General features: G+C 44.2%; 4 protein-coding genes across 4 annotated transcripts in view; 2 read left to right on the top strand and 2 right to left on the bottom strand.

Moving 5' to 3' along the window:
- The window catches only part of LOC146889299 (pituitary homeobox 2-like), a 7,172-nt gene extending 6,665 nt beyond the window's left edge, over positions 1-507 (bottom strand). Inside the window, exon 1 of the mRNA XM_085685210.1 lies at positions 1-507. This exon is cut by the window's left edge and continues 15 nt beyond it. Within this exon, the coding sequence (XP_085541336.1) occupies positions 1-365 (365 nt within the window). The 5' untranslated portion in view covers positions 366-507.
- Positions 508-16,806: 16,299 nt separating this feature from the next.
- Positions 16,807-20,635, top strand: LOC125403680 (retinal homeobox protein Rx2-like). Its single transcript, XM_087902965.1, has 3 exons — positions 16,807-17,321; positions 18,195-18,240; positions 20,405-20,635. Exons 1-3 carry the CDS (start codon positions 16,909-16,911, stop codon positions 20,459-20,461), a joined length of 516 nt encoding a protein of 171 aa, XP_087759091.1. The 5' UTR covers positions 16,807-16,908; the 3' UTR covers positions 20,462-20,635.
- Positions 20,636-31,597: 10,962 nt separating this feature from the next.
- On the bottom strand, positions 31,598-51,638 carry LOC148117245 (uncharacterized). The gene is made up of 4 exons (XM_087902897.1): positions 51,531-51,638; positions 39,845-40,268; positions 39,110-39,155; positions 31,598-31,824 (listed from the first exon to the last, which is right to left on the bottom strand). The coding sequence occupies exons 2-4, from the start codon at positions 40,258-40,260 to the stop codon at positions 31,729-31,731; spliced, it is 558 nt and encodes a 185-aa protein (XP_087759023.1). The 5' UTR covers positions 40,261-40,268; positions 51,531-51,638; the 3' UTR covers positions 31,598-31,728.
- Positions 51,639-51,703: 65 nt separating this feature from the next.
- On the top strand, positions 51,704-54,324 carry LOC146889298 (retinal homeobox protein Rx2-like). The gene is made up of 3 exons (XM_087903004.1): positions 51,704-52,218; positions 53,092-53,137; positions 54,094-54,324. The coding sequence occupies exons 1-3, from the start codon at positions 51,806-51,808 to the stop codon at positions 54,148-54,150; spliced, it is 516 nt and encodes a 171-aa protein (XP_087759130.1). The 5' UTR covers positions 51,704-51,805; the 3' UTR covers positions 54,151-54,324.
- The last annotated feature ends 16,843 nt before the right edge of the window (positions 54,325-71,167 follow it).

Below are 71,167 nucleotides of genomic sequence, written 5' to 3'. Positions count from 1 at the left end.
GGGTACTGAGTTTCTTCAAAGACTGCTCGCAGTTCCCACAGCTGTCCAGGCGTGAATTTGTATGGTTTCTGGCGAATCTTGACTGATGGCTGTTCACTGGCTTCGACCATGTTCATGGCCATCTCCAGCTCTTCTTGCTCAATGTCTTGGCTGTTACTCACATCACAGCCCTGGTAGCTGAGGTCGTCTACAGAGCTCTCCTGGCCCTCACAGAACAGCTTATTCAGGGCGTCTATGACTCCCTGGTCAAAGCTGCCACTGTTTATCGTGTAGGCCACCGTTTTCTCAGGTTCAGTCATTACTTCTTCCTCATAGAAGTTCACCCCGTAAAAGTCGTAGTCGAAGTAGAAGCACTTGCGGGCCATGATCTGAGCGCGTCAGAAAGCGCCCCCTTGTGGGTTCTGAAGAGACTGTGCGCCTTGAAACCCCCTGAGGAGTCTGGGATCTCCAGGCTAAAACTGTTACTCCAGGCTGTACACGTATTCACACGTGCCCCTCTCCATTGCTTCTATAGGCTTTCAACACACAACCCTGGGCGAGGCTCTAGTTAAGGCATACAAGGGGTGGAGTGTGGGCACGAACTTGTGCATGTATCCACTCCATGGAATAACGACAGTAGCAGTAAGTAGTGTTGGAAAAAAATAAAAAACAAAAATAAATAAAAAAGACTGCTTGAAGGAGAACGCTAGTTTTATGACTCACTCGAGAAACAGACCAGCAGTTGGTCCTGAGCTGAGGAGTTTCTTTGGATATAAGAGCAGATCTTGACAATGCTTGAGAATGCATTTTAAGGCGATTTAGAGGTGGAGGAAGGATATTAATAAAAATAAGATAATTAAATAAACTATCATATTAGGACATAATTTCCATTTTTCTGGAATGGCCCTAAATAAACTTTCATCTTTTTGTGCTACCTATATTTGAAGCATCATTCTCATTGTTGGAAATTATGAAATCAAAATAGTGATCAACTCTGAAAAATATTGGCTGATTTATTACATCCTGGAAAATCAAATTAGGCTATGATTTAATTATCTGTAAAAAGAACAAAAAAGCACATATGTGTACATTTGAAGATTTGTTTTTAATTTTAACAAATAGTGTAATCATATATATGTATGTGCATGTTGTGGAGTATCCACCAGAGACAACTGCTTGGACACGAGTTTAAGTGTTTGGGACCCCAAAACCCAAAACTTCATCAGGGTGACATTTTAAGCACAAAAACCATGTCTTGGATTGACACACTTCAGTTAATAAGAAGAGTTAGCCAGAAGCAGAACTACAGGAGTCAAAAGACAAGGTTAGTACATTTAGAGACTTTGCCAAAACTATGGACTTTGATGGATTAGGTCTTGGTTTTCATAGTGTCAGGTGGTGCTGTCTACATGCTGAGTTTTACAACCTGAATGATACATCCATCATGGAGTCTAGGGGCCTACTAAGATCTGGGGCCCCATTGTAGTTTTATATACAATCATTTCAAAGTAAAAAATTTCATGATTTATTATCAGTATTTGATTTGTTTACAAGTGTTTCATGCCTGTCTACCTTTGATGACATAAAATTTTAGGTCCAAGATTGGCCACAGTTTAAAATGTTTAGGGAGTTCTTGTTTAGTGTAATATGCAGCCTTTCAAAAATGAAAGTTCTAGAACTCTTTTATGAATCAGACTTATCACCTTCAGCAGGGGCTGGGTATCCAGAGTTGTCTGCATCTGTGTACAAGAGCCCCGGATCGATAGATACACAAGGATAATGAGAGATCATCACTGCCTACCACTCCTACTCTTGGCGCTGGGTGACTTCAGTCAAATCTTGCTAAAGTAACCTGGATGATACTGCCTCACTATCTATGATCTGGACAGTGTCCACTGGTGACTCTTCACTAGCATTCTTTCTTGTGCCCCTATATGAGAGAAGTGCCTAACTTCGCCTACAATGACAAGGTAGTCTGTAGAGTTGGTTACCAAACTCATAATCTAGGTTCTAGCATTATGAAGCTTACTCTCACCATTTTTGTGTCTTTGTGCCTTGTGCCTTTTCTGTGGTTTTCTTCAATCCACCAAGGGTGCTGGGTAATAGCCATAGGCTTACTTTGAAATTTAATTTCAGGGAAGGAGGGTTTACTCCTGACTCCTTGGCTAGATAGCTTTTCTGAAGTCCTCAGAGGCATTTCCCTTCTCTGGGGCCTCTGTGATGAATGCCCTTGACTGTTAACCTGGCTGTATTGAGAATTACCTAGGAAGCACACCCCTTGGAGGCTGTGAGGGTATTTCTAGAGAGAATTACCCCTTGATATTGGTAACATAATCCAACTGGAAATCCAGATAAAATGAGGTCAAAGGAAAAGCATTCACTTCCTTTTTTCTGGGTAAGTCTATCAGCTCTGTTGTGACCTTGTCTGACAGACCATAGATTTTTCAGTCTTCTAAAGCATATACAACAGAAGGCTTTCCAGAGACCGTCCAGATTTTCAGATTAGTGATGTGGGTTTTCCCTCTGTATGCTGTGATTACCAGTAATGAATAAAGAAACTGCTTGGAACCTATAGCAGGACAGAACTTAGCTAGGTGGGGAAAACTAAGCTGAATGCTGGGAGAAAGAAGGGCTGAGAGAGAAGCCATGGAGCCTCCACCGGAGACAGACTCTGGGAATTTTACCCAGTAAGCCACAGCCTCATGGCGATACACAGACTAATAGAAATGGGTTAAATTAATAAGTAAGAGTTAGCCAAGAAGAAGCTAGAACTAATGGAATAAGCAGTGATTTAAATAATACAGTTTATGTATGACTATTTGGGGGCTAAGTGGCCAGAAACCAACAAGCAGCCTCCTGCTACAGATTAGAATTGCTGAGGGGTCCAGTTTCTTGGATTGAGAAGCTTCTGAGTTTTCTGCCTCTCCAGTGTACAGATAGCCTTTTTTAGATTACTCTGCTTCTGCTCTGTAAGTCAATTTAGGAAGTTTTCTTTAGATCTGATCTGCTACTAGAGAAATAATTGCCAGTTACAAATTTTTCTACCAGGCTTGATGATGTCTGGAGCTGCATACCTAATTTGGCTATACTTAAATTAGCAAAATTTCTTTCCAGATAGTATGGAGATAAGTGATTTCTCATTGAAAAAAAAACTGTTTAATGAAATACAGAAGACAAAAAACTCCATACTACTGATTCACCACTGGGAGAGACAAAGGATTTAAGAATTGTATGTACAACACTTTTGGACATTTCTGAAAAAGTATTCCTACGGTATATAAAGATGTTGGGTAGTTGTTTCTGGCAGGTCTGGATAAAGTAACAAAGAAAAGAATGAACGTAGAGAGATGCCTTTTCCTAGGTCAAAATTTACATACACAATCTAATTTTATAGACAACCTCCATTCAGAAACCAAGCCTAAAACTGTCAAAAAAAGCAGAGAAAATAAAAAAAGAAAGCATTTATTGTGAGACTGGCTGACTTACAATGTTATATTAATAAATCTCAGACTTTAAGGGGACAGGGAGTTTGCATCAGGACTTTGATTGTAAACGAAAGAGATTCTGTACAGTGGGGTAGAGATATAAAGGAGGACCCCGATGAGACCTAAGACACTGATGAAACCTAGGATACTGAACTACTTGATTTCTTAAGGTTTTAATTTATGCATGGAAGGAGTTTTTCTACATTTCTGGGATTTGCCCCCTTACCTGTACTCTTGACAGTTCTATCTCCGCACTGTTGGTGGAGGGGAATTCATCTTGTAGAGTCAATAGCTATGGCCCTGTCACTCCAGAAGGAGTTGTTCACTAATACAAGGCTGATGACTCTCAGGGCCGACTGTCACCACACAGTTTTGCCCTCAGATATATAATTATACTGATATCTCAGGAGACCCATACAGGGGAGCTGTAGCCTTAAATAAATTCTTGGATTTTTTAGACATATGAGCAGAAGTCTTGGGAAAATGTAAAAGAACTCTTGATGGTGGGATATTTTGGGAAACGTAAAACAACATCAAGCTATATGCATAAATATGGTCCCTTGAACAGGAATTCTGAGCTTCATGCTGAAGTTTGCACAGTTTTTTCCAGTTAAATTTAATTAAAATGTAGTTACATGGTGTCTCCCACTCTTGTTCAACTCTCACCCATTGAATGCCTCCATTCCACCTCTTTTCAAAAATTGTTGTTACGTACTGGTGAATAAGTATATAATAAATACAACCTGTTGAGTCTGTTTAGTGTTGCTTGTATGTATATGTATTTAGGAATGACTATTTGGTATACTGAAGAAGACTAATTCTCCCTTTATCAGCCATTGATAATTACTTATAGTTCTTCATCTAGGAGTGGAGTTTGGTAAGATTTCACCCATCTATGTAGGGATGTCACTTGATGTTGGAATTGTTGAAATTTTGTTTAGAGAGCAGTGTTGTGAGATTTTATGAGAATAGCTTCCCTTTCATAGTTAGAAGACAAATCTCACAACAGACTTCCAGGTCTTCTGGATCTTACAGTCTTTCTGTTCCCTATTTCTCCATGTTTCCCAAGCCTTAAGAATTGCAAATGTGCAAGTTCAGGCTAGGCAACACATGGTGAGTTATCTGCAATTTGATCAGTTGTGGCTTTATTTAATGATCTCCTGATGATAATTATTTCCTGATGCCAAAAGATGCGTCTTTGCTGATGGGAAAGATCTACCCTTACCTGTTGGTAGAAAAATAAGTATTTAAAGTGAAGTTAGAAATTATACTAGTTTGACGGATGGTGGAGGCACATTCCTTTAATCCCAGCACTTGGGAGGCAGAGGCAAGCGGAGCTCTGTAAGTTCGAGGCCAGCCTAGTCTATAAGAGATAGTTCCAGAACAGACTCCAAAACTACACAGAAAAACACTGTGTAGAAAAATCTAAAAAGAAAAAAAAAGAAATTATACTAGTTTAACAAAGTGACAACAGTATGTTCTCCTCTAAGAGATGTGACCTCAACAGAAAGACATAGTAGAGTGGATCTATGGGAGTAGAAAGTATGATTTCCCTCCTGTTAAGAAGATCATAAGTCTAATTAGACAACTTTTGGCTACTACTAAGATAGAAGTGCAATTATTATATCTTTAGGGATATCTAGCCATGGAGGTCATTGTGTTTACACAACTTTTAAAAAGATTCTAAAAAAATATGAAAATAATATTACTTTACATTTCCCTAATTCCTAAGGATGTTGAAAACATCTGGAATATTTCTTTGTGATTTTTGTTTCTTCCTTATGTAACTCCCTGTTTAGTTCCATAGCCCCATTTTAATTGGGTTTGTTTTCTTGATTGTTTATTTTCTAAAGTCCTTTGTACATTCAGGATATTAATCTTCTATCAGATATGTAACTGACAAAGACATTTGCCAACTTTTAGGATTTCCTCTACACTCAATTGACACTTTCCTTTGCTACAGAAACTTTTAAATTCTATGAGGGTCTATTGGCTAATTTTTGACCTTCAATTCTTGAAATCCTGTTTCATCACACTAGCTCACAGAAAGGGTATTAAAGATTCTGAGATTGCCAGAAATTGGGTAGGAGACAAATCCTTTATTTCTCTAAATATTGGAGTTCACAAATCTAAAGATAGAAAATTATATGTTAATATTCTTAGACTGAAACCTGATTTGCCAGACATTATGAAACGTTGAAATATATGCTCAAAACATGTGTCTCTGGGATAAAGGAGCTCCAAGTAGAGAAAACATTTGAACTAAATTTAAGAAACTATTTAATATTTTAGAAACTATTAATAGTGGTCTAACAACCATCTCCCTCTGATTTCAGGTCTGGTTTAAAAACAAGAGAGCTACACTTAGGAAGAACCAGAAGTCAATACTGGGAAACAAGCATCCCCATCCTACGAAGGACAACCTTGACATGAAGACTCTGGTGGAGGCCAAGAACATCTTCATTCTCCAGGAGCATTTGAGAGATGGACACTTCTGGGGCCGACAGAAGTTTGTCACCCATACTGGCCATGACATCCCTCTATCTCTCCTTATATTAGCAACAAACCACTGTGTATCCATTTACAATTGTGTGTGCCCTCCACAAAAAGGATGTGTTTTATTACAATTTGTACAGAAGGCAGCTCAGAGCAGGTGAGGGACTGGAACACATAGCAGACACTGGAACACATACCTTTCACTGGAACACATAGTGGTCACTGGAACACATAGTGGTCACTGGAACACATAGTGGTCACAGGAACACATAGCGGTCACTGGAAAACATAGTGGTCCTGAAACACACATATTGGTTGCTGGAATACATAGCGGTCACTGGAACACATAGCTGTCACATCTCCCTGGCAGAACAAGGGGAAGGCTCTGCCTCAGCAGCATTCATGGGCAGTACTTCCCTAGCTTCACGTTCTGCTGCAGCCTCCTAGGTGCCTGTCAAGAACACTCCTGGGACTTGTCTGATCCGCGAACTAGCCTACCGATTCTGCACATGGTGTCTGTGGAGAGGGTGTTGGGGGAAGGGGATGTGAGGGGCATCAGGAGGCCATGGACATGAACACTGGGCACTGGCAGCAGCACCTGTGTGTGCCGAAGGAGCTAACATTCCACACAAAACAGATCTGTCCACGACAAAATACAGAACCGGAAACTCGGGGGATGGGAAGGGCTTGTTGGTGGTTACTACCTTTGCCCACCCCGTGTGGGAAACAGGTAAGAAAAGTACACAGTACAATCTCTCCACATTTTTATTTGCTATTCTGACCCTATTCCAGCAAATTCTCAATTTCTCATTTTTCAGAGAGAACTGTTTAGAATTGACCTCATCTTGTCAAAACATTAAAGGTTGTTTTAAGGAACCCTTAGTGTTGGTATGCCATGGCTGGTGATATACACGGGAGGCTAGCCCTTTTCTGAAGGGAAAGGAGGGGGAGGTTGAGGGGAGGGACTTGGAGGAGAGGAGAGAAGGAGAGCAAAATGTGGTCAGGCTGGGAAAAATAATTAATTGTTAAAAAAGAAAAAGAACCCCTAGTGCAACCACGGGAGATCGCTTAGTGCTTAGAAGGACCCGATGGCACTCGGGAAGATGAGATTCCAACCCCTGGTCCTCACACGAGGGAAGGAGAGAGCAGACTCCCACATTTTCCTCTTCATCCACATGTTCAGGTGTGTCCTGCTCACACACATAAAGTACGATTCTAATAAGGAATTGGAGTTGAGAAACAGGCTGGGAATTGACTATATATGTGTTTGCCCAGGGGTTCTCGACCTTCTTAAGGCTGTAACCCTTTAATACAGTTCTTCAAGTTGTGACCCCCAACCATAAAATTACTTCATTTTTACTTTATAACTGTCATTTTACACTATTATGAATCATTATGCAAATATCTGTATTTTTCAATGGTCTTACACAGTCAACCTCTCTGGAAAAGGCTCTTTGGTCCCCGACGAAGTTGTAACCCACAGTTTTAGAATAGAGGCTGTAGGCCCTCTCTAATATCTGCATCCTCCTCCACAGTGCTCTTGTTCAGTATGACAGTATTGAGAAGAAGCAGAAAAGGCAGGTATGTGTAGGAAGATTCCTCTGTCTCTCCTGCTAGCTCCCAAACCACAACACAGAGACTAGTTATTAATTATAAACGCTCAACCAATAGCTTAGGCTTGTTTCTAACAAGCAATTACAATTTAAATTAACCCACTCCCTTTAATCTATGTTCTTTTATGTGGCTCAATTGTCTGTGCATTGTAGTGCCCATGATGCCTCCTATGCATCTGACTGGTGACTCGCAACATCTCCGTCCTTCTCTTTCTAGCATTCCCTCTACCCCGAAACTACTGCCTAGTGACGGTCGTTTAGCTTTTTATTAAACCTATGAGAATGACACACGTACACAGTGTAAAGGAATGTTCCACAACAGGCAGGTGCAGTCATAAAGAAATCCTGAAGTTTCCTCATGCATGCTAGCAGAGAACAGGCCCGCGTATAAGCCTATGGACTTTGAGGGGAGGGGATAATTGGGAGGGGAACAAAATACCACATTAAAGTGAGGAATCATCAGTGGCCCTTGAGCAATTGTCAAGGATTTCACGTTGTAGTTTGCACATCTTTTAAAATGATAGTATGGACTGGAGAGAAGGCTCGGTGGTTAATGGCACTTACTGCTCTTGCAGAGGACATAGGACTCATTCCCACCACCCACATGGCGATTTACAACCATCTTTAGCTCCAGTAAATCCCCAGTCCCAAGGCATTTGACACCCTCTTCTAATCTCCACAGACACAAGGCAGACCCATGGCACACACACCTACATGCAGTCAAAACACAAATAGACATGAAAAGAAACAAGTCCTGAAAAGAAGGCGCTGGTGTTTATTCTATTGATTGATTTAGAAACAAGTGTAAGGAGATGGCCAATGTGAATACACTTCCCTGGGTTCACAAAAGGATCCCAGGCCACAGAACACCTAAACGTGTGGAGAGGCCAATTTTGGCAAATGATCCAGAATTCCCAAGGACATCATTTGAGGAATTTTCAGACAGAATTGTGGTAGAGGGTGACTGCAATGCCACTGAGTCCATCTGACCTGGCACAGAGAGAGCTGCCTTCCATAAGATTCTAAAGCAGTGGTTCTCAACCTTCCTAATGCTACAACACTTTATACAGTTCCCTATTTGCTGGTGACCTGCAACCATGAAATGGTTTTGTTGCTACTTCATAAGTGTAATCTGTTATTGTTATGAATTATAATGTAAATGCCTGACATGTTGGATATCTGAGAACCAACCCAGAGTGGGTCACAACTTGGAGAGAACCACTATTCTAAGCAAAGGTGGCTTTCATCTGAGTTGTATATACCTGGTTTTACTCAAGCTAAGCTCAGGGAATTTGGGTGCATCTGACACCTAGGACACCACAGTCCACTTCAAACTTCCACACCCTAATCAAATACATATTTGTTGCTGCCTATTTCTGCTCATGGCACATTCAAAACAACTTTTAGGAGCCAGAAATACAATTGTTGTTTCAGAAGAAGCTTGTAGTTTTCTGGGTACTGCCAACGGTCTCCAGTTCAAATGTTTTCTAATACCCACCTAGTTAACTACCCTTCAGTTCTCATTGCAAGACACAGGGGAAATGTGTACTTGAGAAAATTAGAGATTCTTTTCCTTGTTCCTGTGCTATGGGTGAATATTTAATTTATAAGTACTTATTTATTTCTAAGCCAATGTAAGTGGAAATCCCTTAAGAGAGTTGGTGCTCTCAATAAGTACTTGCAACCAGATATAAGAATTATCTAGTATGTATTATGTATCTGCTAATATACAAGCATTTAAATGTAGAGACAGATCGTATAGGTGTCATTTTAAGTGTTAAGTCATACATAAATACATAAACAAAACCCAGTGCTACACTAGCACTTCTGTACACACACACACACACACACACACACACACACACCATGAATACCTGTGAAAAAACCTATACAGATTTCTGTGGATGCCAATATGAAATTTTCTGTAATCTGTAGACTGCATAATAGGTGAGAAATCAAGGCTGGCTTTGAATGTCTTCGAAGGCCTCTGATGGTATGAAAAAGTCTGGATTTGGCCAGTGGGCTTTCTTCCATTAGAGGTTTATGCCAATGCTGTGGACAATATGAATCCTAGGGAAAGAGGGTCTACATGGCCAGTGACTGTAGACAGCACAGGATCTGATGAGGGAAGGAAATAGTATGCCAGGGTAGGGAAGATGGAGAAGGGAAGGCTTTACAAGGAGCACTAACAGGTTCAAGACCAGAAACAAAAAAGTAAGGAGGATGAACAGATGGGGAAGGGGACAGAACAGAGAACAGAACCTGGTATAGCCAATGAGGTGACTTCTGTATCTCAAATACTACAATGAATGTTCAAGTTACCTTCACCAAATTTTGCCAGAAAATATGTCAGTAGGGCCTCAGGAATAGGCTTCCTTTTAGATGAGATCTCTCATACACTGACATAGAACAAACAGATCCCTTTGTCACCAAAAAGGCTTCCAAGAACAAGGAATCTGGTACTGATGCTCACACAAGGTAAAGCTAAAAGAGGAAAGAGTTTGCACCCAGGAGGAGTCTTTCAAAAGAAACTTAGCACTCCAAACCATTCCCCAAGATCACGCCCACTGGTAGGATTATGTCTCCGGAGGTAAATCCACCCTGACCAGCTTCACAGGAGCTGCCTGAAGCAACGAGTCTGGAATATGATTCATGAGTCGCTGTCAAGTATATAGGTCAGGAGTGAAGGCTCACCGTGGAAGTGTGAGTACCTGGGGTCCCAGAGGAGAGGCCAGGAGCTCAGGGATGTCAAAGTTACAACATCCCAACTACAAAAGGAAAACATTTACTGAATTCTCCAGTGGTGGAAAGAGAGACTGTTCTGGGGGAACATCGAGACAGAAATAGGGAAAGGAGCTGACAACAGGTTCAGGGTGGGCAAAAGTCAACACAGCTTGTAGCCAATTGTCTTCTGGGGCATAAATAGCAAGTATCAGTGCTCTGACTCTGACTGTGGAGGAGAAAGAGAAGTTTAGCTTCTTCTTCACGTATGTCATGCATTTAGGGCTCTGTAACTGAGGTCACTGTCACTATAACGAAGCCTGGTTGGGACGAGAGAGATGACTCAGTGGTTAAGAGCACTTGGTGCTCTTGCAGAGGACCCAGGTTCACTTATCTTTACCAACATGGTGGCTGTCTAGAGACTCATTTCCAGGGTTTCCGGTACATTCTTCTGACCTCTACGGACATTAGAAAGGAACATAGTACACATGCATACAGGCAGGCAAAACAGTCACACACATAAACTTAAAGAAATGAATCTAAGGAAAATGGGAACCTGGGAATGTGGGAATTCACAGATCAAGAGTAGGGTGGAGTAGTGGAATAGGTGGAAACCCTATTCACAGAAATCCTTTCATGGAAGGAAGAATTCTGGCTGACTAGAGATAATAAGACTTTGCCTAAGTCAGGCCAGGCTGTCCAGACTTCTGCTGGGTGTGCACAAGGATGTGGATGCAGAGCAGACATGGGCAGTGCTAGGCTATGCGGTGCATGTCAACTGACTGAGTGTGAGCTTTGCTAAACCTGCGACAGGCAGACACAAACTCATAAGCTCAGAGTCCACACCCAGTCTCAAAGAACTCAGGAGAGATTGAATGACAGGCTTCTCCCCTCCATGACCTCAAGATAGATGGCACTGAGACAAAACCACACTATGCAGGAAAAATGGAGGAACATTCCAGTGAGCCTGAGGAGCTAGCCATGGCTGCATTGACGGGACTGTGAGGGAGAGCAGAGGGAGCAGGACACATCGTGAGAGAGAGAGGAAGCTGAGAATGTTCAGGAGTAGGGTGGAGAAGGGACTGCACCTTGACGGAGTGGAGGGAGGTATGGAAAGCCGAAAGGGGGCAGGCAGAAGACAAATATCAAGACTCAGAAGTGTGATGTCAGAAGCATGAAATGAGCCAAGGAGTGGGGAATGAGGTCTGCGTACAGCCCTAGCTCAGGCCATGAGCATGTGCATAACCCACATACATAAGGACTAGGACCATTAGAAGTATTAGGGAAATATTCTCCCAGCTCTGGAGTCACACGGTGAAAGCATGAAGTCCCGGGGCTTCTGGACTGACCGCAGGTTTCCTGTGCTCCTGGCTGCTTCCACTTTCCCTTATGTTCCATAGCTACTGCTACTGTGAAAGGGGCCTCTCTTCCTAAGAGTGTTTGTTCTCATGCTCTTTCCGGTCATCCACGAACAGTTCATCATACAGAAAGTCAACACATTGCCGGGCACGGGTGGTGCATGCCTTTAATCAGAGCACTCAGGAGGGAGAAGAAGGCGGGTCTCTGTGAGTTCGAGGCCAACCTGGTCCACAAGACCTAGTTCTATGACAGGCACCAAAAGCTACATAGAAAGCCTGTCTCAAAAATCCAAAAAGAAAGAGAAAGAAAACAGAAAATGAGCACACACCCACTGGCAGGAGGAGGTAATGGTGCCCAGGGTCCGAGAGTGGGTGATGGGAAGCCAAAAGCTGCAGATTTAAAAAAGGAAAGAACATTGGGCTATCCCCAGAGAAATGTAAAATCTGGGAGTTCATTGTGGCACCTGCCATCATCCGAACTATGACCACAAAGTACCTCCATGTCCTCTTTCATGCTCAGACTGACATCCAAGTGTCAACTGTCACTTAACCTGTGCTGACTGCATGGTTTGCATGTGGAGAACAAAGCGTTTGCCTCCGCAAAGCATGTCCTTTGGCCCTCAGCAATTGTCATGTGGGTCTAGGGGTTTGGCCTTAGTAGGGTCTGCCCCTCTTGACATGTCTGATTCTGGTGGCAGCATGTCTGTTACAGGCACCAAATATATTGACTATCACTAGATGAAGGGACTGCCTTTCTGTGACGAGGACTTGATGCTTCCATGGGCGAGAAGAAAGCCTATGTAATCTAACAATGCTGTTCAGTGAAGACTGAGAGGGATCTGGTCTCTGACCAATCCAACTGTATACGGAATTTAAGTGCAATTCTAATTTTCATAGATAAAGTCAAGCCTAATATTTAATACTTCTATAAGAAATAGTCAACAATGTGAGGAATGATGTCACATACCTAAAATCCCAGCATGAAGAAAGCGATTACAACAATATCACCACATATTTGAGGCTCTCCTGGACGACGTAGTAAATTCCAGGTCAGAAAAGACTCCATAATGAGATCTTTTCTCAAACAAACAAACAAACAAACAAACAGAATTTAAAAATCCATGTGGAATACAAATGAATTCCATACAGAGAAGCTACAGTCTTGACTGCTGTGCTGGCTGGTTTTATGTCAGCTTCACATAAATCAGAGTCATTTTGGAAAAGGAAACTTGAACTGAGACAGTACCGCCACCAGATTGACCTATAGTATATTTTCTTTCTTTTTAACAAAATAAAATATGCTAAAAATTTATCACATCGAAGTTGGACAAGGCAAGTTAACAGAAGGAAAACTGCCCAGGAATCAGAGACCCATGTGTTCTCACACTCAGGAGTCCCATAAAAACACTAAACTGAAAGCTATAGTTCATATGTAGAGGACTAGGGGAGACCCGTGGAGGCCCTGTGCTTGCTGTCACAGTCTCTGAGAATTCCTATGAGCTTTGCTCAGTCCACTTAGAGGGACTTGTTATCCTGGTGTCCTCCATCCCCTCTGCTTCTCACACTCCTCCTACCTCCTCTTCCACGGGGTTCCCTGAGCTCTGAAGGGAGGGATTTGGGGGAGACATCCCATTTAGTGCTGAGTATGAGGCACAATGAATTGTTAAATCACTTTAATTGGGCTATTTACAGTAATACAGAAGTCAGCAGCTTCCAGGTTGACAAAAGCTCTGAAAGTATTATCTTAGTGCTGAGACTGTCATTCAGGTAAGGTACTCTGATTCAGAGCAATGACTGCAACTCTGAAGTGCATGTGTGGACCCCAGCAGGGTGCTTCATACATCCAGCAATACCCACACTGCATGAGCTCTGTGTCCAACAGCATATGACCTGAGCTGTGTTCCATTAGTGCACTTCCGGTTGCAGGATGACCCCCCAAAGCTCAGGTGTTACCTGAGCAGGGTTCCTGCAATGGAATTGACTGAGTTTCAATGCTTCTTCTGCCCCATCCCTCTACCTGATTGCACTAGGTATGAGCACTGCCAGAAACTATGCCAGGATGTCATCTCTTTGAAATATTTGATTTATTTCCTTTTGTGGCCCACTATATGCTTTATTATATATTGAAAATGATGACACCAAACTCAGTTGAAACTATTAAGTGACTCTCCCGAGCACAACCCAAGGACAAACATCATAAGGTCTAATAAGGTGCACCAACAGGGCTAAATCCGTAGGCCCACCCTCCACCACTGCTGAATGGAAGGAGGTTCAAGGAAGAAAAGGTCCAAGCCAGAAGACAGAAGCTAATATAGAACCTACTACAGGTGGTGAGTTACTAGGCTCTGTGGAAGAAATCAAGAGGTTTGAGGATGTGCTTTCCAGGGGAAGGAAACCGTAGTTGCTGGTACACTGGTTTGTGAAGCTGAAGTAAAATGATGCCAAAATTCTGCAAGTAATTAATGAACCTGGACGGTATCCCTGTCCTGTGCCATTGATGTTATCCCCGTTCATGGTTATGGAAGCTGTGAATGAAGCATTTCATCCAGGGTCCCAAGATATGCACAGCTCAGGCTTTGGGATTTAGCTTCCTACTAGACAGAGCTGGCACTGCCCATCCCATTTTCTTTTTCTTATGCTGCTTCTTTCTTAGCAGTCTACACTCTTCTTCCTCTGAAGTTATAATCCAGAGGTCTCCTAGAAAGTGCTTGGTAGTCAGTGAGAGGGGAAACTGTTCTGAGGCCCAAGTACAAATGTCAAGTATCATCCTTGACTCCATGTCATCAGAAAGACCCCAGCTTCCTGCACTGGCATTCTGCAGACTCGGAGTCTCTGTCTCTTCATCTATACTGCCAGACCAACAAACAGTCAAGTCATCAACTAATATAAACATCAAAATAAGGCATGTGACACCTTTTCAAAAATATAATAAGTACCTGAATTAACCAGCATCGGAAATGGGGAAGGGTCAGTAGCCCTCTTCCTGACAAATTACCTAGGGTTTTCCCTGTTAATGAAGGTTCAGCTCAGAATTATAGATTAAGTTCATTTTGTAGATTTATTTCAGTAGTTATTTATGTGTGTGTGTGCGTGTGTGAGAGAATTCATGTGTAAGTATTTGTACATGTGTGTGAGTGTCTTCAGTGTCCTGGCGAGGACACTGGATGCCCTGGGGCTGGAGCTAGAGGTGGTTGTGACGTAGCTTATGTGGGCTCTGGGAGCCGAAGTCTGGTCCTCTGCTGGAGCAGCAAGGGCTCTTGATCACGGAAGCACCTATCTATCCAGTCCCCCATTGTGTGTTTTAGCAAAAGTTTTGTGTAAGCGATTTAAAGACTTCCATCTTTGCACTTACTCTAAAGAAAGCTCTTTCAAAAATCTAATGATTCACAGAGAATCACAAGATAAAATAAGATCAAATCATTCAAAGACATCGGCAGCTAAGCACTGGGCTGAGTTCTGGGAGTCCTCATGAGGAAGGAGGAGGGATTGTATGAGCCAGAGGGGTCAAGGTCATGACAGAAGAACCACAGGCACAGCTGATCTAAGCTCGTGGGACCACATGGGCTCTGGTCCAACAGTTAGGGAGTTGGCATGGACCCGACCTAGGCCCTCTGCATGTGTGTGACAATTGTGTAGCTTTCTCTGTTTGTAAGGTCCTGGCTGTGAGATCAGGACCTGTCTCTGGTGCTTTGCTGACATTTTGGACCCTAGTCCCCATGCTGGATTACCTTATCCAGCCTTTATACAGGGGGAAGAGCTTGGTCCTCCCTCAACTTGGTATGCCCTGTTATGTTCAAGTCCATGGGAGGCCCGCCACTTTCTGGATGGAGACCAAGGAGCAGTGGGTAGAAGGGAAGGGGGATAGATGGGAGTCTGGGAAGGGGAGAGGATGAGAGGATAGGAAGGAGGTGAAACTGTGATCAGTACGTAAAAGAATGGGAAATGTTAATTTAACAAGAGGTTTTAGCCTCTTCCTCTGAATAAAGTACTGCATTATTTCACAATAAAGATACTAATGCTTAAAAAATAAAAAGAGAAAGAAAAATTAAATGATTCCCTATTCCATAACTGTAAACAGATTTAGCCATTCATTTTATATCTATATTGTATGTATGGTGTAAACGTATATGACTGCTGATTCCAAAAATTCCAAGAGCAAGGAAAACACTAGGGAATCTGTCAGGAAGAGGGGTATTGAACCTCCCCGACTTCCAACCTTGAATAACTCAGTCACCTATTATTTTCTTGAAAATGTGTCACGTGCTATATGTCATAGGTCAAATCTTATTCTAAATATTTCCTGAATATTTATGTATTTACCTTCACTTTAACAGGAGAAAGGAACCATATCACCATCCTCAGTGATAACAGCAGATGCAAATACTACACGTGAAATTTAACAGACATTATTAAAAATGTGTGCCACTATTGCCCATCAATGTAATTACTTCCTAAGCAGATCATTTTTCTTTTGGAGGAGCGTATCATTTGTTTGCTTTTCGAAAGTGTCATTAGCTAGCATTCTATTCAAACCCAGTCCTAAAATATTAATGTTGTACTTGAAAAGCAATGACTGGTTAGCATTCAGTGTGCTAACAGGCGTTCCTGAACTAGCGGCCACTAAAGGTGACCATGTCCACCTGGTTCTAAACCCATTCTCTGAGCTGCTAGTGCTGGGTGGTGGGTGGGGGTTACAGAAAAACTCACATGTTCACTCGATAATCCTGGAGTCAAGTGTGTGCCTTTCTCCCATACTCCATTCCAAATAATCTTGTACTTCCACACAATCTACCAGTCATCTTCTCCCTACAATCTAGAAGGCACGGGCAGCATTCAGACATGCATTAAAGCTCATTCTGGAAGCATGCCGTAGGAGAAAGATTTAACTCCATGCTACGTTTTCACACCCCCTTCATTCTTCCTCAGGTCTTCCTCGTTTGGGCCACTCCCACCCTTTGTGCACTAAAACAAACAGCACCTACCTCAGAAAGTGGGCAGAAGGGCAGGCGCAGTCAGGCAGGCAGCAGTGAGTGGCGGATGCACAAGTCCACAGCTCCTGCGTGCATGCAAGCGCCTGGACATCGAGCGTGAGGACCCGGGGGAACTGGGGAGCATGCGCGGACCTGCGCATTGACACATTGACGTCACCCTTTCCTCCTTCCTCTCCTTGTTTTATCTATAGCAGTGCCTAGATTCTGGAACTCGAGTTTAGTCATTCCCGGGACCCCAGTCTGTCTGTGGTTCACAGTTATAGTCATGGCCAAGAGGCTTTATTGTGAGGTTCAACATTATACTATGCAAGATTATGAGGAGGAAATAGTGTATGAGGACGGGGTTGTGGCCTCCTCCTCAGGCACAGCCATGGAAGCAGTTGGTGGCCATAGTGGAGGCCGCATAGGTCGCCAATATGTCAGAATCTATGAGAGCAACCAGGGCCAGGATAGCGAGAGGGACTCTGAGGAAAGTGATGCCAACATGGGAGAAAGCAGTGGACACCCGGAATGTTCTTTGGAGCTTGACCCGGAAGATCTGAACACCTCAGCGGCTGGTGTGGCAAGGATTCCTCAGAGGCACCAGGGTCCTCAATACCATTTCCGTTTCACAGGGCGCCAGATCCAGAAAATGGAACAAGTCTTTAAAAAATCCCAGTGCCCAGATTTGGCTGCCAGGTATGTGGCTTGGACCAAGAGCTCCCCACCCTCCCTGGCCTCTGGCTCATGTTGAGGTGTCCTTTTGCGCTTCAAGGCCCTGTATTCCCTATCGTCCATCTCCAAGTCACAGGGGTCTTCTCCTTTGGTGGTGGGTACGGGAGGGTGTCCTGTGTGGGGGCTGAGCTCAGTAACAACATGTAGTGCTGGCGTGAAGCAAGTGTCCCTAGTCCACACCTCTCATTCCGAGTCATATTTTAATTTCTGTGAAATATAGAGACCAGAGTTTAGTGGGCCCAAACAACCTATTAGCATCAAGTTCACGAGTGCTAGGGGTTTATACTATGTTTGGTGACCTCCTCACCAGTAGTCTCGTCATGTTTTCAGGGACTGTGTACCAAACCATCAACTCCTTTTGGTTTCTCTTTCCCCTCTGCTTGTGTTGGTTTTTTTTGTTATGTTTTGTTTTGTTTTGTTTTCGAAACAGGATTTCTCTGTAGCTTTGGGAGCCTATCCTGGAACTGGCTCTTCTATACCAGGCTGGCCTCGAACTCACGGACATCTGCCTGCCTCTGCCTCCTGTGTGCTGGAGTTAAAGGCATGACCCACCACTGCAGGGCCCCAAGTGCTGTTTTTAAATTATCATACTTTGCTCACATAGACTTGACATTTATTTTTAATTTTTGAAAGTTTGTTAAAATTATTTGTCTCTATCATTTAGAAACTTTTACAGGAAATAAAGACATATCAAATGTAAGACTGCCTCTGAGAATGAAAATTAATAGCAAGTGTGAGGGTAGAGGATAGTGATATTTTAAAAGGCATAGAATTCATGTATGACATTGTATTGCATGTAAAACTGCATGGTAAACATCAGTGGTTGTCTTTACACAGGAAAGGACTTGCGAGAGCTCTGAACGTGCCTGAAGACAAACTGAAGGTCAGTGAATCCAAACACAGCAATTGGACAGACAATCTATGGCCTTCTTTTGGATTAACTAAAACAAACTTAAAAGTGTTTTAAAAACTTAAAATTTAAAAGTGTCCTAGGCACTTTTAAATGAATGGATTTCATTTTTTCCTCTTTGAATGTTTGGTTTTTTGCACAGGATTTCTCTATGTAACCCTTTCTGTCCTAGAACTTGGGGTTCTTTTGCCTCCAGTCCCCCAAGTGCTGAGATTACAGCACCTGACAACCTGAGCTGTATTAACTCTATTTTGGCATAAATTGAAACAACACTACATAAAAGGGCCATCCTCTCTAGGTGGACAACCTTCATAACATATGTTGTTCACTGTGATGCAATTTATGACCCTCAGCTGGCCAGACACTTGGCCTCCTACTGAAATACTCCTTGCCCCTCTAACTCTTTGATTGTCCCTGTATGAATAATTTTGTGTCTGGAATATCAGGTTAAAAGTACTACACTGTGGTGGGCATGGTCGAGCAATAATTAACCAGACTAATTTAATACAAAAGATTTTCCTTCTAATAAAAGGGGGAAAACTTATAAGACCAGAGATCCCAGGAACACCGAATGAGCCAGGAACCGAAGAAAGAGAGGAAGTGGCAAGGCACTTCAATCTTTTATTTGTTTTGTGTGGCCTGAAGGGGCCAAACCTTAAGGAGAATGTGATTGGCTGAGATTTCCCATCATTTCCCCCGTGTCTATACAAGATTGAACTAAACCCAATACAACTATGTACAGTAGGAACAGATATCAAATATAAAAAAATGACAAACAACAAACAGTATAAAGCAAGAAAAAGATAACAAAAGTTTTACTAAATATTTTATTTCAAGGAGTCTAAATAATGTAGAGGGTAACTATAACTATCTAATTTTCAACTCCATCAAAGATCTGAGAAGGGAAACAATTTTATTCAAGCAGCCAGGAAGTAAAAGCGAGAAACTTCCAAAACGTGCAACAACTGAAAGAGACAACTGATTACCTGGGCAATCATCCAAAGTCTCGTTTGCAATGTTGAGTCAACAAACTTTGGCTAAGGCCTAACCTAACTGACATGCCATTTTCAAAGGCAAGGAAACTTTTAGAACTCTCTTACCCTGTCTTGGCAAGATAAGACAATCCTGTTTTTATCCATTTGCGGATATTCTGCAATTCTGTCAGTGGTCGAGGTATGGGCTCTTTCTTTGCCCAAAGGTAAGTTTTGCCAAGAAGAAGACAAGCTCCAAGTGAAGGAGTGTCTATGGTGCACAACGTTCTCTCAGGAATAGAGCAGTGATGCCAAGAGTGATTGTGTCTCGTTACCATGAAATTCTAGGTTAAATTAAAGGCCATTTTTTACAGCTCTTCGAAGAGTTTGAAGATTATACTATCTATACTAAATGTAATCTCTATGTATCTAAAGAACCTGATTAGCCTAAATATAAATATGACAAACATATATGACTATTGATTCATAATTCTCAATATCTAACTTGAAGACTAAGAGAATAAACAACTGTGCACTAAATGAGCAAACAATGACCTCCAAATGTAAACAATGTATATCATTACATAAACAATATATAAATATCTTAATCAGCTGAAGGGGCCACACCTTAAGCAAAATGTGATTGCCTGAGATTCCGCATCACTACACTGCATTAAAAAAAAGATCATATATTGGGGTGATGGTAATACATAGTGGCATCCCTTAATGTTAATTTTTCTGGCATTCTGTGTTGTGTCTAGCCAAACACCTTGCCAAATAGTTATATTAGGGTTGAGAGGAGGCACAGACTGATAGGTATGGAAGAACAACACTTAAAGCAAAAAGATTAATATTGTGCAGGGCAGGATTCTGGAAGTCTCACTGAAGCAGAGATAGTACTCTTCATCCTGATCCTGGAGAACTTTGTATAACATGAAAGAATATGCTGGTCAGATTTACCATGGGTGGAAGTCCCTACTGAAGTGTTTATAGTGCGGGAAAAAGACAAAATCATGGCCCTATTTGCAGAGGTTGACACACAGCCGGAGCTTGCTTTTGTGAGCTGAGTAGGAAGTTCCATGTTAGATGCCTTAAAGTGACTTTTTTCTCTTGGCTCTGAGGGTGGAAGCCAATGCTAAAACACTCTTCTCTCCCTCTGATTTTAGGTGTGGTTTGCCAACCGAAGAGCCAAAGAAAGGAAGAAGAAAACACTCGTCCGGTAGAAAACACACCTCCAGTTGAAGACATCATTATACTTAGAGACATAGAAGAAGATTCTTCCTAGAAAGGCATCATCCTTCGTTCAGGAGTCAAATGGCTAATTGGTGACCCATGTGCCCATTGCCAAGCTTAACTAATATTGAACACTCATGTTAATAATAAAAACATAACCTCCACATGCTTTCTGGTATTTTGTAGGCTATGAGGTACACTTTTCAGGAAATTCCATTTAAACAGAATGACAAAGTCTAGTTTCATGGGGTATCATTTCTAAGTCATGAGTGTTGCTTGCATAGATGAATATTCCCAATATGTGGTGATTGGGAGACAGTGGGTCACATAAGCCTTCTTGATTCAGGCTCACTTGATCCTTTGAGCAAGAGATTCAGAAGTAACCCAGCAAACAAGAAATCTAAGGAGAAGCTGGCACAGAAGATGGATTTGAATGCATTTATTTGGGGGATTGTACCATTTTTTTCCTCATAATGAAAACAGATTTTTTGTCATATCCTGATTATGGTTTCCCTTCCCCCTACTCCTCCCAGTTCCTCCCCACTTACCCTGCCATCTGGATACATTCCCCTTTCTGCCCCTCTTCGAAAAAGAAAAAGCCCAGGTGGGTGGACAACGCCCACAGGCCGGCCTGGACCAGCTGAAGACATTCATGGGCAGAGAGGGTCACTGTGATGAGCAAATATGTGGTGGAGAACCATGCTGCTGCTGGTGCCATACAGATCTGGATGACCTAGGCTGCCACAGCTGCCATGGTGACATCTGAGCCAGAGATGATGCAGAAGGCCATGTCTGGGTCTGTGGTCCTGGTGCAACTGAGATTTGTGTTGATGTCTCTGGTCTATGTTACCATAGAAGGTCATGCATGATGAAAGCCAAGGGTTGTGCTGAGCCAGCCCTGCCCTTCACTAGCCCTGGCAAAGTTGTCCCTGAACCATGCTAGACACTCTGGCAAGAGAGCTGACCATGACACTCACGGGCGAGCTGGTCCCAGTGGCACAGGCATGGAGGGCTGGTCCCTGCACTCAGGAGAGATGGCCCCACCCCTCAACACAGACATGCAACAGCTTACCCTGATGGAATTGGTGTAGGAGAGCTGGCTCCACTGATCACCTGAGGGGGCGGCTTGAGGACCAGTACTGACTAGGCTACCTACCTCCCAGGGCAATATCAGGGCTTTGAGTTGGCCCACCATAGCATCTGCCCATCTAGGACCTGCTGGCACATTTGAAGGGACTGGTTCTGCAGGATCTCCCCGACTTGGGGCAGCTGCGGGATAGTGGAGAGGAGTTTCTGTCAGGATCCAGATACCAGAGACCTTTAACCAGACCAATGACTCATCACAGTGAATGTTTTCAGGTGGGTCTGATTGGACAAAAAGGTATACTGCATGTCACACCACGGCTCTCAAGGCCACTAAAATAATTGGAGCAGCACGAAAGACAAAGGAGTGAAGTGGGGATTTTTGTTTGTTTGTTTGTTTTGTTGTTTGGTTTGGTGTTTTTTTACATTTTCTTTTCTGGGAGGGACACCAGAGTGGTAAAGGGAGGATATAGAGGGATTGGGAAATGAGCAGAATTGGGATGCATGTTGTGAAATTCCCAAAAAATCAATAAAGCAATTGCATATATTGTATGTATAATGCATACAAACATGCAGTCTTCTAAGGAGTAATAATAAAAGAAAATATAATAAGGAAAATAGATGCCAATGCTAAAATTGAACAAAATGTTGTGGTTCTGGGATCACTCAGAGATTCACCGTGACCATGAATAAATTTTAATAAGAAGAGGCTTGATCAAATAAATAACAGTGTTGTATGCTCATGACTCCAGGACTTAAACTGAGAGCTCTCCCTAGATTTGGTCCCTGGACAGAGTGATCCAAGGCTTATAGAGTCAAAACCACAAGATTACAATGTATTGTACTACAAGTAGGCAGGGTCTAATTGTAACATGTATGTCTTGCAGTTGCAGAATCTTAAAGAGTTAAATGAAACCAATAGCTCAGTTTCTTGACTGTTTTGTTTTGCCTTCCTTTCCCTGTCATAAAGTCAGGCAGATCACCTAACACCAAATGGAGTGGAATATTTGTTCATTTTTTAAGCACGATTAGGTCTAGAGCCATACGTCAACTCCATAGAGTGCGTTTTAGTAAAGGAGACCAGCATAAAATAATATTCCAGTATTATTTATATCTTAACACATAATGGTCACTAAAGCACATAATGGTCACTAGAACACGTATAGCAGCCAGCAAAACACATAGTGGTCACTGGAACACATAGTGGTCAATAGAACACACAGATGTCACTGGAACACATACTGGTCATTGGAACACATAGCTGTCACACCTCCCTGGCAGAACAAGGGAAGGCTCTGCCTCAGTAGCATTCCCTAGCTTCACGTTCTACTGCAGCCTCCTAGGTGCCTGTCAAGAACTCTCCTGGGACTTGTCTGATCCGCGAATTAGCCTACCGATTCTGCACATGGTGTCTGTGGAGAGGGTGTTGGGGGAAGGGGATGTGAGGGGCATCAGGAGGCCATGGACATGAGCACTGGGCACTGGCAGCAGCACCTGTGTGTGCCGAAGGAGCTAACATTCCACACAAAACAGATCTGTCCACGACAAAATACAGAACCGGAAACTCGGGGGATGGGAAGGACTTGTTGGTGGTTACTACCTTTGCCCACCCCGTGTGGGAAACAGGTAAGGAAAGTACACAGTACAATCTCTCCACATTTTTATTTGCTATTCTGACCCTATTCCAGCAAATTCTCAATTTCTCATTTTTCAGAGAGAACTGTTTAGAATTGACCTCATCTTGTCAAAACATTAAAGGTTGTTTTAAGGAACCCTTAGTGTTGGTATGCCATGGCTGGTGATATACACGGGAGGCTAGCCCTTTTCTGAAGGGAAAGGAGGGGGAGGTTGAGGGGAGGGACTTGGAGGAGAGGAGAGAAGGAGAGCAAAATGTGGTCAGGCTGGGAAAAATAATTACTTGTTAAGAAAGAAAAAGAACCCCTAGTGCAACCAGGGGAGATCGCTTAGTGCTTAGAAGGACCCGATGGCACTCGGGAAGATGAGATTCCAACCCCTGGTCCTCACACGAGGGAAGGAGAGAGCAGACTCCCACATTTCCCTCTTCATCCACATGTTCAGGTGTGTCCTGCTCACACACATAATTAAATTAAGTACAGTTTTAATAAGGAATTGGAGTTGAGAAACAGGCTGAGAATTGACTTTATATGTGTTTGCCCAGGGGTTCTCGACCTTCCTAAGGTTGTGACTCTTTAATACAGTTCTTCATGTTGTGACCCCCAACCATAAAATTACTCCATTTCTACTTTATAAGTGTCATTTTATACTATTATGAATCATTATGCAAATATTTGTATTTTTCAATGGTCTTACACAGTCAACCTCTGTGAAAAGGTTCTTTGGTCCCCAAAGGAGTCGTAGCTCACAGTTTGAGAATGGTGGCTGGATGCCTTCTCTAATATCTACTCCCGAATCACAACACGGAGTCTCTTTATCGATTATGAAAACCCATCCGATAGCTTAGGCTTGTTTCTAACTATCAATTACTACTTAAATTGATTCACTCCTTTTAATCTACATTCTTTTTTATTAAATTTATTTATTTATTTATTTAAAATTTCCACCTCCTCCCATCTTCCTATTTACCTCCCACTTCCCCACTTCCCCTCCCTATTGCTCTCCAGTCCTAAGAGAAGTCAGGGTGCCCTGCCCTGTGGTAAGTCCAAGGCCCCCCCTCCATCCTAAGAAGGTGTGCATCCAAAGAGACTAGGCTCCTAAAAAGCCAGTCCAGGCAGTAGAATCAAAATCCACTGTCATTGTCATTGGCTTCTCAGTCTGCCCTCATTGTCAGTCACATTCAGAGTGTCCAGTGTTTGCTGCCGAAGGAATAATGCAGACAGGCATCTGTTCTCTGATGCTGTACCTGACGACGTCACTGTTTTCAGTGTGGCTCAGGTAATGTGGCATATAACTGGGGAAGAAGAGCATGACTAAAACAGGAAACCTCCTTAGGCTGTCTGGGCTCGAAGGGGGAAATTTGTCTTTGGCCTTCTTGGCCTTGTTGTAGCACATCTAGTCCTCCAGGGGGAGACAAATGCCGCTGGATTCAGCTCCTAAGCCTGCTTCTGTGGGGGCCATGCAGTCAGCTGTCTGGATCCAGGCCTCCTGTAGATTTTCTCCTGGTTTTGGCACTTCATGGGGCGGGCTCCTCTTGGAACTTCTGTATAGACTATTCACACAGTCTTCTCAATTTCTAAGATCAAACCATTTCTGTGTTTCTATGTCTGAGGGGGATACTGGGGTGTTCTTTGGACAAACTGGTACAGGCTAATGATCCTGAAGGGTCAGCTCTGTGTGTTTCTGTAGCCCAGACATCTCTCCACAACCTCTCTAGTCTTTCGAACCCTTCAATGCACAATCCTCGGGAGAATTCCATGTGCAACCTCGACCTACAGAAGGAACGATTTTCCTATGAGTTCAGTTTGGTGCTACAGAAATCTCTAGTCTCTGTGTCGAGAGCACGACCTCTTTTCCAGGCTGCTAAGCCCAAGACAAGAGCCTGTCCTGAGGTAAAAACAGGGACATTCTGTTCAGTATGAGAAAGTAAGTTTTCTCTTCACTCCAGAACGTACCATGTGCCCAAAGCAGAAAACCTCTGTAAGCAAAAACATGAAAATCCAGCAGGTTTTTCCACCAGGGCTTGGGGCCTGGGGGCAGGTTCTAGGTATGGGTGTAATTAAGCTGTGGAAAGCCTTTGTCCTAGATCCGTCCATTCCCCATGCATCTCCTGAGGTGTTGCTGAGGAACAGATCACATCACCCTCAGCACAGCCCCTGATGACCATGAAAGGGAAAAGGACACTGGGCATGAAAGGCTGAGGACAGCACAAATGTTTCTGGCTGTGTTTTGGGTGCTCCCTGGGAGCGTGCATAAATGTATCAGAAAGTCTCCATGTGTGGTTTCCTTCTGAAACCCTCTTGAATCACAGGTAAATAGCCATGGACTAATTCCAATAGGGACAATTGTTCAAGCTCATTGTAAATCAAATAATTACATCAAATTTTTTCAGTTGTAGCTCCACTAGAGAACCATAAAGTTATATTTAAGATATTGGTAAACATTAAATGCATGGTGTTGAATCTGATCCTCAGGATTTAGCCCAGGGTTACCTTGTTCTCTAGGCCGACTGCCTCAGGTTCCCCAATGCTGGTGCCGCTGGCACGTGCCACTGTAGATGCAGGTTCCTGTCTGATATGTATTCTCCATACATTATCGGAGACATATTGATGCTCAAAGAATTATCTAGGGGGATGTAAAGGTGACTTAGTTTAAAAGAGTATTGGCTGTTCTTCAAGAAGACCTGGGATCAGCACATACGTGATGGCTAACATCAATCTGTAACTCCACTTCCTCGGGACACACCACCCCTTCTGACCTTCATAGATAACACACACACACACACACACACACACACATGGCATACATACATGCGGGCAGGGAAGGTGTTCATACACATAAAATTAAATAAACATGAAAGCAACATTTAAAAGAATTTATTTTTACAGCTAAAATTACCTCACCATCTAGCATGTCCTTGCAATGACTTATTCCTTCCCATACTTCAACATTTCAGGAACGAGAAAATGATTTTTTTCTATTAACTAGATTCTTCCCACTCTCTCTGCAGTTGTAGGCCCACAAAGTATCAACTGTCAATGTTTAAGAAAAAGAAAGGAATTCACTAAAATCAAAAGCAGAAAGAACAAATGCAACACCATCATTCTGGGAAGAAATAGGCAGGAAAGAAGTGATATATGCTCCCACCACCATCTTCTTCATGAATTCTGCAGCCAACAGGTAAACAGGATGCACGCATGCAGAGGGGGCAGCGAATAATACAGAAGCGCCCCATGTCATTGAAACTCCAGGTCGAATCTTAACTGAAGAAAATCCAGAAATGGGAATAGAGGAAGGAGTGCGGAATTGCACAAACAAGTACTTAATCACAGGAAGCATCTTTACTCTGGGCAGCCCTGACCTCTCCAGTCAGTTATCTGAGGAGATGTTTTCTTGAGGTGCCCTCCAGCTACCTGCATGTGCTGTGTGACAAGTCTTTTCCTGGGGAGATGAAACACACTCACCTCCTCACCCCGGATAGAGAGCCCATGATAGAACAAAGTACGGATGCCACCAAAGACCAAACAGTGAAACAATGGTTTTTACTGGGGTACAGGGATAGGAGTGAGGGTTTACTTACGGGAGCAGAAATGACTTAAAAACAAGTGTATCTATCACCAAAGCCCACCCCAGCACAGGTGACGGACAGCTCACAGGAGCTGGGAAACCTGAAGCAAGCTGCACAGCCTATGGGCAGCTCAACAGGATGGAACCTGTCCTCTCCAGGTGGCTCAGTTGATCAGTTGGTCTAAACCCCTTCCAGGCAGCTCAGCTGGCTTTTGTTTCTTCCAGCCACCTGGTCTGCTCTTAGTGTTGTTTGTCCCTTTTGCCCTTGGAGAGTCTTGTTTTGTTGTTGTTGTTGTTGTTTGAGACAGGGTTTCTCTGTAGCTTTGAAACCTGTCCTGGAACTTGCTCTTGAACACCAGACTGGCCTCGAACTCACAGAGATCCACATGCCTCTGCCTCCCGAGTGCTGGGATTAAAGAAAGGCATGTGCCATCTTACCCAGCTCTCTGAGAGTCTTCTTACCAATTTGGCTTATGTTTTTCTCTGAGACAGACTTTCAGCTTTCATTATTTGCTCTATCAGTGATGGTGCTAGTGAATCTTGTCAGTTTGGGGAAGTTCTTGTGTTATTTTTAGTTATCACCCTGTTTATGTAGCTTCCAAACATGCATTGTGGACTGTTTTAATGTCAGGGGTAACTGCTGCAAATGTGGGTTAGCTTGGGCCAGAAAGCAGGTTCATCCAGCATTGCCCTGAAACCACAGTGACTCTCACTGGAAGGTCTCCCGTCTTGGACCCCTGTGTTAGCTGTGCTCAGTGGTCAGGAGATCACGTGTAGCCGAGTGAACAGAGGAAAGATTTCATCTCACCAAATCTGTGAGAGTCTCAGCTCTGAGTCCAGCATGTAGGGAAGGATATTGAGGCACTGTCTGAAGTGACTTTGAGCTGACGTAGATGAACCTGGGAGGAAGGTAATTTGCTGAAAATCTGATCTCTTGAATTCAGGCAGCCCCCAGTGATTGGCTGTTTTGTGGGTCTGGACAAAGCTTGGGGCTAGAGACAGATACAGCCCCCTGTGAACAGGAGAAAGATAGATACTTTTAGTTGACACCTTCTTTAACGTTTGAAACCTGTGCTTGCCAGTGACAATATTTCAACTTTCTTGTGGAAGTAGACATTAAATCAGGACCTGGTGCAAGCAAGGCAAGCTCTATCATCCAGCACATGAATTATAGTGTGGGGTAGCATTATTAGTCATTACCATTTTATTATTTATTATTTTATTATTCTTTTATTATGATTATTGGTGCTACCCTTCCCAGTGTGGCAATAAGAGGACAGTTTGCAGGGGCTGGTTTTCCCTCCACCGTGTAAATCCTGGGGATGAATTTCATGTCCGCTGTGTGGTGACAGGCACCTTGACCTTCTGGGATAATTTGCTCTAATTGTCAGCTTGACACAACGTACAGTTGCCTGGGATAGGAGTCTCAGTGAGAGATTATCTACACTGGCTGGCCTGTGAAAGATTGTCTTGAGTAAGTTGTTATAGGAGGATATAGCCCACATTTGGAAACACCATTCCTTAGCTAGGGAATCTTGAACTGTATACAAATTAATAAATTTCCATCAGCCAAACCAAGTAGTAAGCACAAATGCATTCCCTTCTCTCCACTCCTGAATGTGTCCAGCTATTTGAAAATCCTGTTGCCTTGACTTACTTGCTAGAATGGTATGTGATGTGGAATTTGAGCTGAAGTTGTTGAAAAAGGAAGGGTGGACTGTATTCATTTAAACAATGCCTGACCCATTATCTCCAACCTCTTACTGCCTAACTCTCACATCTAGATTGACCCATATCTAGTAATCTGTGTATCACCATGGGGTTCTGGCTTAACGGGAAGATTCTAATCTACATCCATCTCGGGCTGGAGCTTCATAGTGTCTGCCTAACTCTGCTTTCTTTCGCCCAGCATTCTGTTCGCTCTACTCCACCTATCTAAGCTGCTATCCTATCAAAAGGCCAAGGCAGGCTCTTTATTTAAGCAATGAAAGCAACACATGGAAAGATGACCCCACTACATCAGAAATAACACAAAAGAATTGAACCACCTGCTGAACTTCCTCAGCAGCCATGTTCCTGTCCAGACACATACATCAAAACTATGGTGACTGACAGTGGAAGGAGCTGTAAGGATTCTGGGACACAAAGACCCATGGATAAAAATCTGTTGTCTAGAATTCTCAATCTGGACTTTCTTTTTGAAATCTTATGTTATTTTTAATAATGTGCATGAGTCTGTACATGTATGCATGCAGGTGCCTGTATAGGCCAGAGGAGGGTGTCCTATTCCATGGAGCTGGAGTTAAAGGAGGTTGCCAGCCAACCTAGGGTCTGGGAAATGAACCATAAAAGAGCATTACTGGTCCATAGCTGTTGCAATGAGATCACTTGTGTGTCTCCTGACAACTCTGCCCTGAAATAATCACACAGAAACCGTACTATTTTCAATACTGTTTGGCCAATAGCCTTAGCATATATTCTGACTAACTCATATCCTTATCTAACCCATTCCTATTAATCTGTATATCGCCACGGGACTTTGTATTAACAGCTAAAGTTCTGGCATCCATCTCTGGAGGAGCTACATAGCTTGTCTCTGGCTCTGCTTTCTTTCTCCCAGCATTCAGTTTAGTATTCCCAGCCTAGCTCTGTTCCCATATAACTTGCTATAGGCCCAAAGCAGTTCCTTTATTAACCAATGATATTCACAACATACACAGGGGATTCCCACATCACAGAATCGCTGTACCATATTTCTATGCCCTTCTTCTGGGCTTTGTATGGTCCAAAAGATGTGTGTTGGTTTGGAATGTTTTGTTGTGGAAATGAGAGTCACCGGATAAGGACACAGATCTCAATGGGGTCATCTTCTCATGTGTATATCAGACACATATGAGTCCCCCCTCTCCTGGAATGTGAAGCTGCGGGTGATCTCTCTGGCCCCACACCAGGACCTGATTAGGAGCAATGAGCCCCTCCCTCACTGTTGTTTGGTCTCTACACAGGAGTCTTCCTCTACATTTGTAGCGCCCTGATACACAGACCCACTTTGTGTGGCCAGGCACTGTCAATTTCTCACGACTATACAAAGAGCCTGACTGTATTCTGTGGTAGGAGACCCCAGGGAGACTTTCTCACCAGCTCCACCTCACACACCACACCTCTGGCCTGAATCTACCTTCCTTCTAGGTCCTGCTGGTGTCCCTAATCCAGCATCCACCTCGGTGCTTATAATCCCAGAACCAGTGTTCCCAGTTCCTCTTCGAGTTTATGGATGTTGTCTCAGGGTTTCTGCCACTGTGACAAGCACCATAAAAATAGAAGTTGGGGAGGAAAGGTTTTATTTGGCTTACACTTCAGCATTGCTCTTCAGCACTGAAGGAAGTCAGAACAGGAACTCAAACAGGGCAGGTTCACGGAAGCAGGAGCTTATGCGGAGGCCATGGAGGAGAACTGCTTACTGGCTTGCTTCCCATGGCTTGTTCAGCCTGGTTTTCTAAAGAGCTCAGGACCACCAGCCCAGGAATGGCACCTCCAACTGTAGGCCAGGCTCATGCCCATTGTTCAATAATTGAGAAAATGCCTTACACTTGGACCTCATGATGGCATTTCCTCAATTGGGGCTCCTTCCTCTCTAATGACTCTAGCGTGTGTCAAGACAACACACAAAACCACCCAGTACATGTTATCTGGCCTCTGGATACTCTGGCTGTGGGGATTCACGTCCTCCATCTCTCTGCAGTGCCTCTACATCCACAAACTTTCCTAATACAAGGCTGTACTATAGCCAGTCCATGTGCCCCTCCTCTGTCACACCAGACTTCTAGATGTGTGTCCTCAGTACACAACCCTGTTTACCCATCTTCTCTATTGCAAAGTCCAGATTCCCATATTATGTGTACTCAGTTTAGAAAGAGGCTTTAACACATCCTGCTGCACCCCTCTTTTCTAGAGTCTGCCATATCACACAAGTGGTCACAGCATCAAAAGCAGCTCATGCCTTGGCCACTTTCTCACAGGTCATGTGCTCTAACCCCATGACATATACGACCGTGCTAATGATATATATATAACCACACTTTGATGTGTCCACCCTGCTGGATCTCAGGCATAACCATCTCTATAGAGTTTCCACAATGCCTCTCCTTCTATCACCCTGTCAAAACACAGCCTATTACTCCCTGCATGCTGTGAAGCCTGCATCCTATGTCTCCCCATAACCTGGACTGGTGCAGAGAATTCTGCTGAGAATCCTTAACCTCTCCTGCCTGACCTGGGAGGAATGGGTCATTATGTGTCTTGTGTATCTCAGGCATAGGTGTGGGAGCAGAGTGGAAGCCTCTTTATTCTGGGCGAAGGATGGGCTCTTGTGTTTCCTTTGAAACAGTAGTACCTGTGGCAGGAGGACTCCTAGTACCATAACTGTGCCATTAAAGGAAGGACACTGAACAGACCTGGGGTCAGTCTAGGGGACTGGTCACACTTCCCTCTGACGAAGGCTCAGAAAGTGGTCTGTTTGTATTTGTTGCAGTACAAGAGTGAACTCATAGGTTTGGGGGAAACTCAGCTCTCGTCGAAACAGTCTTCTCACTGGGGACAGGTCCTGTTCCTGTTTTTATGTGTTTGTTCCCACAGGGTCGAGTTAAGGTGAGGATGGTACAATGTGACAAGAGAGAAGAATATATGACTGAGCGAGGATCGCTGTGGCTCCTGAGAAAATTTTGTGACATGTGGAGTAGTAAAGATGACTCAGGGTTTGTTCCCTTTCTTTTTCTTCTGGTAAATATTTTCTCAATAATTGGCATGCACACCTTACTGACCCCAAAAAAGTATATGAAGTATTTTCAATACAAAACTCTTTATTGTTGAAGGGATAAGGTTTCACAGCCATTATAAGGTGTCAGTGACACTTGAAGATCCTGTCTTCACTGGGGCCTGTACAGGATGATGCTTCAGGACTTCTCCAAAAGCTTTACTGCAAGGTGTCCTGGCCATCAGCAGATGCACACTGGAGCATCTGAGTCTGCTGATATTTCCTGTATTTGGCTCTTCTTTTCTTAAACCAGCTCTGCAATAACACGGTGAAAGAGATGGCTTTAGTGTATTCAACAGTCAATGTCACAAGTGGAAAAAATTGACCAGAATTTTCAAACCAAGGACACACAAATCCTTAGTAACACCAATCCTGGAAGCCAGAATTCAGAACAACTGGAAATTGATATTCTCTAGGGTGTACATTTCCTCTCGTATGTCCTTTCTAGGAAATGGGAAAATATGGCTCTAAGAAAGAGACCAGGGATCAGTCAATCAGGATATGGAGAAGACCAGATAGCAACAGGTCTTCAAGGATTACAATCTACACATTCTCTGCCAAGGACAAGGTACCTGCATCATGCCCTTGAATTATCTGGTTTACATGAAGTACTGCTTAGACTCAATGTACCTCCTCTGACTCCCTGGAACTTCACACCCCACTGCATGTATTCTTGTCTATGTACTCCTCGTTATATATGCCTCTGATAGAGAAGAAGGGAGAGCTCATATTTGGCCTTGAATCAATGTTAACAAAGGCCAAACAGGTCCCAATTCTGGTTCTGATTAAATAGGCAGAGGAACAGTTGAAGCAACTGCCATAGCTTCCTCAACGTTGATTGTTGGAGATTCTCCCAAGATTTCCGACCTAAGTTGAAGAGCCTAAAAGATGAATATATTTCTAATTTCTTCTTCTGTATGACCCTGTCGAGTTTTATCCATGAAAGAACTACAAAAAGGCAGGCCCCTTGCTGGGTGACTGTGGAGGTTTCTGTGTTCTCCCACAGAGGTCTCTTATCGCCTATGCACAGCAAAGGAAGCTGCTGGGAAGTGATGGGCCAATGCCTGGGCCAAGTCAGGTTTTCAGCAGGCTTCCTGGAAATTCTGCAGCCTATTGCTCTAAGGTAGGAGAGGAGAGTGAAGATGGGGTGGTGGGAAGGGGCTTTCAGTGCCCTGTGGTGCATGCATGAGTAACTGACATTTAAATAAGTAGAGGAGAAAGGACTGGAGATGATGAAGAAAAGAAGGTGGAAAGGGTGAGGGGACAAGAAGAGTCGATAGAAAAAAGAAAGAAAACAGAAGAGAAGAGGGGGGAAGAGAGAAAGAAAGGGAGAGAGAAAAGCTCAAAGTAAAGAAAGAAAGAAGACATAGATCAGGACATTGTTATCAGCCTCTGATGACCAGATCTCTTTAGCTTACTGTGAGTATTAGCTAGACCGTTGATTCTTGTCCTGATCAGACTAACGGTGGAACCCTGCATCTTCACCTGCATGGTCAACTGCCTCAAACAGAAAATAAACTCATTTAAGTTACTGGTCCCTAGAACCAACTATGCCCTGCTAGAACAGGACGAGTCAATTATTTGACTCATACCCTCTGACCTAGTGGGAAATTTGACAGGGCAAGGTAGTGAAGAGGTTCCTGCATCTTGTATTCTTGTTTAGACCATTTCAGGTAAAAATGGAATTTGATCTCTGAGATGGAGAATCCCACAGAAAATTAATTAAGTCTATTCTAGGGACTAAAGATCAGGAAATTCTAGCTAACTTAGCTGTGGTTAAACTAACTGTTTGTATGAACTCCCTACACCAGCTAACTGCTTATCTTGACTTAGTAAACAGCTTGCTTCAAAGTGCTTAATTCTGCAAAGGCATCTGCAGCTGCTGAGCTAGATGCTAGGACATCTAGGTTTTAAGATGCCTATAGAGTGTGCAAAGTCACTTCCTATCCCCAATTCAAACAAGCAAACAAACAAACAAGCTAAGAATCATTCCTTCCAAATTGCCTGGGAGAGCTAACACTACTCCAAGTTAGGCCTACACAGAGATGTGATGGTGCCATCTGTAGGATTAGGGAAACGAGCCAATTCAGACAAATCATTCAGATATCTTGGGACTCCCTGCTTTCACGAAGTAGGTTAGAGGTCACTGTCACCTATGGGCTTTTGTCCTCACTCTCTTCCATGCCCTCCTAAGTTTTCTGGGCTCAGGACAAAAGCAATGTTCTCAATGAGAGTTGTAGCTTGATAGTGATGCCCTACTTCCTGCCCAACAGGAAGGGCATCCTGGGCTCTGTTCTTCTACCAGGAGATCCAAAGCTTTTAGGCTGAACCTCCACTCAGGAATGGGATCTGTGACAATGTGGAGAACAGTTAACAAAACTGCGTCGTCCTTAATACATAGCCAGCTGTGGAAATACAGTCACAGTTACCTGTTAGATGTCACCATCCTCTCAGGCTCCTAGGGAATAAGGGTCCATTATATTGGGAAGTTCTCAAACTGCACATCTTTGAGTCCATGCCATTTCTCTCCCTGCCTGGCCCCTTCTATTATGTGGATGTATAGTCTAAAGAAGACCAACCAAAGGACCAGAAGCCATGAGGGGAGCTCAATGCTACCAAAATGATGCCGCCATGAACTCAACCAAAGCCACAGTGTGTTGGGAGGATGCCCTGGTAGTGTAGCCCCAAAATAATCACATGGAAACTATATTAATTAAATCACTGATTGGCATATTAGCTCTGGCTTCTTATTGGCCAACTCCTACGTATTAATTTTACCCATTTCTTTTAATCTGTGTATTTCCATGTGACGGTGGCTTACCAGAAAATTTTTGGCATGTCTGACTCTGGTGGTGGCTACATGGCTTCTCCCTCTGACTCTGCCCTTCTTACTCCTAGCATTTGGCCTAGCTTTCTCTGCCTACCTAAGTTCTGCCTTGCTATAGTTCCAAAGCAGTATCTATTCATTAATAATAATCACTGCACACAGAGTGGACTCACACATCACCAGTGGCTGACTCATGTGGGCTCACATTAGGTTAGAGTCCCCCATGATTCATTCCTAAAGCCTATCTATTACGTTTGTAAGAGGAAAGGGGAAATAAGAAGGCTTTGGGAATGTCACACTGAAAAACATGCAAGTAAAAGAACATGGGTGTTTTCTCCTCTCTTGTGTCCTGTGTCCATGCTCTCCATATCTGCAAGGCATCAGCAACTCTTGAGCTCCTGTGCATCAGTATCTATGGAGCTGCAGTACGTCAGTCTTTCTAGCTGTAGTATATTGGCCTCTATGTAGCAGCAGTGTATCAGTCGCTAGTGTTGCAGTAGCCTCTCTGGAGCTGTTTTTCATCTGCCTCTTTGGCACTACAATGCATTGGCCTCTCTGGAGCTGCTGTACATCAGCCTTGGGAACTGCAGTGCATAAGCCTCTGGAGCTACAATGTATCAGCCTATCTAGCTATACAGTGCATCAACCTCTCTAGAGTTTCAGTGCATCAGCCTCTCTGGAGTAGCAGTGCACTAACCTTTCTGTAGATACAGTGAATCGGCCTCTCGGGAGCTGCAGTGCAGCAGCCTCTAGAGGTGAAGTGCATCTACAACTGTAGTGCATCAGCCTCTCCTAAGCTACAGTCCATCAGCCTATGGAGCAGCCATGCATCAGACTCTCTGTATCTGCAGTGCATCAGCCTCTTGAGCTGCAGTGCTTGGCATCTAGAGCTGCAGTGTATCAGTCTCTAGAGCTGCAATGCATCAGCCTCTGGAGCGGCCATGCATCGGCTTCTGGAGTGGCCATGCATCAGCCTCTCTGGAGCTGCAGTTCATCAGCCTCTAGAGCTGCAATGCATCAACCTATCTAGAGCTGGAGTGTATCAGCCCCTGTAGAGATACAGTGCATCAACATCTCTGGAGTTGCAGTGCAACAGACTTTCTGTAGATCCAGTGAATCATCCTCTCTGGAGCTGCAGTGCATCAGCCTCTAGAGCTGCAGTGCTTGGCATCTAGAGCTGCAGTGTATCAGCCTCTAGAGCTGCAAAGCATCAGCCTCAAGAGTTGCAATGAATCAGCCTCTGGAGCTGCAGTGCATCAGCCTCCAGAGTTTCAGTGTATTGGCCTCTCTGGAACTGCAGTGCTTCAGCCTCTGGAGCGTTAGTATTGGCATCTAGAGCTGCAGTGAGGAGCCTCTATAACTCTCTAAAAATGTAGTGCATCAGATTCTCGAACAGCTGTGAATCAGCCTCTTTGGAGCTGCAGTTCATCAGACTCTAGAGTGGCAGTGCATCTACCCCTCTAGAGCTACAGTAAATCAGCCTCTCTGAAGCTGCAGTGCATCAGCACCAAGAGCTGCATTGCATCAGCACCAAGAGCTGCAGTGCATCAGCACCAAGAGCTGCAGAGCATCAGCCCTGAGAATTGCAATAAATCACCATCTTTGAATCTGTAGTGCATCAGTCTCTCTGGTTCTGCATTGCATCAGCCTCTCTGGAGCTGCTGTGATTGGCATCTAGAGCCACAGTGGATGAGCCTCTGGAGCAGCAGTGAATCAGCCTCTAGAGCTGCAATGCACCAGTTTCTCTGGAGCGGCATAGAATCAGGCTTGCTAGAGCTGCAGTGCATCACCCTCACAAGAGATGCAGTGCATCAGCCTCTCTGGAGCTTCAGTGCATAATAGGCCTCTGTAGAGCTGCAGTGCATAAACCTCTGGAGTGACAGTGAATCAGCCTCATTGGAGCTGCAGTGCATCAGCCTCTAGAGCTGTAGTGCATCAGCCTCTAGACCAGTAGTTCATTAGTCTCTCTGGAGCTGCAGTGCATCATTACCCTCTCTAGAGCTGCAGTACATAGACCTCTGGAGTATGAGTGCATAGGCCTCTCTGGAGCTGCAGTGCATCAGTGTCTCCACAGCTGCATTACATCAGTCTCTGAGGCTGCAGCGTCTCTCTCTCTCTGGAGGTAAAGTACAAGGTCCTGTCAGCTCAACAGGCTGAGGATTTCTTATTCCTTCAGTTTTTCATTCCCAATCACTCTGCCTCTCCATCCTGGAGAAACTCCCTCTTCTCTCCCAGTTTCTCCCACCTGAGCCTGGTTCTACTATAGTTTACACCTCGTGGTGTTAGGATACCAGCACTCAGGGGCTGCAAGGTGGGACAGCTGTTCTGCACAAGCTACTACTGCAGGTAGGGAGCTCTCTTACATCAAGACTGCCCTGATACATGCTGAAGGAAGCTAGCATGAATAGCTAACACTCTGCACTGCCTTTCCTCATTCTCATTTGCTATGGAACAGTCAGTTTCTCTGGGCTCATGGCCTCACCTTTTATCCCATGATCTAAACATTAGTCTTTACTGTCTGAAATTTGTTTGAAAATAAGATAACTACAACTCTTCCTTCAAGTGAGCTCTATCTTTTCCCACATTCCAAAACCTACATCTTCAACACAGTCTCCCTTAAGGGAAAAGAATACTTTCAGTTGTCAAGTTAGTCAACACAAGACACACTTGACTGTGGCTTGGTACCTTTGCTTTTTATGTATGTGCAAACACATAAAGGCTTGCAAAGGTGTGTGATGTGCATGTGTATCTATGTGCACATGCACACTCGTGCTTGCAGAGGACCCAGGTCAGAGTCAAGCATCTTCCTAGCTAGCTCCACACATGATTTACATGGGCAGGGTTGTCCCTGAACCTCAGCTCAGCAACTGAGCTAATCTAGGTCACCATAAGGATCCACAGCCTCTGCCTCCTGAATAAGAGATTCTGACTACAGGTCAGCTGACACCTGCTAAACTTTATGCTGAGAGTCCCAACTCAGATCCTCAGGCGCATGTGCCAAGTACTTTATCCTTCGGGCCTTCTCCTCAGTCCAAACCTGCATTGTGATTTTCAATAACTTCCCTTGGTCATGTTCTCTTTACTTGATTCACTGAAATGAGATCAATGTTTTTCTTTTTGTTTAATTGTAACAAAATTAAATCTTTACAGTAGTCAGCCCCAGACTTCTCCAAACACTAACATGACTATTTTGGCATTGTTTTTAGATAAACTAAACACAACATGGGGGAACATGAAGGTTCAACCTTGCTGCTGTCTACATCTCCTTTCCACAAACTTACATAGGTGGGGGGGCCAACCATGTGCACTTGTGTCTTCCCACATGACTCTTCGCTAAATTAAACACAGGTTAGTTATGAAACACTAAATTTCTCTCTGGCCTCAATTAATTCACACTTATAACTAAGTGTTTACTGGTTGAAACTGAGCCCTCTTTCTCCTACTGCTTGCTACATCCATTAGAATGTCCCCAAGGTCACTTAGAGTCCTACTACAACCCTAACATAAGTACCCTGAAATGACCTGAGTGTCAGGACTTCAGTATTGATCACTGTTCACATACCAGTAAACATCTGTGTTTTCCTATATGCATGACCTTATAGTATTCAATGCTGTCTATACATAGGATGTTCACATAGTGATTATAAGTAGTCTGTGAATCTCAAATGACTGAAATACACTTGAGGAAATGTTCAACATCCTTAGTCATCAGAGAAATGCAAATCAAAACAACTCTAAGATTCCATCTCACACCTGTCAGAATGGCCATGAACAAAACACTGATGAGAAGTTATGCTGGAGAGAAAGTGGGGTACAGGGAACACTCCTGCATTGCTGGTGGGAATGTAAATTTATACATTTGCTTTGGAAATAAGTATGGTGATTTCTCAGAAAATTAGGAAACAATTCACCACCAGAACCAGCAATACCACTTTTGGTTACAGACACCAAAACACTCAATCATACCACAAGAGCATGTTTTCAAATATGTTCATAGCAGCCTTATACGTAAGAGCCAGAACCTGGAAACAACCTAGATGGTCCTCAAGCAAAGAATGGAAAAGAAAATGTACATTTGCACAATGGTTAAAAAAAATAATGACATCTTGAAATTTGTAGGCAAATGGATAGATCTAGAAAACACCATATTGGGTGATGTAACTCAGATCCAGAAAGACAAATATAATATATACTCACTCATAAGTGGCTTTTAGACATAAAGCAACAAAAAAAATCAGCGAAATCACAATCCGAGTCCACAAACCACAAACCTGGACAACAAAGAGGACCCTGAGAGAGGCATAAATGGATCTACATAGGAAATAGAAAAAGACAAGATCTCCTTAGTAAATTGGGAGTGGAGGGACACAGGTGAGTTTAGACGGGATGAAGGGAAGAAGGGAGGGAGAGGAGAAAAAAAATGGCTCAATAAAGACAATTAAAAGAAAAATAAACGCTAAAAAATAAGTAGTGTGCTTTTTTAGTTTTTTTTTCAATTAAGAGACTATGCTGTCTCAAATAATGAAAAAGGAAACTTAATGGGTGCCCGTTCCATTTTTACCTCTGGACAACTTCAAGACTCAATGCATGGTTACTATTATAAACCAGACAAGTATACCGCTCAGCCACGCTTGCTTTTCTAAATGGGTACAAGAAAATGGTCCATGTCCTGAAGCAGAGCGCCCTGCCCAAAGCCTTTTTGGATTTACTGACCCGCACTCTGGATTCTCCCAGGAACAAGCGCTTTGCAAGGTCCTTCCTGTGGGAAGAAGATAGAAAGTGGGGCTGTTAGTGAAATACAGCATCTCAGCTTGGCAAGAGGAAGAGACTCCTGGAGATGGATCACAGGCCAACACAAAACTATGTAGAGATGGTGAGTTCTAAAGTAGGAAAGCGGAATTTTCATTAATCTCTACTTTGTTGCAAAAAAATAACCACATTGATTGACACAAGGTGGATATGCTATACTAGTAGAGGGATTGCTTAGAAACCACTAGGTCTTGAGCTCAATTTCCATTATAAAACGGGGTCATCAAAAAGATGTGGAAGAGAAGAAGGAGGAAAAAACCAAAACAAATTTTAAAGAAGAAATTGAGAGGCACCAACAAGTTTCTAGAATCAACACTGCACACAGACACAGACACACACACACACACGCGCACACACACACACACACAAACACACACACACATATATACATATATATATATATATATATATATATATAGAGAGAGAGAGAGAGAGAGAGAGAGAAAGAGAGAGAGAGAGAGAGAGAGAGAGAGAGAGACTTTGACCTCCCAAAACATAATTCCCATACCCAAAAACTAAACAGTCAAAGAACTCATGCTTGGGGCACAAAGCAGCTAGGGGTCACAGAATGAAGAACACACCTCCAAATGAGATGCTGAAGGATGGGAGCTGGAACAGCTACTGAAACAAGTCACATACCTTATGTTCTCATCGGGGTATTTAGTTTTTTCAAAAACATCTTCCAACTCATTCAGCTGCCTGGGTGTGAGACCAAACTGGATCCGTGGCCTTGTGCGCCGGACCTGTGGCACTCTGGCGGCAGCCACTTTCTCCTGCTCCTTCAAATGTGGGTTTCTGTACCCTTCGTGGCTCCCATGGCTCTCATGCTTGATGTCATCACCAACGTAGTTGAAGTTAACAACGTGGGTCACACCATCCTTGAAGTGTGGGATGCCCTGGTTCTTTGGTTTGTCTGAACCATTTAGTGAACCTTCACCAAAGATAACACTTTCTGTTGCTTCAGTGGCCTCTTGTTCAAAATCAAGGCTCACCTCAATCTCATTTTCATCCAGTTTGTAGAAATTGGGGTCCACATGTTGGGATTGGAAAGCCATGATGAGACCTTGAAGAGAGTAGTGTCACCTCCATAAATGCTTTGTCAATTGAAACGATTTTGCAGCCTGTGGGTTCTCACAAGGTTCATATATGTCCTCTCTCCATCCCACAATCCCTATAGGTGATACGTGCCCAGTGAAAGTGGCTCTAGGGAGCATGTGCAGAATGTACCCAACTTGGAATCCAACCAAATCCACCAAAGCCTTGAGGAAGGGAGTGGACGAACAAGCAAGCTGCAGCAGGTGCACAAGTAGGGATGAGGACAAGCATTTACACAGAGCACATGGCCTCTGGGGGAAACTGTGGAGGACTCTAGCTCCTGTATCTCACTGGGTGCACATTGCAAGAGCTGGGAATTAGGTGGACATGGTTATGTGAGCTAGTGTTTGTCCAAATTTCTTGAGAGGACATTGAAAACACACAAGCACTGTCCTCCACCTGCTGCAGTGCCATGTTTGTGGAGTGGGGTTTATGTAGCATTCTGGGGGGACAAGACACTGCAGAGCACTTGATGTCACCATTGAAAAAATGAAAATGCTCCAGATGTTGATAGGGAACCTCCACCAGAGTCACTGTAGCATGTCCTGCCCAGTGCTTCTCATGTCTGACAACGCTGACACTGCGTGGGTCTCTGCCCTTTTCACAGTGTCAGTAAACTCCTTAAGCTTGAGAGTGCTCTGGAGCAGTCCTTGAGCAGAGAAAGCACCATATATACAGTAAGTGCACAAAAGTGAGATAACTTCGGGCTAGCTTCCATTCAAAATATTAATATTCGCAAAGAAATTTTCTCAGTGTGCTGACATGTTGGAAAATATCAACAGGGTCTCGTTAAGAAAATGTAATGCTTCACCCAGCGACTGATGGAAACAGATGCAGGCCTACAAACACTATGTGACCCTCAGAGAACCCTGTGGAAGAGGTGGAGAAAGGGTTGTGGGAACCAGAGAGGCCAAGGGCACCAAAAGAAAAACCACAGACTTTACTAACCTGGGCTTGTAAGTGCTCACAGAGACTGAGCTGCCAACCAGAGGGCTCTAAAGGGACTCACTTAGGCCCTCTACCCATATTTTATAGCTGTGTAAGTTATGGTTTTGGTCTTTTGGTGGGGCTCCTAACAGTGGGAATGTCTCTGACCCTGTCATCTGCTTTTGGCACCTTTTCCTCCTACTGGATTGCCTTACCCAACCTTCATAGGAGATGAGGTGCCTAGTCTTACTCCAACTTGACATGCCACAGATGGCTGATATACATGGGAGGCCTGCTCTTTTCTGAAAAAAAGAAGAAGTGGATGGGAGGAAGAGGCAGTGTAGTAGAAGGGTCAGGGAAGAGAGAAAGAATGGTGAGGAAATGTGATCTGGAAAATAATTTAATAAAGAATTTAACATTGCTTTTAAAAATTAGTATTAAGAGGATGACTTAAAGGTTAAGGAAACTGCCTGTTCTTCTAGAGGTCCTGAGTTCAATTCCCATGAACCTCATGGTGGATCACAGCCATCTATTATGAGATCTGGTGCCCTCTTCTGTCATGAAGGCGTGCATGCAGGTAGAACACTACACACATGATAAATAAATAAATCTAAAAATTAATATTAAATTTATTTATGATACAGATTAAGAAATGTAAAAAATGTGATATTTAGAATTTTTAAAATCCTTTTTTAAATAAAAGATCATTATTAGTTTGTGTGCCCATACTTAGGGATGCCTAAAGGGAACACTGGATCTCCTGAAGCTCAGCTTATAGATAGGTAGTTACTGCGTTTATCCTGGGAACTGTACTCTGGTCCCCTGAAAGAACAACAAAAACCTCTTAGCCATTTAGCCATCTCTCCAGTCCCCTCACACAAATGCAAACTTTTTTTTCTTCCTTTGAATAGTAGAATCCTAGAGCACTTTGATATTAGGGCGGCTAGCAAGATTACTAAGGATGTCTTAGTGCAAATATTTTTACTTATAAATGTGAACATCAACATCTACAAACACAAAAACACTGTCAAATACCTGTATAGTTAGTAGCTAAGTAAATGAGGATTCCTTCTAATTGTTGAATTTATTTGTCATGTGTTTATGGACCTGTACCATGTTGTGCATGTCACAGCACATGTTTAGATGTCAGAAGACAACTTGGAAAATCAGTTCTCTCTTTCCATCACGCAGATCCCACAGATCAGGTTCAGGTCATCTGGGGGTGTAAGAGATCCTCCTGTTTATGTGCTGCTTTCATTGGTTAATGAATAAAGAAAGTCCCTTGGCCTTTTGATAGGGCAGTGCTTAGGTAGGCATGGAAGACAGAACAGAATGCTGGGAGGAAGAAAGATGAGTGAAAAAGACGCCATGGATCTGCTGCCAGAGAAAAACGTCCTGGAACTTTGCTGATAGGCCACAACCTCATGGTGATACACAGATTAATAGAAATGGGTTAAATTATTATGTGAGAGTTAACCAATGAGAAGTAAGAGCTGATGGGCCAAGCAGAGATTTAATTAATACAGTTTCTGTGTGGATATTTCTGGGCTAACCCAGCTGGGCGGCCTGGACAAACAAGCATTCCCCCTTGCAACCCTCAGGCTTGCCTTCAAGCATCTTTACCAAAGAATCACTTCCAAAAACCACACCACGGCTTCATTTTTATGTATAAGGAGTAAGGTACAGTCAGGATCCTATAAGAGTATGCTTGATCAAAATCTTCAAATAATGTTAAGAATACTTTTACCCAAATAGTGTGGCACACAGCTTTAATCCCAGCACTTGAGAGAAAGAGACAAGTGAATCTTTATGAATTCAATGCCAGCCTAGTCTGTAGGATCTAGCTGCAGAGAAGGCTGTAAATCTACAGAGAAACCCTGGGTTGAAAAACAAAAAAAATCTTTTGAAAATTCTGCTTACCAAACATTTAGCCCTACATACACTATAGGGGTTTCTAAATCATAACAGCATCTCCCAAGAACTCTTAATCTAAGTATATCCCATCAAATTCCTCCTGAACACACTATCAGGAAAAAGGGTAGAATATCCACACTAAAAAGAATACTATCCTTGCTGAAGTTGTATTACATCCTTTTTAATATACTGTGTGAATTTATAAAGATTAGTTCTTTTTAAGATTTGAGTCACAAAATTAAAAAGCAGAGCCTCTGAGCCTGCATCCTGCTAATGCCAGAAGCGGAGGTCTTCAAGGGTGATGCCTAACTCAGAAAAGCCCCTAATATTTGCATCCTGTGAGCATCAGCAGAACAGGACACACTCACCTTCCCTTTTCACTCACTGCTAGGACATCTTGGATTCTAAACTTTGAGAAGGAAGAGAGCAGGAAAAGACAGAAGAATGAGCACAAAAGGAGTGGAAAGGGCAGGCTCCTGTGAAGCAAGGAGATGACTGACCGTGGGAGGTGGCACATGGGTGCCCAGCTCCAAAGTCCGAGCTTTGTGTCTTAGGACCCTAGGCTGCTGTCTGATTATCACTTACATTGGCCTCCTGGATTGCAGCTTCACCTACTCCTCTTGCCTCTAGCAACATTTTACTCTCGGTTGCTGTTGCGAAACACACTTTTTCTAAGGAAACAACACACGTTTACTCCTAGAGAAAGGAATCCTGCCATAGACAGAAGGAACAACAATACCAGAGTCCACCTGGTGAACAAGTCGCTTTTACCAGAGTTACTTACAGGAATATAGGTGAGGGGTTGCTTACAGCAGAGAAATGACTCCAAGTCAGCTTTGTCACTAAAGCCTACCTCAGTATGACTGATGGCTCACCACATCTGGAAACCCGAGCCACACTGTGCAGTCCACAGACAGGAGAGTGGGCTGCAGTCTTTCCAGATGGGTCAGCCCCTCTGAGCCTCTTCCCGGCAGCTCACCTGGTCTCTGCTCCTGCTGAGCAGGTCCTCTGGTCTCTTCCAGGCTGCTCCACTGGTCTGAGACTGACTCTCAGCAGTCTTTACTATTTATCTACTCTTGGGAGGGCGGAGCCTACCGAATCCAATCAGGTTGGGACTCTTCCTGAACTTATTTTGAATTGGACTGAATGCTTTAACCCAGGGGGACACTGCTAAGGAAGAGCAGTAACAGGAATCAATGACAGAAATGTGCACTTGAGACTGTCAGGCTGCTCATGACACCCTCCCAGAGAAGGCACATGACACCTGGAAATGCATAGGGCCTTCTAACTTTCACGTACCTGGGGACAGAGTAGAGCAGGCCACAAAAAAACCCTGTTATCTTTGTTAAACATACGTGTTTCTGACTCATTTTGGATATAACACAGCTTATTGTGGTTCCTGAACAACAAATCAGGTCATATTTACAAAAACAAAAGAGTAGTGGAGCAGAAGAAAGCACAGGGGTAGGGATACACTTCCCCGGGTCTCAAAAGGAACCCCGGCCACAGAACACCTAAGCGGGTGGAGCGGTCAATGGTGGCCAATGATCTAGAATTCCCACGAACTTAATTTGAGGAATTTGTGGACAGAATTGTGGTAGAGGGTGACTGCAATGCCACAGAGTCCATCTGACCTTGCACAGAGAGAGCTGATTTTAAAGCAGTGGTTGTCAACCTTACTAATGCTACAACACTTTATACAGTTCCCTATATGGTGGTGACCTACAACCATAAAATTGTTTTGTTGCTACTTCATAAGTGTAATCTGTTATTGTTATGAATTATAATGTAAATGTCTGACATGCCGGATATCTGAGAACCAACCACAAGTGGGGCACAACTTGTTGAGAATCACTGTTCTAAGCAAAGGTGGCTTTCATCCGAGTTGTATATACCTGGTTTTCCTCAAGGTAAGTTCAGGGAATTTGGGTACATCTGGAACCTACGACACCACATTCCACTTCAAACTTCCACACCCTAATCAAATACATATTTGATCCTGCTTATTTGTGCGCATGGCACATTCAAAACAAGTTTTAGGAGCCAGAAATACAAGTGTTCTTTCAGAAGAAGCTTGTAGTTTTCTGGGTACTGCCAACGGTCTCCAGTTCAAATGTTTTCTAATACCCACCTAGTTAACTACCCTTCAGTTCTCATTGCAAGACACAGGGGAAATGTGTACTTGAGAAAATTAGAGTTTCCTTTCCTTGTTCCTGTGACATGTGTGAATATTTAATTTGTAAGGACTTATTTATTTCTAAGCCAATATAAGTGAAAATCCCTTAAGAGAGTTGGTGCTCTCAATAAGTACTTGCAACCAGATATAAGAACTATCTAGTATGTATTATGTATCTGCTAATATACAAGCATTTAAATGTAGAGACAGATCGTATAGGTGTCATTTTAAGTGCTAAGTCATACATAAATACATAAACAAAACCTAGTGGTACACTAGCACTTCTGTACAAACAGAGACAGACACACACAATGAATATCTGTGGAAAAACCTATTCAGATTATCGAGGATACAAATATGAAATTTTCTGTAATCTGTAGACTGTATAATAGGTGAGAAATCAAGGCTGAGTTTGAATGTCTTCGAAGGCCTCTGAAGGTATGAAATATTGGATTTGACCAGTGGGATTTCTTCCATTAGAGATTTATGCCAGTGCTGTGGACAATATGAATCCTAGGGAAAAGAGGGCCTACATGGCCAGTGACTGTAGACAGCACAGGATCTGATGTGGGAAGGAAATAGTATGGCAGGGTCGGGCAGATGGAGAAGGGAAGGCTTTACAAGGAGCTTTAACGGGTTCAAGACCAGAAACAAAAAAGGATTGAGGATGACCAGACGGGGAAGCGGGACTGAAACAGAGAACAGAACCTGGTATATCCATTGAGGAGACTTCTGTATCTCAAAACTGCAATGAATGTTCAAATTACCTTCACCAAATCCTGCCATAAAATATGTCAATGTCAGTAGGGCCTCAAGAATAGGGTTCCATTTAGATGAGATCTCTCATACACTGTCATAGAACAAAAAGACCCCTTTGTCAGCAAAAAGACTTCCAAGAACAAGGAAACTGGTACTGATGCACACACAAGGTAAAGCTAAAAGAGGAAAGAGTTTGCACCCAGGAGGAGTCTTTCAAAAGAAGCTTAGCACTCCAACCCATTCTCCAAGATCCAGCCTCCCAGGAGGCTTAAGTCTTCGGAGTTAAGTCCACCCTGACCAGCTTCACAGGAGCTGCCTGAAGCAACGAGTCTGGAATATGATTCATGAGTCGCTGTCAAGTATATAGGTCAGGAGTGAAGGGTCAGCGTTGAAGTGTAAGTATCTGGGGTGCCAGAGGAGAGGCCCAGGAGCTCAGGGATGTCAAAGTTACAACATCCCAACTAAGAAAGGAAAACATTTACTGAATTCTCCAGCGGTGGAAAGAGAGGCTGTTCAGGGGGAGCATAGAGACAGAAATAGGGAAAGGAGCTGACATCAGGTTCGTGGTGGGCAAAAGTCAACACAGCTTGTAGCCAATTGTCCTCTTTTGCCTAAACACCAAGTACCAGGGCTCTAGCCCCAACCGTGGAGGAGAAAGGGAAGTTTAGATTCTTCATTTATGTCATGCATTTAGGGCTCTGTAACTGAAGTCACTGCCTGGTTGGGACTAGAGAGATGACTCAGTGGTTAAGAGCACTTGGTGCTCTTGCAGAGGACCCAGGTTCACTTATCGTTACCAACATGGTGGCTCACAGCTGTCTAGAGACTCATTTCCAGGGTATCTGATACCTTCTTCTGACCTCTACGGACATTAGAAAGGAACATAGTACACATGCATACGGGCAGGCAAAACAGTCACATACATAAACTAAAAGAAATGAATCTAAGGAAAATGGGAACCTGGGAATGTGGGAATTCACAGCTTTAGAGCAGGGTGGAGTAGTGGAATAGGTGGAAACCCTATTCACAGAAATCCTTTCATGGAAGGAAGAATTCTGGCTGACTAGAGATAATAAGACTTTGCCTAAGTCAGGCCAGGCTGTCCGGACTTCTGCTGGGTGTGCACAAGGATGTGGATGCAGAGCAGACATGGGCAGTGCTAGGCTATGCAGTGCAGGTCAACTGACTGAGTGTGAGCTTTGCTAAACCTGCGACAGGCAGACACAAACTCATAAGCTCAGAGTCCACACCCAGTCTCAAAGAACTCAGGAGAGACTGAATGACAGGCTTCTCCCCTCCATGACCTCAAGATAGATAGCATTGAGACAAAACCACACTATGTAGCAAAAATGCAGGAATATTCCAGTGAGTCTGAGGAGCTAGCCATGGCTGCATTGACGGGACTGTGAGGGAGAGCAGCGGGAGCAAGAAATGTCATGAGAGAGAGAGAGGAAGCTGAGAATGTTCAGGAGTAGGGTGGAGAAGGGACTGCACCCTGATGGAGTGGAGGGAGGTATGGAAAGCCAAAATGGGTAGGCAGAAGACAAATATCAAGACTCAGAAGTGTGATGTCAGAAGCATGAAATGAGCCAAGGAGTGGGGAAAGAGGTCTGCGTACAGCCCTTGCTCAGGCCATAAACATGTGCGTAACCCACATACATAAGGACTAGGAACAATAGGAATATTAGGGAAATATTCTCCCAGCTCTGGAGTCACACGGTGAAAGCATGAAGTCCCGGGGCTTCTGGACTGACCCCAGGCTTCCTGTGCTCCTGGCTGCTTCCACTTTCCCTTATGTTCCATCGCTACTGATACTGTGAAAGGGGCCTCTCTTCCTAAGATTGTTTGCTCTCATGCTCTTTCCGGTCATCCACGAACAGTTCATCATACAGAAAGTGAACACATGGCCGGGCACGGGTGGCGCATACCTTTAATAAAAGCACTCAGGAGGGAGAGGAAGGTGGGTCTCTGTGAGGTCGAGGCCAACCTGGTCTACTAGACCTTGTTCCATGATAGGCACCAAAAACTATCTAGAAAGCCTGTCTCAAACATCCAAAAAGAAAAAGAAAAACACGAAAATGAACACAAACAGACACACACACACACACACACAAACACACACACACACACACACACACACACACACACAAGTGAGTGGAGGTACTGGCACCCAGGGTCCCAGAGTGCGTGATGGGAAGCCAAAAGCTGCAGATTTAGAACAAGAATAGAACATTATCTCCAGAGAAATGTAATATCTGGGAGTTCATTGGGTCACCCGCCATCATCCTGGCTATGACCACAAAGTACCCCCATGTACTCTTTCATGCTCAGACTGACATCCAAGTGTCAACTGTCACTTAACCTGTGTTGACTGCATGGTTTGCATGTGGAGAACAAAGCATTTGCCTCCGCAAAGCATGTCCTTTGGCCCTCAGCAATTGTCATGTGGGTCTAGGGGTTTGGCCTTAGTAGGGTCTGCCCCACTTGACATGTCTGTTTCTGGTGGCAGCATGTCTGTTACAGGTACCAAATATATTTACTATCACTAGATGAAGGGACTAGACGAAGGGACTGCCTTTCTGTGACGAGGACTTGATGCTTCCATGGGCGAGAAGAAAGCCTATGTAATCTAACAATGCTGTTCAGTGAAGACTGAGAGGGATCTGGTCTCTGACCAATCCAACTGTATACGGAATTTAAGTGCAATTCTAATTTTCATAGATAAAGTCAAGCCTAATATTTTGTACGTCTATAAGAAATAGTCAACAATGTGAAGCATGATGTCACATACCTAAAATCCCAGCATGAAGAAAGCGATTGCAACAATATCACCACATATTTGAGGCTCTCCTGGTTGACATAGTAAACTCCAGGTCAGAAAAGACTCCATAATGAGATCTTTTCTCAAACAAACAAACAAACAAACAGAATTTAAAAATCTATGTGGAATACAAATGAATTCCATACAGAGAAGCTACAGTCTTGACTGCTGTGCTGGCTGGTTTTATGTCAGCTTCACACAAGCTAGGGTCATTTTGGAAAAGGAAACTTGAACTGAGACAGTACCGTCACCAGATTGACCTATAGTACATTTTCTTTCTTTTTTAATAAAATAAAATATGCTAAAAATTTATCACATCAAAGTTGGAAAAGGCAAGTTAACAGAAGGAAAAGAGCCTAGGAATCAGAGACCCATGTGTTCTCACACTCAGGAGTCCCATAAAAACACTAAACTGAAAGCTATAGTTCATATGTAGAGGATTAGGGGAGACCCGTGCAGGCCCTGTGCTTGCTGTCACAGTCTCTGAGAATTCCTATGAGCTTTGCTCAGTCCACTTAGAGGGACTTGTTATCCTGGTGTCCTCCATCCCCTCTGCTTCTCACACTCCTCCTACCTCCTCTTCCACGGGGTTCCCTGAGCTCTGACGTGAGGGATTTCGGGGAGACATCCCATTTGGTGCTGAGTACGAGGCACAATGAATTGTTAAAGTCACTTTAATTGGGCTATTTACAGTAATACAGAAGTCAGCAGCTTCCAGGCTGACAAAAGCTCTGAAAGTATTATCTTAGTGCTGAGACTGTCATTCAGGTAAGGTACACTGATTCAGAGCAATGACTGCAACTCTGAAGTGTATGTGTGGACCCCAGCATGGTGCTTCATACATCCAGCAATACCCACACTGTGTGAGCTCTGTGTCCAACACCATATGACCTGAGCTGTCTTCCATTAGGGCACTTCCGGTTGCAGGCTGACTCCCAAAGCTCAGGTGTTACCTGAGCAGGGGTCCTGCAATGGAACTGGGTGAGTTTCAATGCTTCCTCTGCCCCATCCCTCTACCTGGCTGCACTAGGTATGAGCACTGCCAGAAACTATGCCAGGATGTCATCTCTTTGACACACTTGCTACAGTTGCTTTTGTGTCCCTGGAGCTGGAGCTATAGGTGGTTGTGACCTAGCTTGTTGGGCTCTGGTAGCCGAACTCTGGTCCTCTGCTAGAGCAGCAAGGGCTCTTGATCACTGAAGCACTTATCTATCCAGTCCCCTATTGTGTGGTTTTAGCAAAAGTTTGTGTAAACGAATTAAATACTTCCATCTTTGGACTTACTCTAAAGAAAGCTCTTTCAAAAATCTAATGATTCACAGAGATTCACAACAGAAAATAAAATAAAATCATTCAAAGACATCTGCAGCCAAGCACTGGGCTGAGTTCTGGGAGTACTCATGAGGAAGGAGGAGGGATTGTATGAGCCAGAGGGGTCAAGGTCATGACAGAAGAACCACAGGCACAGCTGATCTAAGCTCGTGGGACCACATGGGCTCTGGACCAACAGTTAGGGAGCTGGCATGGACCCGACCTAGGCCCTCTGCATGTGTGTGACAATTGTGTAGCTTTCTCTGTTTGTAAGGTCCTGGCTGTGAGATCAAGACCTGTCCCTGGTGCTTAGCTGACATTTTGGACCCTAGTCCCCATGCTGGATTACCTTAACCAGCCTTTATACAGGGAAAAGAGCTTGGTCCTCCCTCAACTTGGTGTGCCCTGCTATGTTCAAGTCCATGGGAGTCCCGCCCCTTTCTGGATGGAGACCATTCAGCAGTTGGTAGATTTTCACTTGTAAATACTTCAAGTGAAATTTAACAGAGATTATTAAAAATCTAACGTAATTATTATCATTATTATTGTTATTTTGACTTTTTGAGACATGATTTCTCTGTTTAACAGTCCTAGAATTCCTTGAACTTGCTGGGTTTTTTGTTTGTTTGTTTGTTTGTTTTCCAGACAGGTTTTCTCTGTAGCTTTGGAGCCTGTCCTGGAACTAGTTCTCTTAGACCAGGCTTGCCTAGAACTTACAGAGATCTGCCTGCCTCAGGCTTCCGAGTGCTGGGATTAAATGTTTGCCACTATTGCCTGTCAATGTAATTACTTCCTAAGCAGATCATTTTTCTTTGGGAGGAGCGTATCATTTGTTTGCTTTTCGAAAGTGTCATTAGCTAGCATTCTATTCAAACCCAGTCCTAAAATCTTGATGCTGTACTTGAAAAGCAATGGCTGGCTAGCATTCAGTGTGCTAACAGGCATTCCTGAACTAGTGGCCACTAAAGCTGACCATGTCCACTTAGTTCTAAATCCATTCTCTGAGCTGCTAGTTCTGGGTCGTGGGTCGGGGTCACAGAAACATTTACATGTTCACTTGATAATCCTGGAGTCAAGTGTGTGCCTTTCTGCCATACTCCATTCCAAATTATCTATCACTTCCACACAATCCACCCGTCATCCCCACCCTACAACTTAGAAGGAATGGGCAGCATTCAGTCATGCATTAAAGCTCATTCTGGAAGCATGCCCTAGGAGAAAGATTTAACTCCGTGCTAATTTTCATACCCCCTCAGTCTTCCTCAAGTCCTCCTTGTTTGGGCCACTCCCACCCTTTGTGCACTAAAACAGACAGCACCTACCTCAGCAAGTGGGCAGAAGGGCCAGCACAGTCAGGCAGGCAGCAGTGAGTGGAGGGTCCACAATTCCACAGCTCCTGCGTGCAAACAAGCGCCTGGACGTCGAGCGTGGGGACCTGGGAGAACTGGGGAGCATGCGCGGACCTGCGCATTGACGCATTGACTTCACCCTTTGCTTCCTTCCTCTCATTGTTTTGTCTGTAGCAGTGCCTAAATTCTGGAACTCGAGTTTCGTCATTCCCGGGACCCCAGTCTGTCTGTGGCTCACAGTTGTAGTCATGGCCAAGAGGCTTTATTATGAGTTTCAACATTATACTACGCAAAATTATGAGGAGGAAATAGTGTATGAGGACAGGGTTGTGGCCTCCTCCTCAGCCGGAGCCATCGAAGCAGTTGGTGGCCATAGTGGAGGCCGCATAGGCCTCCCATATATCAGACTCTATGACAGCATCCAGGGCCAGGATAGCGAGAGGGACTCTGAGGAAAGTGATGCCAACGTGGGAGAAAGCAGTGGCCACCCGGAATGTTCTTTGGAGCTTGACCCGGAAGATCTGAACACCTCAGCGGCTGGTGTGGCAAGGATTCCTCAGAGGCACCAGGGTCCTCAAAACCATTTCCGTTTCACAAGGCGCCAGATCCAGAAAATGGAAAGAGTCTTTAAAAAATCCCAGTACCCAGATTTGGCTGCCAGGTATGTGGCTTGGACCAAGACCTCCCCACCTTCCCTGGCCTCTGGCTCATGTTGAGGTGTCCTTTTGCGCTTCAAGGCCCTATATTCCCTATCGCCCATCTCCAAGTCACAGGGGTCTTCTCCTTTGGTGGTGGGTACGGGAGGGTGCCCTGTGTGGGGGCTGAGCTCAGTAACAACATGTAGTGCTGGCGTGAAGCAAGTGTCCCTAGTCCACACCTCTCATTCCGAGTCATATTTTAATTTCTGTGAAATATAGAGAACAGAGTTTAGTGGGCCCAAACAACTTACTAGCATCAAGTTCATGAGTGCTAGGAGTTTATACTGTGTTTGGTGACCTCCCCACCAGTAGTCTCCTCATCTTTTCAGGGACAGTGTACCTAACCATCAATTCCTTTTGGGTTCTCTTTCCCCTCTGCTTGTGCTGGGTTGGTTTTGTTTTGTTTTGCATTGTTTTGTTTTGGAGACAGGGTTTCTCTGTAGCTTTTAGAGCCTATACTGGAACTAGCTCTTCTATACCTGGCTGGCCTCTAACTCATAGACATCTGCCTGCCTCTGCCTCCCAAGTGCTGAAATTAAAGGTATCCCACCACAGCCTGACCCCTAGTGCTGTTTTTAAATTAGCATACTTAGCTCAGCATAGACTTTGACATTTATTTTTAATTTTTGAAGTTTGTTAAAATTAGTTGCCTTTGTTGTTTAGAAACTTTTGCAGGAAATTAAGACATATCAAAAGTAAGACTGCCTCTGAGAATGAAAGTTAATACCGAGTCTGAGGGTACAGGATGGTAATATTGTAAAAGGCATAGAATTCATGTATGACATTTTGTTGCATGTAAAACTGCATGATAAACATCCATGGTTGTCTTTACACAGGGAAGAACTTGCGAGAGCTCTGAACGTGCCTGAAGACAAACTGAAGGTCAGTGAATACAAACACAGCAATTGGACAGACAATCTATGGCCTTCTTTAGGGTTAGCTAGCCTTAACCTAGGCACTTTTAAATGAATGGATTTCATTTTTCCGTCTTTGAATGTTTGATTTTTGGCACAGGGTTTCTCTATGTAACCCTTGCTGTCCTAGAACTCGGGGTTCTTTTGCCTCCAGTCCCCCAAGTGCTGTGAATACAGAACCTGACAAACTTAGCTGTCTTTAACTCTATTTTGACATAAATTGAAATAACTCTACATGAAAGGGACATCATCTCTAGGTGGGCAACCTTCATACATATGTTGTTCACTGTGATGCAATTCTTGACCCTCAGCTGGTCAGACACTTGGCCTCCTACTGAAATACTCCTTCTCCCTCTAACTCTTTGATTGTTCCCGTCTTTCTGTTTTGTTTCTGCAATATCAGGTTAAAAGTATTACACCGCATAAAGAAAAAAATGATCATATCTTTGGATGATGGTAATACATAGGGGCATCCCTTAGTGTCAATTTTTCTGGCATTCTGTGTTGTGTCTGGCCAAACACATTGCCAAAATTATATTAGGGTTGAGACGAGGTACGGACTGATAGGTATGGAAGAACAACACTTAAAACACGAAGATTAATATTGTGCAGGGAAGGATTCTGGAAGTCTCACTGAAGCAGAGATAGTATTCTTCATCCTGATGCTGGAGAACTTTGTATAACATGAAAGAATATGCTGGTCAGATTTATCATGGGTGGAAGTCCCCAGTGAAGTGTTTATACTGCGGGAAAAAAGACAAAATCCTCTGCAAAACCCTGTTTGCAGAGGGTTACACACACCCGGGGCTTGCTTTTGTGAGCTGAGTAGGAAGTTCCATGTTAGATGCCTTAAAGTGACTTTTTTCTCTTGGCTCTGAGGGTGGAAGCCAATGCTAAAACAGTCTTGTCTCCCTCTGATTTTAGGTGTGGTTTGCCAACCGAAGAGCCAAAGAAAGGAAGAAGAAAACACTCGTCCGGTAGAAAACACACCTCCAGTTGAAGACATCATTATACTTAGAGACATAGAAGAAGATTCTTCCTAGAAAGGCATCATCCTTCGTTCAGGAGCCAAATGGCTAATTGGTGACACATGTGCCCATTGTTAAGCTTAACTAATATTGAACACTCTTGTTAACAATAAAAACATAACCTCCACATACTTTCTGGTATTTTGTAGGCTATGAGGTACACTCTTCAGGAAATTCCATTTAAACAGAATGACAAAGTCTAGTTTCATGGGGTATCATTTCTAAGTCATGAGTGTTGCTTGCAAAGATGAATATTCCCAATATGTGGTGATTGGGAGACAGTGGGTCACATAAGCCTTCTAGATTCAGGCTCACTTCATCCTTTGAGCAAGAGATTCAGAAGTAATCTTGCAAACAAGAAATCTCAGGAGAAGCTGGCACAGATGATATTGATGGTTTGAATGCATTTTACTTGGGGGATTGTACCATTTTTTCCTCATAATGAAAATAGATTTTTTTTTGTCATATCCTGGTTATGGTTTCCCTTCCCCCTACTCCTCCCAGTTCCTCCCCACTTACCCTCCCATCTGGATACATTCCCCTTGTATCCCATCTGGATACATTCGAAAAAGAAAAAGCCCAGGTGGGTGGACAACGCCCACAGGCCAGCCTGGACCGGCTGAAGACATTCATGGGCAGAGAGGGTCACTGTGATGAGCAAATGTGTGGTGGAGAGCCATGCTGCTGCTGGGGCCATACAGATCTGGATGACCTAGGCTGCCACAACTGCCATGATGACATCTGAGCCAGAGACGATGCACAAGGCCATGTCTGGATCTGTGGTCCTGGTGCAGCTGAGATTTGTGATGATGTCTCTGGTCTATGTTTCCATAGAAGGTCATGCATGATGAAAGCCAAGGGCCGTGCTGAGCCAGCCCTGCCCTTCACTAGCCCTGGCAAAGTTGTCCCTGAACCATGCTAGACACTGTGGCAAGAGAACTGACCCTGACACTCACGGCCGAGCTGGTCCCAGTGGCCCAGACATGGAGGCCTGGTCCCTGCACTCAGGAGAGATGACCCCACCCCTCAACACAGACATGCAACAGCTGGCCCTGATGGAATTGGTGTAGGAGAGCTGGCTCCACTGATGACCTGAGGGGGCGGCTTGAGGACCAATACTGACCAGGTTACCTACCTCCCAGGGCAATATCAGGGCTTTGAGTTGGCCCACCATAGCATCTGCCCATCTAGGACCTGCTGGCACATGTGAAGGGACTGGTTCTGCAGGATCTCCCCAACTTGGGGCAGCTGCGGGATAGTGGAGAGGAGTTTCTGTCAGGGTCCAGATACCAGAGACCTTTAACCAGACCAATGACTCATCACAATGAAAGTTTTCGTGTGGGTCTGATTGGACACAAAGGTTTACTGCATGTCACACCACGGGTCCCAAGGCCACTAAAATAATTGGAGCAGCACAAAAGATGGAAGAGTGAAGTGGGGATTTTTGTTTGCATGTTTGGTTGGTTGGTAGGTTTGGTGTTTTTTAAAATTTTCTTTTCCGGGAGGGACACCACAGGGGTAAAGGGAGGATATAGAGGGACTGGGGTATATTGGGATGCATGTTGTGAAATTCCCAAAGAATCAATAAAGCAATTGCATATATTATAAGTATAATGTATACAAACATACAGTCTTCTAAGGAGTAATAATAAAAGAAAATGTAATAAGGAAACTAGAAGCTAACATGTTAAAATTGAACAAAATGTTGTGGTTCTGGGATCACTCAGAGATTCACTTGAGCATGAAGTAAAATAGAGTTAACTAAAAATGGTGTGGGTTTTGAAACCTCGAAGCTTGACCCCAGGGATACACCTCCAACAAAGCCACACCTTCTTAACCTTTCCAAACAGTTCCATCAACTGGCAATCAAGCATCCAATAAATAAGCCTGTGGGGACATTCTCAAACCACCTTATATATACATACATACACACACAGAGACACAGACACAAACACACACACACAAACACACACACACACACACACACACACACACATATATATATATATATATATATATATATATATATATATATATATATATCTTGCTGTCAGTGAGTGAGCTCCTGTATATACCTATCTTTTAGGTCTGGTTGGTTAATAATGTTGTTTGGTTTGTCTGCTTCTTTGTTGATCTTCTTAATAAATGTTCTATTATTGAGGTAAGAATTAAAATTCCCAACATCTATTCTAAAACGACATTTTTTTCAATTTTGTCAGATTGTTACATATCATTTGACATTGTGCTATTCACTGCACATACTTTTATGATTCTTACCCTAATATAGAAGAAGTCAGGAGTGACAAATTGATATTATAAAGCAATTCTTCTCAACCTGTGAGTCACAATTCTGGATATCCTGCATATCAGTTATTTACATTACAAATAATAACAGTAGCAAAATTATACTTATGAAATAGCAACAAAATAATTTTATTTTTTGGTCGTCACAACATGAGGAACTGTATTAAAGGATCACAGCATTAGGAAGATTGAGAACCTCTGTAATGAAGGATAAACTAATAAACTTGATTAGGAAATACTCAGTTAGACACAGGAACATTTAGGTAAAGGGTCACCGCCTAGAATATAACTCAAGGCTGAGGAAAACAGTGATTCGACCTGTTAGAACCATGGGAGGAAAAATTTTGTATGCCTAAAAACTGATTCTGCTAGCCAGGGAAGGCAGTGCATGCCTTTAATCCCAGCACTCAGGAGGCAGAGGCAGGAGGATCTCTGTGAATTCGAGGCCAGCCTGGTCTACAGAGCAGGGTCAACTGCATAGAGAAACCCGTCTCAAAAAACAAAAAGAACAAAAAATTTTAGTGTTAGGAATTCTTCACAAAGATTTCTCCAGTTAGGCTCTATTTCCCATGACAAAACAAAACAAAACAAAACAGGCCAACCTTCATTTCCAACCAGCTATCAGACCCATTCCCATATCAAAAAGCATGCCTGTGCATGGCAGCTTTAAGGGGGTGGCAGCAGGTAACAGCAGTCAGTAAGTCCTGGTCTGCCATCAATCAGGTCCTGGATCTCTTCTCAGGAGGACATAATCCTACTAGGAGTGCATGATGACCCTGGGTACGAGTATTTGAGGAGAACAACCCTGGTGTGCTTACAAAGTCATCAAGACAACTGTTGATGGGGAGGGGACAACGTGGGTAAGCCAGCCAGAGGGTATGAGTGTGGCAGAGCGGGTCCTACTCCCCTGTCATGCAGCACATGAGAGAAGGAGAGATGTCCCCCTTGCCCCTCTTCTCTCACTACCTTCTACAGGCAGGAGAGCTGGCCCTGGGGTCCTGAGACCAAGAGAGCTGGCCCTGCCCCTCTCCAGGTGCAGCCTTTGGGAATGTGGGCCCTGCACCTCACCTGGACAATACAGTAGAGCTGACCCTCTCAGGCCAGGTGCAGGCGAGCTGGCCCTGAGGTCACAAGAGCATGATAGCTGAGCACCGCCATCTGCCAGGTGGTGGAGTGGATGAGGAATAGATGCCCTCTCTTCTCCTCACCCCTTGCCACTGGCCCCAAGGACGTGAGAATGGGAGTGCTTGCCCTAGTGGTGTGTGCATGGGTGAGCTGCCCTGCTCGGGTGTGAGAACAGGAGAACCAGCCCCACCCTGTTGCCTGCTGCATTAGCTGAGCTAGAAGGGGGCAATGCTAGGGAGCCTGCCCTGGTAATGAAGATGAGGGAAAGCTGCCAGATTGACCAAACCTGATCAGAACCAGAGCTCTGAGTTGGTCCACCCCATCATCCACCCCTCTACGATCTGCTGGAGCATGTAAAGGGGTTAAACTTGCAGATCTCAAAGCTGCAGGATCTCCACAACACAGGACAATGACAGGACATCCAAAAGGAGTCCCAGTGAGGTCCCATCATCGATGGTGGAGCAGAAACCAGGGGCCTCACACCAGACAAATGACTCATTGCAATGAACACTCACAAGTCAAGATGTGTGGACTAAAGGGTATACTGTGTGACTCACTGTCACACTGCAGCTTCCATGAGGAGATTAGGGGACGGGGAGGTTGCAAGGGCAGAGGGCAGAGACAAAGGGAAAGGAAGATTTAATGGGATTGGGAATAATTTACTGCATGATGTGAAATCCACAAAGAATCAATTAGAAAGTTTTTTAAAAATGTTATCTCAACAATATTTTCTCTGTGCAAATCTCTCTAATTGTCCAAACGGTCTCCTGTCTCTGTTTAAATTGTTCATAGTGTGACCTGAAAGAGATGGTAAAGGTGACAACATACATGAAATGTTCTAAGCCTAAGGCTTCCTTTTAAACTGGAATTTTTATTCCGGTGAAGGCTTGTTTCTCTTTGGGCATTAGGCAGAACCAGAAGTGTGCTATTAAAGAGGTTTATCTTTTCCTTTTTCCTGAGTGTTTAGAGTGGATTTTCACTTGGTCAGGGGAGTGCTGGAGCAATTCATGTGCTGCATTAACCTTATAAACTAGTCTACACTTCAGTCAATTGTAACATCTTTATCTCTTACTTTATCTCTGACTTACATACTTCCCTGATACTAGGACATCTTTCGTTCCACTTCAAGAACTAAATGCAAAGGGCATTTTTTTCTTTATTCTATTTGCAATATATTTCTCCTTTGACATCTGAGTCTCCTCTCTCCCTTCGGCAGAGCATTGTTTTGTCCTGTTTACTCAAATCTGTTGGCCAAGTCTCTCACTTCATGTTTAGACATAGCTCTCTGCCTGCCAGTGGTAGAAACCTCGGGTCCCTCTAGTGTGTTTTCTGTGCACATGTCCTGAACATGCATAGAGCTTTCCATTTTTCCAAATCCTCAATTCCCAGGGAACTGCCTCCTCACCGTTTTCTTTCCCAGGCTTTGGGGTCTGTTTGCTATTTTCCCTGTCTACTGAATTCCTTGCCTGTCTCTGGCAGGTATGGGCAGTATGTGTCTGTAAAACCTCTCACCAGATGCCTGCTCTGAAGAATGTAACACCAGCCTGGAGGGAAAGAAACAAAGCTCAACCCTTGAGCAGATCTCCAAGAAACCATCAAAATCCAAATGAAGGATCTTTGATCCAGTGACCAAGGCTTCGAGTAGTGGTCGCACACTCTCTCTATTCATTTCTCTTTTGGAAGGGATCTTGTTGGCTCCATTGAGATGTCAATGGAAACCATGCCTGCACCACCCTGAAAGGGGCTATTGAGTTCCTTAGTCTGCCAGTAGTCTTTTAGCACAACTATGAAGGAGGAAGAGCAGTCTGTGTTGAACTTGTGAACAAGAGTCAGATTTGCAGGACTCTTTGTGTAACGGTGCTTCTCTTGTTGATTGCATCTCATCAAACCACTTAAAACCAGGTCTGTCAGTCCATGATACAATCTGGACCGTAAATGAAAAAAAAAAAAAATCTTGAGAGAGAAAAGGAGGTTAATGAGAAAATAGCAAAAATTTTAAAAAAAATTACCTTCAAAATAGTGTAAAATAGTCATTGGGCGCCCTCTTCTGGATTTGTAACATGAGGGCGGGCTTGTTGGGGTTTATGTCCTGCCCAGTTCCCACAGCCAGTAAGTCCCCAAAGAAAGTCACAGAAAGGTCTCCATAGGTTATAAATTGATTGGCCCATTAGCTCAAGCTTCTTATTAGCTCTTGTATCTTATATTACCCCATTATTCTTATCTATGTTAGCCACATGGCTCAGTACATTTTTCAGCAGAGCAGGTCACATTCTACCTCTTCGGTGATCTGGGAAGGACTGGTAGCAATAGGCTTCCTCCTTCCTAGAATTCTTCTGTTCTCATTTCTCAGCCTGTTCTTCCTGTCTGGTTTTCCTTCCTATACTTCCTGCCTGGTTACCAGCCAACAATCAGCAATTATTGAAAATGCAATTGATAAAATACAGACAATTCTTCCACATCACTTCCCCCCTTTTTTTTATCAAAAGGAAATATCCATCGTCTAGTTTTTGGGAATGTGGGCTTAGTATTCCAGGATGCTTCTTGCTGGTTGAGGTGCTGATAATATCATGGAGACCTAAAGAAATTTAGAATTATGGTCAAGTCCTAACTGGTGTATTCTCTATTGTTTCCACAGGAGAAGAAAAATTATGGATACCATCAAAATTAATAAAGATTTGCTTTGAAAAGTAGAAACCTCTTGAAACAGAGAAATGATGCCATATCCACAATGAGGACAATCATAAAGGTGGTAAGCAAAGCTCATAAGGGTTAGGGCAGGGTTCTGCTCTTATCTTTGCAGGAAAATGCACATCATCAAACACTCAAAAGACCCTGGATGTCTGAATGTTGACAGGTATTAATTATTATAGGTCAATAGTTGTTCATGCTTATTGTACATACAGTTAGATCAATTAGGTTCTTTAGATTCATAGAGATTATATTCTGTCTAGATAGGTAATCTTCAAGGATCTATACTACATGGCATTTCAATAACTTAGGGTTCTGTTTATATGAGACATGACTGCTACTGACAGCACCAATCTATTCCCGAGTGAATGTTGAGCACCAAAGCCACTCCACTTGGAGCTTGTTTCTTCTTGGCAAAACAGAGGTTCCATTGGCTAATTTTGGACCTTAAATACTTAAAATCCTTTTTCATTATGCTAGCTCACAGAAAGGGTATTACATTAAAGATTCTGAGATTGCCAGAAATTGGGTAGAAGACAAATCCTTTATTTCTCTGAATATTGGAGTTCACATCTCTAAAGATAGAAAATTACATGTCAATATTCTTAGACTGAAACCTGATTTGCCAGACATTATGAAACACTGAAATATATGCTCAAAACATGTGTCTCTGGGATAAAGAAGCTCCTAGTAGAGAAAACCTTTGAACTAAACTTAAGAAACTATTTAATATTTTAGGAACTGTTAATAGTGGTCTAACAACACTCTCCCTCTGAGTTCAGGTCTGGTTTAACAACAGGAGAGCTAAACTTAGGAAGAACCAGAAGTCAATACTGAGAAACAAGCATTCCCATCCCACCAAGGACAACCTTGACATGAAGACTCTGGTGGAGGCCAAGAACATCTTCATTCTCCAGGAGCATTTGGGAGATGGGCTCTTCTGGTGTGGCCAGAAGTTTGTCGCCCATACTGGCCAGGACATCCCTCTCTCTCTCCTTATATTAGCAACAAACCACGGTGTATCCATTTACAACTGTGTGTGCCCTCCACAAAAAGGATGTGTTTTATTACAATTTGTACAGAAGGCAGCTCAGAGCACGTGAGGGACTGGAACACATAGCAGCCACTGGAACACATAGTGGTCACTGGAACATATAGTGGACACTGGAACATATAACCGTCACTGGAACATATAGTGGTCATTGGAGCACGTAGTGGTCACTGGAACACACACTGGTCACTGGAACACATAGTGGTCACTGGAACACACAGGGGTCACTGGAACACACACTGGTCACTGGAACACATAGTGGTCACTGGAACAGACACTGGTCACTGGAACACATACTGGTCACTGGAACACATAGTGGTCACTGGAACACATAGTGGTCACTGGAACACATAGTGGTCACTGGAACACATAGCTGTCACATCTCCCTGACAGAACAAGGGAAGGCTCTGCCTCAGCAGCATTCATGGGCAGTACTTCCCTAGCTTCACGTTCTGCTGCAGCCTCCTAGGTGCCTGTCAAGAACACTCCTGGGACTTGTGTGATCCACAAACTAGCCTACCGATTCTGCACATGGTGTCTGTGGAGAGGGTGTTGGGGAAAGGGGATGTGAGGGGCATCATGAAGTCATGGACATGAGCAATGGGCACTGGCAGCAGCAGCTCTGTGTCCCTAAGGAGCTAACATTCCACACAAAACATATCTGTCCTGAACAAAATACAGAACTGGAAACTCAGGGGATGGAAAGTCCCAGCCCCGGTACAGCATCTCCATTTCGTTCCACTCATCTGTAAGTACAGTCTCACGCTGGCGGGCTCCAATGGGGCTACGGAAGGAATAATGCAGAGAGGCATCTGTTCTCTGATGCTGTACCTGACGACGTCACTGTTTTCAGTGTGGCCCAGGTAATGTGCCATATGACTGGGGAGGAAGAGCATGACTAAAACAGGAAACCTCCTAAGGTTGTCTGGGCTCCAAGGGGGAAATTTGTCTTTGGCCTTCTTGGCCTTGTTGTAGCACATCTAGTCCTCCAGGGGGAGACAAATGCCGCTGGCTTCAGCTCCTAAGCCTGCTTCTGTGGGGGCCATGAGTCAGCTGTCTGGATCCAGGCCTCCTGTAGATTTTCTCCTGGTTTTGGCACTTCATGGGGCGGGCTCCTCTTGGAACTTCTGTATAGACTATTCACACAGTCTTCTCAATTTCTAAGATCAAACCATTTCTGTGTTTCTATGTAGAAGGCCGCAACCACACTCTCCACCATAGATGGCGCTGCACCGCCAGGTGAGTTAGAAAGCTCACATGTGTTGGTATTTTCCACTACTCCCAAGGTTTCACCTGGGACTGGGAGCAGTTGACCAATCCAGGAAAGACACGTCCAGAGCAGGGTCTGTTTCCTTTATAAGGGATGGGTTCCATCTTATCTGGGTCTCCGCCATGTGGCTTATGCTCTAGCTCCCAAGAGACATAAAGCTTTTCTACAGAAGGATCCTATGTGTACCGCATGGTTCTTGCTGGCGAGACGGTAGCGCGGGACATCTGGTGCCGATACCCGGGAAGAAGAGGAAGAAGAAGAACTTTGCACCACCGGAGACCCCTTGGACACAAGGAGGATTCAGAACTGCAGGCATGCAAGCTTAGAGAGTTACGCTCTAAAGTCCAGAGAGCATATCAGAAACTGAGCAGCAGTGGGAGGTTGTGCGCGCACCCAGATAAGTTAAAAAGGACCCCCCGGTAAAGAATGGGGGAGACAAAAAAAAATAAGTTAAAAAGGACCTCCCGATGATTTTGGGAGAGTGGAGATGGGGGAGAAGATGTCCCGCGCTACCGTCTCACCAGCAAGAACCACGCGGTACACATAGGATTCTTCTGCAGTAAAGCTTTAATGCCCCTTGGGAGAGCGGGCATCAGCCAACATGGCGGAGACCCAGATAAGATGGAACCCATCCCTTATATAGGAAACAGACCCTGCTTTGGACGTGTCACTCTTGGATAGGTCCATTGTTCCCAGTCCCAGGTGATGCCTCGGGAGTAGGCGGGGACTCAGTGGGAAATTACCGAGCACATGTGCGTTCACCTGGTGGTGAAGCCGGATGTCAGCGCCATCTTGATAATGGAGAATGTGGCTGCGGCCTTCTACATCTCCCCCTAATTTTACTTCTTTGCAGAAAGGATGATTTTGGGAGAGTGGAGATGGGGGAGAAGGCTGATTTGCAGGGTCGAAGGCTTTGTGTTGTGTTGTTCATGTTGTTTTTTGTGTACTGGACAGGAGAGGGATATTTAAATTTGGAGCTGCTAAAAAAGGTAGTTTAGATTTAAGACATGGGCTTGAGAATGTGATGTTGTGGGGGAGAGGTTCTGTTTTCGTCTCCACGGAGGGGGAGAGCCTAAGGATGTACTTGGGATTTACATGGTTTGAATCACCGAGACCTCCTGAAATGTTGTAATGTATACCCCTAAAATTCAGCGGCCCAATAACAGCAGGAAGCAGCCAAAGAGACTAAACGACGCCCAAATTCCCTTAAAGATTAAATGAGGTCCTTTCAAGCCTGCTTCTCTGAGTTCAGCTTTGCTCCATGCACCGGTTTGGGCTCGGAGTGGGTGCAGCTGGGGCTGGAGGGCGGCTGGAGCGGAGCTTTGCTCTGTGGCTATGGTGGGGAGCACGTTGCGCAGGCTCAGTTGGTGCCTGGCCTGGAGGGTATCACAACAGTACCGAGAATGAGAACGGTGCCACAAGCTGCCAGGTCAGAAGGCTTGCAATGTGTCTGAAACTGTGAGGGGCTCTGAGGCTGGAATGGCTTCTGTTCCGCTTGGCTGAGCTGAGCTGAGCTGTGCTGATCCTAGGTAACAAAGGCGGACCAATGGCCTGGGGCAACGGGCGGGGCAAACAATGCTGGCTACTAGCCCGAGAGATTTTCCATCTGAATAAGAAACTGAAGAGATAACATAGGGGTTAAGAATGCTGCCTGCTCTTCCAAGGGTCGTGAGTTCAATTCCCCAGTGACCACATGGCAGCTTACAACTATTTGGTTTTAAATCTAATGTTTCAGGATCCACAGGGAGGTAGATGCAAAAAGCCCTTAGATTTTTAAAGTGATTGGGTCGTTGGCTGGGTCTGTGAGAGTTTGTTTACAGCTGCTTTTGCTGTGGCACAGGTGTTGAGAGTTGGCTAGTAGAAAAGCGGCCCTGTTCGCCGCCTCTTCCATCGGCCCCTTGGGCCACAGCGGCTCTGGCGCGGACCTTGAGATGTTGCTGCCTGTGCCGCCTCGGTCTGAGTGTCGGCTCCCGCCACACTCCGCCACCAACACAGCCTCAGAGAAATAGGCTAGCCCCACGGGGAAGGCAGGGGCGCCTGGGGGTGGAGCCGCCACTTCCTGGCCTGGGACAGGCGGAGCCGCACAGCGGGACACGGGGAGCCGCGCAGCGAGCAGGTCCAGGGCCGCACACAGCCCTTGGATGGCGGGCGGGCTCTGGAACCCGAGGCCACCGTACTGGCAAGGAATATGGGAGCCAATAAATCTTAAACCTAATATCAGCAAACAGGGCCTGGGTTTTTCCTAGGCACCACTGGGACAGCACGGCCTATATCATAAAAAACAAAGACCCTCAATCAGTTAACTACCACAGTGGCTACAGCCCTGGATCAACAGGCTACCATAGATACATCTATTAGAGGTAAAATAAAGAACAGGTGGATAGCTTATGGCAGCTTGCCCAATTGGGCTATGAATGGAAAACTCCAGCCTTATGTGTGACCAGTGTACCATATGAGAACTTTATAAAAGTGGCTAACTTGTCCCAAAAATTGTCTTTGTATCTTGCAGGAGAATTTTGATGATTTGCTGTCCTCCTTGAGATGGTCCATCGTGACAATCAACTCCACGCGAGTGGACATAAGCCTGGCCAAAGGATTCCAGTCCTGGATCATGTCCTTCATCCCCTACTTCAAAGAATGGGTGGGGGTGGGAATGTTTTGGAACGGTCCTGCTATGGAATAGTGTTTCTCCTCTGGATGGTCTGCTGACTCTAATCCCAAAGCCATAGGGACAAAGTGGTTTTTGCAACAGCGCTGGCTGCCCTGGAACAGGGAGCCTCTACTGATATGTGGTTATCTATGTTAAAGCAGTAAGGTTTAAGCCAACCAGCTCCTGCACCCCTAGGACTGTGGTCCATTGCACAGGGTGGAATGCTTGGCTTAGCTAGCCCTGAAGGTTGTCGAGCTTAAGAGCATCGCACAGAGAATGGCCCTCTCTGAGAGATAAGTCGCTCTGCTTAAGGGTTTCCTGCCATATATTCCCTTTCCCAGAAAATTGGCAGAGGGCAGGCCGGATAGGTTCCAGATGTCATGAGCCTAGGGACAGATTCCATGTAAGCCCATTTTTATGTTTTCATTTTGGGAAGTGCGACCTCTATCTTTACCTTCCTAGGGAGTTGCCTTTCTGCAAAGAAGTAAAATTAGGGGGAGATGTAGAAGGCCGCAACCACACTCTCCACCATAGATGGCGCTGCACCGCCAGGTGAGCTAGAAAGCTCACATGTGTTGGTATTTTCCACTACTCCCAAGGTTTCACCTGGGACTGGGAGCAGTTGACCAATCCAGGAAAGACACGTCCAGAGCAGGGTCTGTTTCCTTTATAAGGGATGGGTTCCATCTTATCTGGGTCTCCGCCATGTGGCTTATGCTCTAGCTCCCAAGAGACATAAAGCTTTTCTACAGAAGGATCCTATGTGTACCACATGGTTCTTGCTGGCGAGACGGTAGCGCGGGACATTTCTATGTCTGAGGGGGATACTGGGGTGTTCTTTGGACAAACTGGTACAGGCTAATGATCCTGAAGGGTCAGCTCTGTGTGTTTCTGTAGCCCAGACATCTCTCCACACCCTCTCTTGTCTTTCGAACCCTTCAATGCACAATCCTCAGGAGAATTCCATGTGCAACCTCGACCTACAGAAGGAACGATTTTCCTATGAGTTCAGTTTGGTGCTACAGAAATCTCTAGTCTCTGTGTCGAGAGCACGACCTCTTTTCCAGGCTGCTAAGCCCAAGACAAGAGCCTGTCCTGAGGTAAAAACAGGGACATTCTGTTCAGTATGAGAAAGTAAGTTTTCTCTTCACTCCAGAACGTACCATGTGCCCAAAGCAGAAAACCTCTGTAAACAAAAACATGAAAATCCAGCAGGTTTTTCCACCAGGGCTTGGGGCCTGGGGGCAGGTTCTAGGTATGGGTGTAATTAAGCTGTGGAAAGCCTTTGTCCTAGATCCGTCCATTCCCCATGCATCTCCTGAGGAGTTGCTGAGGAACAGATCACATCACCCTCAGCACAGCCCCTGATGTCCCTGAAAGGGAAAAGGACACTGGGCATGAAAGGCTGAGGACAGCACAAATGTTTCTGGTTGTGTTTTGGGTGCTCCCTGGGAGCGTGCATGTCTGTATCAGAAAGTCTCCATGTGTGGTTTCCTTCTGAAACCCTCTTGAATCACAGGGAAATAGCCATGGACTAATTCCAATAGGGACAATTGTTCAAGCTCATTGTAAATCAAATAATTACATCAAATTTTTTCAGTTGTAGCTCCAGTAGAGAACCATAAAGGTATATTTAAGATATTGGTAAACATTAAATGCATGGTGTTGAGTCTGATCCTCAGGATTTAGCCCAGGGTTACCTTGTACTCTAGGCCGACTGCCTCAGGTTCCCCAATGCTGATGCCGCTGGCACGTGCCACTGTAGATGCAGGTTCCTGTCTGATATGTATTCTCCATACATTATCGGAGACATATTGATGCTCAAAGAATTATCTAGGGGGATGTAAAGGTGACTTAGTTTAAAAGAGTATTGGCTGTTCTTCAAGAAGACCTGGGATCAGCACATACGTGATGGCTAACATCAATCTGTAACTCCACTTCCAGAGGGACACACCACCCCTTCTGACCTTCATAGATAACACACACACACACACACACACACACACACACACACGGCATACATACATGCGGGCAGGGAAGGTGTTCATACACATAAAATTAAATAAACATGAAAGCAACATTTAAAAGAATTTCTTTATTGCAGCTAAAATTACCTCACCATCTAGCATGTCCTTGCAATGACTTATTCCTTCCCATACTTCAACATTTAAGGAACGAGGAAAATATTTTTTTCTATTAACTAGATTCTTCCCACTCTCTCTGCAGTTGTAGGCCCACAAAGTATCAACTGTCAATGTTTAAGAAAAAGAAAGGAGTTCACTAAAATCAAAAGCAGAAAGAACAAATGCAACACCATCATTCTGGGAAGAAATAGGCGGGGAAGAAGTGATATATGTTGCCACCACCGTCTTCTTCATGAATTCTGCAGCCAGTAGGTAAACAGGATGCACGCATGCAGAGGGGGCAGCGAATAATACAGATGTGCCCCATGTCATTGAAACTCCAGGTCGAATCTTAACTGAAGAAAATCCAGAAATGGGAATAGAGGAAGGAGTGTGGAATTGCACAAACAAGTACTTAATCACAGGAGGCATCTCTGCTCTGGGCAGCCCTGACCTCACCAGTCAGTTATCTGAGGAGATGTTTTCTTGAGGTGCCCTCCAGCTACCTGCATGTCCTATGTGACAAGTCTTTTCCTGGGGAGATGAAACACACTCACCTCCTCACCCAGGATAGAGAGCCCATGATAGACCAAAGTACGGATGCCACCAAAGATCAAAGAGTGAAACAATGATTTTTACTGGGGTACAGGGATAGGAGTGAGGGTTTACTTACGGGAGCAGAAATGACTTAAAAACAAGTGTATCTATCACCAAAGCCCACCCCAGCACAGGTGACGGACAGCTCACAGGAGCTGGGAAACCTGAAGCAAGCTGCACAGCCTATGGGCAGCTCAACAGGATGGAACCTGTCCTCTCCAGGTGGCTCAGTTGATCAGCTGGTCTAAACCCCTTCCAGGCAGCTCAGCTGGCTTTTGATTCTTCCAGCCACCTGGTCTGCTCTTAGTGTTGTTTGTCCCTTTTGCCCTTGGAGAGTCTTGTTTTGTTGTTGTTGTTGTTTGAGATAGGGTTTCTCTGTAGCTTTGAAACCTGTCCTGGAACTTGCTCTTGAACACCAGACTGGCCTCGAACTCACAGAGATCCACATGCCTCTGCCTCCCGAGTGTTGGGATTAAAGAAAGGCATGTGCCATCATACCCAGCTCTCTGAGAGTCTTCTTACCAATTTGCCTTATGTTTTTCTCTGAGACAGACTTTCAGCTTTCATTATTTGCTCTATCAGGGATGGTGCTAGTGAATCTTGTCAGTTTGGGGAAGTTCTTGAAGTTATTTTTAGTTATCACCCTGTTTATGTAGCTTCCAAACATGCATGGTGGACTGTTTCAATGTCAGGGGTAACTGCTGCAAATGTGGGTTAGCTTGGGCCAGAAAGCAGGTTCAGCCAGCATTGCCCTGAAACCACAGTGACTCTCACTGGAAGGTCTCCCGTCTTGGACCCCTGTGTTAGCTGTGCTCAATGGTCAGGAGATCACGTGTAGCCGGGTGAACAGAGGAAAGATTTCATCTCACCAAATCTGTGAGAGTCTCAGCTCTGAGTCCAGCATGTAGGGAAGGATAGTGAGGCACTGTCTGAAGTGGCTTTGAGCTGGCATAGATGAACCTGGGTGGAAGGTAACTTGCTGGAAATCTGATGTCTTGAATCCAGGCAGCCCCCAGTGATTGGCTGCTGTGTGGGTCTGGACAAAGCTTGGGGCTAGAGGCAGATGCAGCCCCCTGTGAACAGGAGAAAGATAGATACTTTTAGTTGACACCTTCTTTAACGTTTGAAACCTGTACTTGCCAGTGACAATATTTCAACTTTCTTGTGGAAGTAGACATTAAACCAGGACCTGGTGCAAGCGAGGCAAACTCTATCATGCAGCATATGAATTAGTGTCGAGTAGCATTATTAGTCATTGATATTTTATTATTTATTATTTTATTATTCTTTTATTATGATTATTGGTGCTACCCTTCCCAGTGTGGCAATAAGAGGACAGTTTGCAGGGGCTGGTTTTCCCTCCACCGTGTAAATCCTGGGGATGAATTTCATGTCCGCTGTGTGGTGACAGGCACCTTGACCTTCTGGAAAAATTTGCTCTAATTGTCAGCTTGACACAATGTACAGTTGCCTGGGATGGGAGTCTCAATGAGAGATTGTCTATACTGGCTGGCCTGTGGAAGATTGTCTTGAGTAAGTTGTTATATCAGGATATGGCCCACCTTTGTAAACACCATTCCTTAGCTAGGGAATCTTGAACTGTATACAAATTAATAAATTTCCATCAGCCAAACCAAGTAGTAAGCACAAATGCATTCCCTTCTCTCCACTCCTGAATGTGTCTAGCTATTTGAAAATCCTGTTGCCTTGACTTACTTGCTAGAATGGTATGTGATGTGGAATTTGAGCTGAAGTTGTTGAAAAAGGAAGGGTGGACTGTATTCATTTAAACAATGCCTGACCCATTATCTCCAACCTCTTACTGCCTAACTCTCACATCTAGATTGACCCATATCTAGTAATCTGTGTATCACCATGGGGTTCTGGCTTAACAGGAAGATTCTAATCTACATCCATCTCGGGCCGGAGCTTCATAGTGTCTGCCTAACTCTGCATTCTTTCTCCCAGCATTCTGCTTGGACTACTCCAATTATCTAAGCTGCTGTCCTATCAAAAGGTCAAGGCAATCTCTTTATTTAAGCAATGAAAGCAACACATGGAAAGATGACCCCACTACATCAGAAATAACACAAAAGAATTGAACCACCTGCTGAACTTCCTCAGCAGCCATGTTCCTGTCCAGACACATACATCAAAACTATGGTGACTGACAGTGGAAGGAGCTGTAAGGATTCTGGGACACAAAGACCCATGGATAAAAATCTGTTGTCTAGAATTCTCAATCTGGACTTTCTTTTTGAAATCTTATGTTATTTTTAATAATGTGCATGAGTCTGTACATGTATGCATGCAGGTGCCTGTATAGGCCAGAGGAGAGTGTCCTATTCCATGGAGCTGGAGTTAAAGGAGGTATCCAGCCAACCTAGGGTCTGGGAAATGAACCATAAAAGAGCATTACTGGTCCATAGCTGTTGCAATGAGATCACTTGTGTGTCTCCTGACAACTCTGCCCTGAAATAATCACACAGAAACCGTACTATTTTCAATGCTGTTTGGCCAATAGCCTTAGCATATATTCTGACTAACTTAGATCCTTTTCTAACCCATTTCTATTAATCTGTATATCGCCACGGGACTTTGTATTAACAGCTAAAGTTCTGGCATCCATCTCTGGAGGAGCTACATAGCTTGTCTCTGGCTCTGATTTCTTTCTCCCAGCATTCAGTTTAGTATTCCCAGCCTAGCTCTGTTCCCATATAACTTGCTATAGGCCCAAAGCAGTTCCTTTATTAACCAATGATATTCACAACACACACAGGGGAATCCGACATCACATAATCGCTGTGCCATCTTTCTATGCCCTTCTTCTGGGCTTTGTATGGTCCAAAAGATGTGTGTTGGTTTGGAATGTTTTGTTGTGGAAATGAGAGTCACCGGATAAGGACACAGATCTCAATGGGGTCATCTTCTCATGTGTATATCAGACACATATGAGTCCCTCCTCTCCAGGAATGTGAAGCTGCGGGTGATCTCTCTGGCCCCACACCAGGACCTGATTAGGAGCAATGAGCCCCTCCCTCACTGTTCTTTGGTCTCTACAGAGGAATCTTCCTCTACATTTGTAGCGCCCTGATACACAGACCCACTTTGTGTGGCCAGGCACTGTCAATTTCTCACGACTATACGAAGAGCCTGACTGTA

This window comes from Myodes glareolus, chromosome X (genome assembly GCF_982192425.1).
Source record: "Myodes glareolus chromosome X, mMyoGla1.1, whole genome shotgun sequence".
Classification (NCBI taxonomy): domain Eukaryota; kingdom Metazoa; phylum Chordata; class Mammalia; order Rodentia; family Cricetidae; genus Myodes; species Myodes glareolus.
The sequence above is the reverse complement of the archived record's forward strand: the minus strand, read 5'-3'. Positions and strand labels throughout refer to the sequence as shown.

What these genes read in the sequence shown, in the direction of transcription:
- LOC146889298 (XM_087903004.1), top strand. Translation starts at nt 51,806, where the DNA reads ATGGCCAAGAGGCTTTATTATGAGTTTCAACATTATACTACGCAAAAT. An exon ending in TACCCAGATTTGGCTGCCAG is followed by an intron (nt 52,219 to 53,091) that starts GTATGTGGCTTG and finishes GTCTTTACACAG; the next exon opens with GGAAGAACTTGCGAGAGCTC. An exon ending in TGCCTGAAGACAAACTGAAG is followed by an intron (nt 53,138 to 54,093) that starts GTCAGTGAATAC and finishes CTCTGATTTTAG; the next exon opens with GTGTGGTTTGCCAACCGAAG.
- LOC148117245 (XM_087902897.1), bottom strand. Translation starts at nt 40,260, where the DNA reads ATGGCTTTCCAATCCCAACATGTGGACCCCAATTTCTACAAACTGGAT. An exon ending in TACCCCGATGAGAACATAAG is followed by an intron (nt 39,156 to 39,844) that starts GTATGTGACTTG and finishes TTCTTCCCACAG; the next exon opens with GAAGGACCTTGCAAAGCGCT. An exon ending in TGGGAGAATCCAGAGTGCGG is followed by an intron (nt 31,825 to 39,109) that starts GTCAGTAAATCC and finishes GTGTTATTGCAG; the next exon opens with AGCTGGTTTAAGAAAAGAAG.
- LOC125403680 (XM_087902965.1), top strand. Translation starts at nt 16,909, where the DNA reads ATGGCCAAGAGGCTTTATTGTGAGGTTCAACATTATACTATGCAAGAT. An exon ending in TGCCCAGATTTGGCTGCCAG is followed by an intron (nt 17,322 to 18,194) that starts GTATGTGGCTTG and finishes GTCTTTACACAG; the next exon opens with GAAAGGACTTGCGAGAGCTC. An exon ending in TGCCTGAAGACAAACTGAAG is followed by an intron (nt 18,241 to 20,404) that starts GTCAGTGAATCC and finishes CTCTGATTTTAG; the next exon opens with GTGTGGTTTGCCAACCGAAG.